Source organism: Cornus florida, unplaced genomic scaffold, assembly GCF_030987335.1.
Source record: "Cornus florida cultivar Cherokee Brave unplaced genomic scaffold, ASM3098733v1 CherokeeBrave_3.0.0_Hap2_Chr09, whole genome shotgun sequence".
Classification (NCBI taxonomy): domain Eukaryota; kingdom Viridiplantae; phylum Streptophyta; class Magnoliopsida; order Cornales; family Cornaceae; genus Cornus; species Cornus florida.
Window position 1 is genome coordinate 43,722,356 of NW_026775579.1, and position 72,089 is coordinate 43,794,444.

Consider the following 72,089-nt stretch of genomic DNA (forward strand, 5'->3'; position numbering starts at 1 on the left):
CTTTAATAAGCTACATATATATTACCTAATGGGATAACATGTACAATTTACATAAATGTATATCATTATTTTTTCCTTCTTTTCCCATCCAATATAGTCTCTCTTTATTTACTTATTTATTTATTAAAAGTCGATTAATTTATCGACCTAATTGAAAATAAAGATAGATTGGAACTGCAAACCAGTTCGTCTCATTTACCTTAAAACAATTATTTATGATAGCTCTGGCATGCCATGTGGTGGTGCCTTTGTGTGCCACCTCTTATCTCAATTCTCAAAAAAATGTTACTACTTCCGTCCCACTTTAATTGTCGCTTTCGGAAAGCATGACTCACATTTCTCGTAAACGACAATTAAAGTGGAACAGATGGAGTAGTTCGAATGCCACTATTCTTAAAATCTGTACTCAGATGATACGTTAACCGTATTTTGGTACGCAAAATCGAATAGAATATTCAGTTTAACTATTCTTTTATTTTATATAAAAAAATTAAAAATTCATTTCACTATTAAACTTATGAAATAATTATTTCATACCCGAGAGAAATTGTATTATATTGCATTGATGTGATAATAGAGAGTACATAAAGGTCCCTCTATATGTAAGAAGGTTTGAGAGTAAGTGAGTGATAAACAAAAAAATTTATAGATACTAATATGGTATGTGTAATCATAGATGGGAAGTAATATGTTGAAAACTATATGATAGGTAAAAAAGTAAATTTGCAATCTAATAGTCGGCTCAAACTTCAGGTGAGTATGAACTTAACTTGAGATTGAAGGCAAAATCATAAAAACAACATAACGGAAATTTGATGGAGATGGATTTTCACCCATGATGCATATGGAGGCAAGGTTAACAGTTGATGTGGCAGGTGATGGGGCAATATGGCTGGCACTGTTGCTGGCTGTGTCGGACATAGCACCTGACACAACAGGTGACGTGGCACTAATGCTAGCATCGCCGTTGACCGTGTCTAAGGTGAAGCGCTGACGATGCAGAATTATGGCGTTATTATCGTGCAATTGCTGATTAGGTGGCCAAATAATGTTTTTATTTATTTATTATGAACTTAAGATTGAAGGTTGGGATGCGGAAGCATAAGTTTGAAAGTTGATCGTCGCTGAGGATGGGCTGATGGTGCCATCCTCGACGGTGACCACAATAAATTGAAAGGCTCTGAACTAGGGATTATAAAAAATCATGTCCCCAAAAACTAGGGATGGCAATGGGGCGGAGTTGGCTAAACCCTATTCCGCCCCATTAGAAAATTCGTTATACCAACTCCTTCCACTCCGTCCCCACTCCCGATCGAGTTTGTAATTGGTATACCATATCCACCCCTGCTTTGACAGACAAAGTAACGACTTCGCCCTGACAGACTCCGTTTAATTGCAGGGCGGGACAGGTTGTGTCAATTTTATTATTTAGTAAAAAAAAAAAATTGTCCAGTGCACTCAAATTGTGTTGATAAATAAACTGGCCTAGCATTTAAATTAGTGAATATTAATATATTAACTAACACTTCCAGTACAGTAACAAAAATCTTAAATATTATATATATATATAAAATTTTTAAAGGTACATATATAATCGAGACTGCGAGGTGAGAAATCTTAAAAATATTATATATATATATATATATATATATATATATATATATAAAATTTTTAAAGATACATATATATTCGACGTGGGGGCGGAACGAGGTTATCACTAAATCTACCAACGTCCCAAATTCATTTTAAAATTTTAATTATTTTACTATATTCGTCACAAATTCATTTAAAAATTACCAAATCAGTCCCATTAGCGGGATGAAAACCCGCGGACCTAATTTCTTGACTGTTGATTGATCGGTTTTAACCCGTAGGATTAAAAAAAACATTTTCCTTTTAGTATGGCATTAAAGGATGCTAAAATGGGTTTGAGAATAGTGTTTGCCACTACATTACCATACTCGAATAACTAGCCTCTCAAGCATGTATCATTGACATTATCATCTTTCTTCTCAACAACTAGTGTTCCCCACGATATCAATGAGTAATTCAACAACCCCATGGTGCTTCTCCACGATATCGATGAGAATTCAACAACCCATGGTGCTTGGTCCAAATCTCCATTTGGACGGATCTTCCCAAGACTCTCCCTAACTTTTTTGGGTCTTTCATAATTGTTTAGGCAAAATTAGTTGTCCCAACACGCATCCACGAATCAATCCCACCTAATTAAGTATATCGCCACATTCAAGTTCTTTATTCGCCCATTTAGTTCTGTTCGGCACGGATTTTGTTTTTGGCATTCAGTATTTTGTTACAGAATGTTTTGAATAGTAATTAAAAATATATTTAGTAATATATATTTGTTGAAAGATTTTTCAAAGCAAAAATATGAAACAAATGTTTAAAAAAAAAAATATTACAAGTTTTAAAAATATAATGGTTAGTTAAAAAATATTATTTAAGAGGTTTTTATTATTATTTTTTTTAAAATTTATTTATAGTGCACAACGTTACGAAACATATAAAAATATTAAATTCGTGTTTCGATTTTTAACCATTACTCACGACACGTTTCAACACTATAAAACAAAATCATTGTTACCAAACTCATTATTTTCACTTTTCATTGCTAGAGTACCTGATAAAAACAGAAGGCATACCCCTTATTCTTTCACAATCCATTCTTATAGCAAAACTTAGGTCTTACTTGATTTGTTACTCTAAAAATAATCATTAAAAATTCAAAAAAAACATATTTTATAATTGAGTTTTTATAAAAATTGAACCAAATTGAGTTTTTTTACATTTTTTTGATTTTTAATTCTTTAAAGATAATAATAAAAAATTATTTTCAAAATTACAAACCAAACATATTCTTATATTTTACCTATTAACATTTACATTTTCAAAATAACTCTTGTAATTTTTTATTTTTTTTCTTTTATCGACTAACAACTTTTTAAAATATTTCATAATTTGTTACGTCTGTTATACCGTATAACAGCACAAAATTTTTCCCATCCCACACGTATGGGACAATAACGAGGAAAGTTCCATGAGCCCTCGTTTGGACAAAATAATATAGATTTCGTCTCCTCATTGTTCTTATCATCATTATTTAGACAGCTTTACTCTGCATTTCTTACTCTAAGTTTGACAATTTATTCTAAGCATTTTTACGCGCATGTCCTTGGTTTGACTTTTCTTCCAAACCACGCCAAGCAGTTTCGACGAAATTTTATAAACATTTACTACTTGGTACAGAGTTTGATGGTATAAAAATTATTGCTTAGTATAAAAACAAAAGTCGAGCGAGAGTGTATGACATAAATTTGACTCCTCAGTTCGTACAAAAATAATTCAGTGATTTTTCACCAACCCTACTTCTACAATTTTGTTCCATTTTAGTTCTAAATTATTTTAATTTCCATTTATACCCTTACTAGTTAGATATAAAATTTAGGTTCGAACCTTCATTGATACCTTTATTAAATTAAATATAATTTTTAAATATAAAAAAAACGTGTTATTGACTTTTCTTATGAAATATTTAATGTTTTGGTATTAGATTCATTGTTCATTCTAAATCATATTTTTTAAATTTAATTATTATTTAAACTTATAATGCCATATTCATTATTCATTAATCAACTATAGCTTAAAGGAATTATATTTTTTTAAAATAAATTATATATCAAAATTTTACTTCTATTTACTAAGGGACCTAAGGGTGTAAATGAAAAATTCAGTGATTTAGAACTTAAATAAAAATAATTTTTAAAAGTTGGACTTATTGATCTTAAAAAAAATTATAAATTAATAGAAAAAGTGATATTAATTTTCTCTTGTTTGGTTAAAAAGAGTGAAGAGAGGAGAAAGGAATATAGGATGGGAAAAAAATAAGGGCATGTTTGGTTTGTAATTCTAAAAATAGTGTTTTAAAAAAACTAAAAATAGAAAACTGCATAAAAATTTGTGCTTGATTCAACTTTCTAAAAACCGGTTATAAAAAGGTCAGTTTTTAGATAATTGTCTTTTATTGTTATCTGAAAACTGTTTTTTATTCTTTAAATTCTTAAGAATTATTTCCAGAGTTATAAACCAAGCATGTCCTAAATTTATTTAATTTGGTAAGGAGGATACAAGGCGGGAAAATAAAAAAGGATGAATGAACTTCGTAACTTTTCGTTCTCTCAATATAGACGAGAGAGAGATAAGAAAGACTATTATGAAAATTTTAAAGTGCAATACTACCCCTCAATTAGAGATTTCTCATATAAAAAAAATACTATATCTTTTCTCTAGTGATGTCTCATATAAAAATATTGTGTTGATCACTTCTATCATCAGCATTTTTTTGTTTTTATACATTGAACATTAATTGAAATTTTATTTTATTTTATTTTATTCTATTGCAAACAATGTCTCTACTTTTTCATTCTATTGGTAGATTATATTTTCATATCAAATCTAAAATAATCAAAATCCTAATTATATTCCCTTTTGATTCTTCACTTTATGCAACTCCAAAATTTTCAGTTTTAAGTAAAGTACAACAAGAAGAACCAAGGAAATGTAGAAACTAGAAAGTTAAACAGTAAAAAAAAATGTAAATTACCCGTAACCCATCCACGTGTCACCCTCCCACTGAGCCGGCGGCGTCCTCTACTTTATCATCCTACATCCGTCACACACAAACAAATACTCTAGAGAGAGAAACTCTAGAGAGAGAGAGAGTTGCATTAAGGAACCAACTGTCTCGTATTTAAACCTCACTGCATTTCATTCATATTAGTTTTGTTCCGTCTGTACTCATCGCCACGTCATCACACCTCGCCGGCTATCTTTGCCCTCCGGCGAAACGACCGATTCCGTGTTCAATCAAACTTCTCGCCCGCTACTTTCTCTCTCTATATGTATATATTTGTCATTGTATAATCGTAACAACATAACCGTTCATTCCTATATACACGCAGAGCTCGCCGCCTCTTTCTTTCTCTATACTCTTCCGTTTTATCTATCTCTCTGTCTACACTTCCTCTCTTTCTCTCTCTAGAATGAATGAAAATTCTCCGGCGATTATTTCGGAGAACCACCACCAATTCCCCATCCTTCGATCTGTGATCTGACCGGATGATTATGCATCCATTTTGTTGCGTCTCTACGATTCACGACCGGAACGGCACGAATCTGCAAGAGCTACCTTCTATGCCTTCTACGATCCCTGCCGGCGTTGGAGTCAGATCCGAATCGGCGAAGCAATCCGGCGAACAAATCCACAATCACAGCGACTATGGCCGGCTGAGCCATAGGGCCGTCGCGCCGTCGCTGGCGGAGTCTCTGTCTCGGATACCGTCGAAGCGTGACTTGACGGCGGCACAATTCTTCGCCGGTGATATTCGGGAAGTGAAGATCAACGATATAGTAGGTAATGGAATATCAGGTGTTCTGTATAAGTGGGTGAATTACGGCAAAGGATGGAGACCGAGATGGTTTGTGTTGCAAGATGGTGTTCTGTCGTATTACAAGATCCATGGACCTGATAAGATTGTGGTCAATCAAGTGACCGAGAAAGGATCGAAAGTTATCGGAGAAGAGTCGCTCCGGCGACTCTCTCGCCATAGGAATGGTACCTCTCAGTTTCGGCGCAATCCTGTTGGTGAAGTCCATCTCAAGGTTCACATTGAAATTCCCTCTCTGCAAATTAACATTTGTGTGTTTATAATTTAATTCAGATTCTTTGCTAGCATGTCTAATATTTTGTTATTCATTACAAATTCTCTAGATATATATATCATTAGGGAACATTCCTGCTTCGATTGCATTTCTCTACATATCTATAGATAAAAGGATAAATTTTCATTTTAAGCTCTTTATCCATTTCAAATACAGTGAGGCAATTTCTATTAGATGCACATCTTCAAGTTCATTTTAATTCAAACAAATAATTTTCTGGCTAATCATAATTGAATTTGTTTTCTGTCTGCAATTTTGTGAATCATTTACTGATTCATCACGAGGTCTTTACATAATTTTTATCAGCTTTGTTGCATTGTAGACCTTGTTTAATCACCCGGCCATATATAAAGAAAACCCCTTCATATCCTTCTAGTTCTTGTTTTAGTTAATTCGTTCCTTATTTGCATATTTCATTTTGATTCCTTGCAAGGTTTATGCATGTATTTTGGAATTACTTTGTCAGTTGTTTATTTATTTTTTAAAACAATCTGAATAGTAATTTGTAGGTTTCATCAATCCGTGAGAGCAGATCAGATGACAAGAGGTTTTCAATTTTTACGGGTACTAAGAGGCTGCATTTAAAGGCAGATACACGAGAAGATCGACTGGCTTGGATGGATGCATTGCAGGCTGTGAAGGACATGTTCCCCAGAATGTCCAACAGTGAACTGATGGCTCCTCTGGAAGTTGCCGTGTCAACAGAAAGGCTGAAGCAGCGGTTACAGGAAGAGGGTGTGAGTGAGACTGCCATCCAGGACAGTGAGCAGATCATGAGGAGTGAGTTTGCAGCATTGCAGAATCAGCTTATGTTGCTTAAGCAGAAGCATTGGCTCCTCCTTGACACACTGCGGCAATTAGAGGTACATTTAACGATTAGTAAAAGAATTTTATGCTAATCGAATTTGGAAATATCCTTCAGTTGCTTTCCAATTCCCCACCCCCCCAAAACACACACACTCACTCAAATTGACTAGTGTGCTGATAATTAATTTAGTGAAGCGAAATGTGTGTCAACTGATGTATGTATTCTCTATGGAGTGTTCTTGGGTGCTAGTTTGTTCTGTTTCTACAGAACATTGGTTAAGTCACTATATTGTAGGATGATGCGATATACTTTCTTCCTTCATGGAATTCGTGTATTTTTTTGAAATAGTCTTCTCCTTGCTTGTTTATACTTTATATTGTGCTCCTGTTATCTAGAAGGGCAAATTGGCATCCTTTAGTTTACCTCTTAGGGTCTTAGTTTGGACTTGAAGGCCTAGCACTTTTTCTAGTTCATCAGATATCCTCATTATTATTCTTTTGGAATAATGTTAATGCAAGGTTGTGAGCATTTGTATTTCAAAAAGGACAAAAAAATACTCGAAGAACTTATACCAAGTGTTAGAAGAGTTCTCTAAATTGTACTCCTAGAAGATGAGATCTGTATGATGGTAGATCGTGTTTGAATTTGGAATTTCGCTCTTTCTATATGTTTAAATGTGCCTGCTCTTACCCAAAACTTGAATTTAACTTCATTCTGCTCGAAATATGCTTTTCTATACTTGGTGTATATTGTAGTGTGTTTCCAGATGTGTTTGCTTCTATGGAGTATGTACACATTTTAAGCACGTTGCAGCTCAAACTGGTATTTCTGTTGGGTGTTTGGTATAGCGAATGGTGAGAAATTTATAATTCTCATCTCCTTTGGAGTCAATACTCTTTCATGTGTTGCCCCAATTTCTATTTAGAGAAATTTGGCGAAGAAGGAAATTTATATAAGATGTTAATTCTTTTATTGATCCTTACATGTGGGTTCGTGGGTGAACAAATGATGGGCATATTACACATAAAGATGGATAGAGGTTTCAGGTGGACTGGGTTAGGTGGAAGCTGAGACACTCTTATCAGAGGGAGTTGCAGTAGTGCAATGACCGAGGAATCCGGAGGTCACCATTGCCATTGGTGTTTGTCTATGTTTATGTATGTAAGAGCCTGCCTAGATGCTCTTGACAGGTCTCTTTTACTTTTCGGTAAGCAAGCGTAGTATTGGAAAATTGAAAAATAAGTACAAATACAAGGGGTACAATCCAGGCTAGTTAAGAGGGCATACCAACTTAACCAAAGAACAAATATTTGCACTCTATACCAACAACACAAGACAATAGTGTGAGATGTGGGTTCGTGGGTGAACAAATGATGGGCATATTACACATAAAGATGGAGAGGTTTCAGGTGGACTGGGTTAGGTGGAAGCTGAGACACTAATATCAGGGGGAGTTGCAGTAGGGCAATGACCAAGGAATCCGGAGGTCACCATTGCCTTGGTGTTGGTCTATGTTTATGTATGTAAGAGCCTGCCTAGATGCCCTTGACAGTTCTCTTTTACTTTTCGGTAAGCAAGCGTAGTATTGGAAAATTGAAAAATATGTACAAATACATGGGGTACACTCCAGGCCAGTTAAGAGGGCATACCAACTTAACCAAAGAACAAATATTGGCACTCTATACGAACAACACAGGACAATAGTGTGAAATATGGAAAGCGGGAAATATCTACATATAGAAGCTGCTGCTGTTACAGCAAATTGGAGTTGCCCCCTCCTTCCCCACTAAGTAAGCTTAGTATCGAAAATCAGAAAATACCTACATATACATGGGGCATGCTCCAGGCTTCTTGTAACTTATCTCAAAGAACAAAAATCTTATGAGTTCCCTTGTACTAAACACGGGATAATTAAAATAAATAAATAATACTTAACCCCCCCCCAACACACGCACACCAAAAAAACAGATGGGATAAAAACTTTTCAAATGTATACAAAACAGGACATATCTACAAAAGAAGCTGTTGCTGCTAGAACAACAACTGAAATTGTCACTGCTGCTGCAGTAGCTGCAAGCATTGAAGTTGCACCGCCCCACCAAAAAATAAGAAAATAAAGAAAAGAAACAAAAAATAAAACCTGTTCCATAATCTTTAAGTTCTTGATTCAGACAGATGTACAGAAATTTACCTTGAAAGATTACTGAAAAAAATTAGATCATCTAAAGCCACCTCTACTGGATTTACATAAACTGCTTCTGCAGTCTAAACAGCTTCTACTGTTGGTCTGAATCCATGTAGCTGCATAATAAATAGCTGAATTTGATGTTGCCATTTGGGATAATATTTTGATAGCAGATATGACATGGTTCTTTTAAATTTCTTAGTGTTACTGAAATTACATTTTAGGAGTTGTTTTACTAAATTGAAAAGAGATTTGATATTATGTCCATCTTGAATATCTTAGTGACACTAAAAGTACTTGTTACAGATGACTAAACTGAAGAGATTTGATATTTTGACCATCTTAGTGAATTATTTAGTGGCAAAGGGATGACACAAGTAGCATTTAATTAGTACTTCATGTGAATATATTATTTGAATTATTTTGATATACTATCTTGTCAGAATTACGTTAAGAAAAGCTAAAATCACAATTCAAAATCAACCTGTATCTTTAATCATTTGAGAGAAATTAATCAGCACTACTACCACACATTCCCCTGCTTACCAATGCTACTGCCAGAACTGCAGCCTACCACTATCACCATGAACACATGGTCACCATCACAAATACTTGTACCGTTGATAAATTGACAACAACCAAGCCATCAGTATTGTTGCCACTACCAACAGCACTTCTGATTAATTTCTCTCAATGATTAAGAGACAGGTTGATTGTGATTTTAGCTTTTCTTAACGTAATTCTAACAAGATAGTATATCAAAATATTCAGATAATAGATTATTCAGATTGGGTACTAATTATATGCTACTTGTGTGATCCCTTTGCCTCTAAATTATTTACTAAGATGGTCAAAATAGTAAATCTCTTCAGTTGTGTCATTTGTAACATGTGCTTTCGGTACCATTAAGATATTTAAGATGGACATAATATCAAATCTCTTTTCAGTTTAGTAAAACAACTCCTAAAATGCAATTCCAGTAAACACTAAGAAATTTAACATAATCATGTCATATTTGCTATCAAGATATTATCCCAAATGGCAACATCGAATACATCTATTGGTTATGCATCTATTCAGACTAACAGTGGAAGTTGTTTAGACAGCACCAGCAGTTTATATAAATACAGTGGAGGTGGCTTTTGATGATCTATTTTTATTTCAGCAATCTTTCAAGGTGAATTTCTGTACATCTATCCAAATCAAGAACTTGAAGATTATGGAATAGCAGCTATGGTAGCATGGGTTGTGTTGCAGGCTTGCAGCAGCAATGACAAATGCAGTGGAAATCATAGTGCTGCAGCTTTGGTGACTGCATAGTAACACGGGGGTGTCTTGGCAGCAATGGAAGGGTTGGTGGAATATGTTGCAGTGCCAGTGTGTTGGCAATGTTGGTGGCCTCCTGAGAGTTGGATGGAAAATCGACCTTACTTTCTTTCCTTTTCCCTTTCTATTTTGGAGTATCCTCCTCACATGGAATACAATTCAAAAGTCATTTTTCAGACAAAGAGTAAAGAAAATTCAAACGGTCCAAATTTGTCTAAATTCTATACATATTAGGGGTTTCACTTTCCATGATGCATTCTTGGCCCCACTAGAATTGCATTCTGGGTAGTGGAATCCCCAATTTGTATTAATCTTTTGGTAAGCCTCAACTTAAGAAGAGCTTTTGGCCCACTAGAATGAAGTCTCAGCCCCACTAATATTACTTGGTGTAAAGCATGAGAATGTGAGTTCAACTTTGAGGGTAGCCACTTTATATGAATAATAATGAATTCTGGATATGCTCCTAACTACCCTTACCAGCACTTTGTATTGGCGTGACCTGCATTGACTAATGACTTCCTTTTTGGCCCCATTAACAAAAAAAATATTTTTTATTCTTTCAAGAATGCATTGTTGTCCATGATGCGTTTTAATTTCACAAGGAAAGTGCCCCTAACATTGAACATTTAAGCCAATATAGAAATTACCTTGCAAAGCAGGCCCAAAGGACTAGAGAAGTTATTTATCTCATTAAGCTGGGCTGGCTGCACGGAAGAACTTATTGTTTCTAATTTTGACTGGTTATGTAGGCTTAATTCCTTTCCATAAGAGAATGTAGAATGTAGAATGTGGGCTTAGATTTTACTTCTGGGACTTTTAATATTGTAGGATTGTCCTCATTGACATTATCAGATTTTTCAGCTGAGGACGTGTAAGTTACGGAAACTGAAACGGTGTTATCGGAAAATTAGACCTTGACACTATAATCTATGTTTCTCTTATTTTTATTGTCTTTGGTATTCACTTCTTTGAAAATGTGTTGGTAAACATAGCACTTCTGAATGGTATAGATTTTGGGCCACTATAGCTTTTGAATGAAGCTAAAATTTCTGCCTTTTAAACCTACACTCTGAGTAGAGGTTTAATATTTTAGGTAACTATTTTTCCTTCTACATTTTTACTCCTTTTTTTTTATAAAGACAATTTTATCCCTTATAAATTCCTATTACTATATATAAGAACACTCAATTAAAAGGCGTTATTGTAAAATTATTAATAGAAGTGCTTTAAATAATATTGTTACCAAACAAATTAAAAAGGGCTCTAATTGTGAAAGGACTTAATAAAATACATTCCAAACAACTAAGATGCTTTTTATTGACAGAAAGTTTAAGGCAGTTCTACTGATAAAAGCTCTTTTTATTTTTATTTTTATTTTTATTTTTTTATCACATCAGGGGCCCTTAGAAAGATATTTGAATCAGATGTATGGATATTATGGTTTACAAATCTTTTCGTTTTAAAAAACTAATATGTCAAACTTTGTTTATATGGATTAGCATTGGTAATTATCACATGCAATTAAAAATTTGCCATCTTGTTCCTTTGGGGCCCTGTCACAATATATATATATATATGTTTTCTTTCTTACAGTTTTTGCTACTGGAGTAGCAAGTGCACTAATCTTGGTTAAATATAGACTTGAAGATACATTTCTGATTCTTGTCTAATCTTATAAGCAGTCTAATCCATCACATTACATTCCTGAAGAATGTAGAACTCAATAACTAAAAATGCCCAATTGTCCTCCTTTTTTTTTCCCCGATAAGATAGTTGTATGTTTTTACCCTCTAATCCTTTCCCTTTTACCTTTGTTTATGTGGGTTTTGTATAGTAATAATTAGGCATTACCTATAACACAGTAGAGTTCCAGAGTGGACTGGATGAGGTGAAAATCCAGGCAAACTTGAGAGAGAGAAAGATAAGATGGCAGTGTGAAAGCATGGAAGAGAGGGTAGTGAATCTGATCTTCCTCCTCCTCATTTGGCTTTGGTAAAGTGCCCTTTTTATAGGCCAAAGGTGAAGGTAGATAATGTCATTATGAGGCCAATAATATATTAGTTTAATATAATAATGAAAACAGAAAATATATACAAAGTAATAGGAGACAAGGGTGCAGAATTGCAAGTGTAATGAGAATAATTATTTAACTAGATAAATAATATTAATATATATGGCCAGGTAAGTTGAGGATAGGTAGACAGGAGTCAAATGGTCCTCCTCTCTCTACAAGTCAGGTCGAGGGTCGGCTCAACGAGCCCAGGACTTTAGCCCCCAAACCAAGTACCTCATCGCATCCCAGAAATCACTGAGTCTTGCTCCCAACTTAGGTCTTCAAGTCTTCGGTCTTCTATTTGAGTTGATGACGTGGCATGTGCCACGTTTCTTGCGCATTGACCTCTTGACCTTTAGGCTTTAGCTAACTGGGCCATTATTGGTGACGTGGCAAGAACCACGTTGGGCACGTATATTGGGTAACTACAACCTTCGTGTGTGTATTCCATGTCTAGGTCATTATTGCGTTTATAAGTCCATAAATACACTGGGGGGTTTGACTTTCTGTACAAGGTAATTATTGTCTGATTTTCTTTTCAAGTTCTATTCAACAACTGTATTTTGTTCTTTGTATGTAGACAGAAAAGGTTGATTTGGAGAATACAGTTGTTGATGAGAGCCAAAGACAATGGAAGGAGCATGGGTCTTCCTCTAGATCAAGGCTAGACAAATTCAGCGGTATGTTATGCAAACTATTCTTTAATTTAGAACTGGCAATTAGTGGTTATTGTGCTATATGATTTTCTAGTAATACAACTTTGCCCAGAGCGCCAGATGCTTATATTTAAATGTCAGCTTTGAATCAGTATGCTTTTTATAAATTCTGAAGGAATAAAAAGAACCATAATAAATGAATCTGTTTTATTCGTTTTTCTTCCTGATCTGTTCTTTAGAATCAAATTAATTATTAGAGTTTGTTCTTTTTTCCTGAATATTAGATTTGTTTTAGTTCAACTAATTAGAAAAAGGCTGATGCTTCTAGTTCTGGATTTTCAAAAGGCTGATGAGATGTTTTGCAAACTTCCCAGGCTTTGTTATTGATTTGATTAGGGTTTACCTGATTCATGTGGTCTTTTTTTATTGGTCATCAGGGTGTAACTTCAGATCATTAAAGTTTTTTTTGTTTTTTTAATTACCACTTCTAATTTGAACATTAGTAATAGGCTTCATTTTTGCTATGTTAGGATGTTAAGTTTATTTTGCTGTGTTATATTCTTACATTATTGAGTGTCCTCTAGTTAAGCTCTTACATGCTAGCCACAGGACAACTTAAGTGATATGGCTATTGGCTGTATTATATTAAATATTTATTGGGTGCACTGGTATACTATAATATCAAATATAAAATAAGATGTGGTTTTCACAGCTAGGATCTTTTGTGCTTATCACCATGACCATGCTACTCTTTAGATTTCTGGCCGTTGAAAAGCTCAAAAGTCTTCTTTGCTCGACTTATTACTGGGTTGTTCAAATCTACCCTAACTTGGTTAGATTATCTTTATTTGTACATTTTCATAGCTTTTCCTCTTCCAATTTTTGCTTATTTCTTCTTTTCCATTGAATTCTGAAATCTGAATTTCTTATTTTTATGATGGATTTTTCCTATGTTTTACATACGTATGTTACTAAGCTGTTTGGCATATCTTTCTGTGATTGTGTTTTCATCATTTAGTGGTACATAGACACTTGCAACGATTGCATGATTAATTAAGTGTTAATTCTAGATTTCATTTGAATGAAATTATGAAGCATTCTAGGAGCATCATCAACCCTAGGATTGCAATATGCTGTTAGTCGTGCATGTGACAGATAAGTCATTCCTTTTAATATTGGTTATATGAGGTATTGCAAGCTTATTTTTTTCAATATCTTTATACATCTACATCCGAGTATACAAAGCTTATTTTTTTCTCTATATTATATATATATATATATATATATATATATATATAAATCTATTTCTGAATATGTCCTTGGCTACATCACATGGTCTTGATACATGCATGAGGTGTTGATGTCTCTGGGTGTCGGATTTATAAAATCCACAAGGACATTAGTATAGCTACATCTCCAAATTGTTTTAAATTATAATGCTTTTATGTAATATAGAGTATTCAAAAACAGCAATTTGACTCAATTTGAGGCAGGCAGCTTGTAAAATTGAACATAATAAGGAAGCTGAATAATTACATAGAAAATCCGAACTAGGTGGACTCAGTTGTGGGTGCACCATGCATGTCTGACTGGGATGTTGAACATATATATGATAATCATGTACAGGTGCCATATCATACATGCTACATCACACAGTAATTAGAGTCCATGTAAAACAGTCCTTGCATTATACAGGCATCAATCAAGTTGAAATTCATTGGGGGGGGGGGGGCAGTTCTAGTTGAATTTCAACAGTATAGTGGTACGACACAGTGGTTAGCAAAACTTTCTGGTGTTTTATGTAGCATGTCCAATGCATATATAAATACTTAAGAGGCCACGAATCTGCTTATGTTGTATACTATCTCGCTCTTCAGGGTGTATCTGAATTGGGAGTGCAACCAAGTTTCCATTATGGTTTTCATGCCTTCAAACAATACTGAAGACTCTGGTAAGGTTTCTATAAAGATTAAAGTTTCATTGACAAACTTGTAGGTTTAGCGGTAGACTCACAATTCAGCTGGTCCAGAGTCTAGTATTCTCTTCTCCATTGGTGCCACGTCCCTACCTACTGTCCTTTCATTGATTCATTCTGGAAATAGAAATGGTGGTGTTGGATCCAAAATTTGATGGTCAGGAATCAAATTTGGTCATCCTTTATTCAGAGAACTTCTTTTGGCTGGGAATAACTTGGCCAACTTTGGAGTTTGGCATGTTTTTATTGTGAACCAAATACGTGGATGGATATTTGTTCTTTTTCTTTCCGGTGCTACAAAAAATGCATGATCGAACTTTTGAATTGGACTACTAAATAATGTCAAAAGTGCTATATGATATGGCCATTGATCTCATAGGTCATTCCAAAGTTTTCGAATGCATAAATTTTCTTATTTACTTTGTGCACAATAATTCACATACTTTATCAGGATCATAAACTGAAAATCATGCATTATCATGGGCATGTGCTCGTCTTTTCTTTTGTTTGTGTTTATTTCGTCGGTACCTTCTGCTTGTCTACTGTGTTTTCTTTATGTATTATTAATCCTTCATTGATTTATTTTTTCCCAGATGGAAGTGGAACTGAATCTGAAGATGACAATGAAAGAGTGGATGCTGCAGAGGAAGAAACGGATGATGATTACAATACTTTCTTTGATACTCGGGATTTTCTTTCATCATGTTCCTTCAAAAGCAGTGAGTCTGACTTTCGGACATCATCTTTCTCTTCTGATGATGAAGAACTCTTTGATTTTGAACCTGAAGATGGTATTGACCCTTCCGTTAGATCTGCTGGAACCAACTTCCCTCATCTTAAACGTCGTAAGAAATTGCCAGACCCTGTTGAAAAAGAGAAGGGAGTAAGTCTCTGGTCAATGATTAAAGATAATATTGGGAAGGACCTCACAAAAGTTTGTCTCCCTGTCTACTTTAATGAACCTCTCTCTTCTCTGCAAAAATGTTATGAAGATTTGGAATGTTCATATCTTATTGACCGGGCATATGCATGGGGAAAAAGGGTGAGTTCCTATTCAAAACATGAAAATATTTCTTTTTGCATTTAGGATTGTTGTTGCATTACTTGCTATATATGTCTCCATAACTTTGTTTATAATTTCATGCACACTTGTATATTCTCCATACAATGTATTACCAGTTCTCTTAGGGTATTGCATTCAGACTGTAATCTTAGTTTATGCTTGGTTTCTTTGTCCTTTTTTGGACTTCAAATATGATCATCAGATGGGCTGGTACTTCTGATACTGATGTCTTTTCAGTTGAAGATGCTAGATTTCTTGCTCAGGTAGGTTGAGGTAACGTAACATGGATTTAAGCACCCTTCAGAGCCTCTACATCCTCTTCTCTCCCCAACCAAGCTTGCCTATCCTAAGGAAAGACATTTGTGTTTCTTAAGTATTCTTGTAAAGTTCATCCAAAAAATCTGAATCATACTTTACTACTAGAGTTTTTTTTTTTTTCCCTTCTTTTTTTAGTTTCTGAAGTCACAGAGATGAAAATTTCATGTACTTTAAGTGAATTCTTTCTGGCATGAACTAATGAGGTGTTTGTGACAAGGATATGACCATTATCCAATGCTCTGATATTATTCAGAGTTAAGTACATATATTGTGAGTTATATAATTATGTAACACCTAGACGGTGTTTTATATACACAAATTGTCTTGTAGAAATTAGCAACCAATGTTTTCTCATATATTATTCATCAATTGTTAGAGTCAACCAATAATCAAGTAAAAAAATAAAGTAAGAGATAAATTGAGGAGGACACACAACAGCTTTTATGTGGTAAAATGCAAAAGGAAAAGCGGCATGACTTTTTGTCCAGGCACGATTGTTCCACTATGGAAGAAAAGTTTACAACCTAGGTCTCAAATAACGTCCTAGAATCATCACCCAGTTACCTCTGATCCAGACTTATGCTAGTTGCTATGAATACCTTTGCTGTTGATCAATGAATCCTTCTTCCAATCTAGTCTACTCTTCTCTTCACGTTTGTTTGTTCCTTTTCACTTGTACTTTTGAATTTGATCAACGCATGTTTGAAAGAATCAATGATCTCCAAAGTGGCTCCATCCCTTGATGATTTCAGTCACTAATATATTAATTGTGTTTTGTGAGAACCCTGAGTGATTGTAAATCAAAGCTCTCAATCTCTCTCTCAAATGACCACCAATCGAAGGGTCAATCAGTTGTGATATCAATTGTTGCCCCTTTTCCAGTGATTGATGCAAGTCTACATCATTTGATCCAGAGATGTTGGGTAGTCTAACTATCTAATGAGTTTTTCAACCCAGATTCCCAAGTCCGCTCAAGCTCTCACTTACCTTTACTTAAATTGTGATTGAGCTTGATGAAATCTTCGGGTGGTTGTCGACGCAGCTCCGTCAGCATTCTCAACTCTTCACTTTTGGTATCGAGTCTATCGACCTTCCTTAGTAAGACAACTCATAGTTCATAGCACACTTTTATGTGGACATTTTGTTTTAACATGCTGTAGGAATTGAATCGCTCCACCTTGTTTTCCTTAGGATGAACAATGAACCATTGGGTTTTTCGTTTTTGATTTATTCATTTATTAATCAATCATTAGTGATTTTGGTTTTTTCTCCATGTTACAGTTACAACTCTAGGAATTGTGAAATAAGTGCAAAAACAGAAAACAATTTAGGGAGTGAAGTTTCGGCTTGGCTTTAGCCAATGATCCCATTTAATAAGAGGGCAATTCTCTACATTTTAACATTTTCCATGATGGTTCTTACTTGATGGGATCCTCCTGCTGTAACACTATGCCAGGATGTATGCTATAGAAAGCTTTGTAGAACACAAAATATCTATTAAACATCCCTTTAATATGTCAAAATTTTGATAAGTACTTGCCATCAGCCTTTGTGAGTTCATCAAAGATATCATTAAGAATGGCTTGACTGTCATTTCATCCTTTGGCATCTCACATCAGGCAATTATTCAAAAGTAGCTTCTGTTTCGGTATAACATGCATTATGTTAAGCTATTAGGGTATGGGAATATGTCTACTTTGTTATTTGATCCACAAATATGGTTAATTCTCCATTACATTTGAAAAATATTTTTAACCTGGACTGGTCCTTCTGGGATTTGATGGAAATGATATTGTGACGGTCAAAATGCCTTGTCAATGTAATTATTGAATATCAAAGTGGTCTATAGTTACTTAAGGATTTCAGGAGATAATAAATTTACGACTTTTTGTTGGAATTGGAAGTATATGACTTTAGATGGAATTGTATAGACTCCAATATCCTTCATTCAGGATCATATTTTTCCGGTTACAACTTTTAATTGCAAGTCTGCCTAAACATCCACATGATGTACAATTTCATATGTGTTATTTGGAATCAATAATTATAAGTTGGTGGAATTCAATTACCAGAAGGACAGAGATTTCTGTTACTCCGTTAATGCTCTCCCTGATATTTTATGGATAGCTTGTTATTCATGACTTCTTGTCATTAAAACTTGAGTGGCTTGCATAAAGGTTTGGTACTTTCTGTTATAGATATGTGAAGGTTTACTTATAAAAAAAAAAAATGAATATGTGGAGGAGGTGTTGGTGATTTTTAATTTATTTTTACGTTGCCTTTGGGACATTCACTTGCAACATCTATCAGTACATAGTTGTCGTCTCTTTTTCCTTTGGTTACACAGATATGTTGATTTTGATGTTATAATTATGTACTAGTTAGGATTTCATATTTCTGTCAGATTCTCGTATTATATATCAGCTGCTTGAGTTTAACTTTGTTCTAGGTAGTTAAACAATATTGCAGTTCTGTGTTCGAGTGGATACAGTTTCATGCTTTATGTAACATAACAGGCTTTTTAGATCTATATTACAGTGAATGACTCTACTCAAATCATAAACATCTCTTTTGATTGGATAAATTAGTTGATCATGGTGTGATTGCATAGTTCCAATTCATTTTGTTAGCTTCTAATCTCCTGCTTGATTAAATTTGTAAGGGTAACAGCCTTATGAGGATTCTAAATGTAGCTGCATTTGCTGTATCTGGATATGCTTCTACTGAAGGAAGAAACTGCAAACCATTTAATCCATTGCTCGGTGAGACTTATGAGGCTGACTATCCAGACAAAGGCCTCCGATTCTTTTCAGAGAAGGTTTGATTTTTAAATCAGAAGCAATTTCTGTACATTTGTTCACATTACCTGATTCTGTTCATTTGAAGTGCTTTGTGATAGTATTCAGTAATCACAAAATTAAACAAACTTTCCTTTAAATATATGCTCTCTCTCTCTCTCTCTCTCTCTCAGCAGTACTTTATAGTGGTCTCAGTAGCAGTAGTAGTTCTAGTTATTGCTGTTACTTGTCCTCCCCGAAGGGTGATGATCCTCCTCCCTCTGTTCAACCTGGACTGACAAACTCAATAGTATTTTACTTAATTAAAGACTACACTAGTGTCTTCTTAAAAAATAAAATGTCTCACATAGGTATGATCTTACATTAAATACCTGAGATGCCAATATCGTTATTTGCTAGGAAGCACTGACACTCCAAAATGGGCGAAGAATCCGTGTCCGACACGTGTCGGACACGGACACGCCCCGACACGTGTCGGACACGCCAAAAAACGTCTGGAATTTTTTTTTTTTTTTTTTAATTTTCGGACACGGCTGGGACACGCCACGGACACGGCTCAGACAGCTCAGACACGGCTCGGACACGGCTCAGACAGCTCGGACACGGCTCGGACACACTTTTCTGGAATTTTTTTTTTTTTTTAAAATTTTTAATTCTGATATGTTAATTTTTTTTTTTTTTTTTAAATTTTTAATGCTGATATGTTCTATTTTTTGTTTTGTACTACCCTAAAGATGTTGATATATATATATATACTAACCTAAAGATGCCACAATTCGCCGTGTCCGTGTCCTAAAGATGCTGATATATATATATACTAACATATCAGTGATATATATATATATTCCAACCTAAACATATCAGTGTTTTTTTTTTTTTAAATTATTAATGCTGATATATATATATATATATATATACACACACTATTCGCCGTGTCCGTGTCCTAATTTTTTTGGATTTGCCGTGTCGCCGTGTCTGTGTCGTGTCGTATCCGTGTCCCGTATCCGTGTCCGTGCTTCTTAGGTTATTTGCAAATTACTCAGTGAGAAACAGGAAGAGGGTTGATTTTTTTATTTGTATCCTCCAAAATTCTAGTTATCTGGTCAAACAAAATTTTGATGCATCAGTGAGAAATCAGGAAGGTGGAGTAGAGCATTATTGGAGAATTTATATTACTTAGTTTCTTAGTATGGTAAAATTTCATGATTCTTAAGAAATGACCACCATCTAGTGCCTATAATTCAAGGATGAGGAAGGAGCATTAAATTCATTCTGAGAAAAATAAATTTGGTCAAAATTTAAATTAGGGTTTATGTGCAAATTCCCCCTTTTAGGCTGTTTCCCCCCACCGGGTTTTGGGGGGGTGGGGGGTTCATTTTTTATGGAGAAGTTTGTACATATTCCTTTCTATTTGTATTCATCGCCTGCCTCAATATCAAGTTAGAAGTTACAATTCAAGAGAAACCCTGAATGTTAGAAGTAACATTTCAAGAGAGACCCTGAATGTTATGACATCTGAGACCAGTTCTTACTTATTTTTGTGACAAATTTGGTCTTAATATGTACGGGGTTATTTGAGTTCCTGCCACTGATGGGTTTTCATTTCATACCTTTGGAGTAAATTATTTAATGAATCATATCGAGTCTAGCTCAATTTCATTGCTAAATTTTTCCATGTTGGAGTCTGGAATTTCCCCCCTTCTCTTAAAGTCTAGATCTATACTCCCCTCCTCTCCCCCTTCTCTTTCCGCTGAATTTCATTACTTTTCAGAATGTTCCAATATTTTCTAGTCGATATTTTTTGAAATTGGCTTCTAGAATAATTTTTAAGATCTCTTAGAAAATATATATATTATTTTTTACATCCAAACGGCTGAACTCTTTTAAAAATTTCATTCCTTGAAGCTTAAGAATAAAAATGATGATGGAGCAGAGTGTGGGTAAAGTAGCTCTGTAGAGAGAGTTGATTTTTAATAATAAAAATTGAATTCAGTCACTGTTTAGGGCCAATCATCAATGGTTGTTAAATTTGGGAATGAGAATAAGAAATTAGAGAAGGCAAGGGCCGAGGGGTTATCTGCAGATAATTTACGAAGAGGAAGATATTTAAAAGAACCTTCGACTTTAATTGTCAGGCACACAATTTTTGCTATATCTCATTCAGGTTGCTTTCATTCATTTCACCTTCCATTTGTGCTTCTAGATTGTGTTATCAAGTTGATCATTTCTTGTATCTACAGATATTTCATGGTCATTGTTTGTTATTGTGTCCTTCATATTAATATGATTTTGGGTGTGTTTGACTTATCGGTGGTGATATTCTCTGCTAAATTCTTTTTCTACTGCGAACAAAAATAACTATGGTTTTTATAATGAATAGGTCAGTCATCATCCTATGATTGTAGCATGTCACTGCGATGGTACAGGATGGAAATTTTGGGGAGATAGCAATCTTAAAAGCAAATTTTGGGGTCGCTCGATCCAGCTTGACCCTGTCGGTACATTGACTTTGGAATTTGATGATGGAGAAGTCTTTCAATGGAGTAAGGTATGTGACCCAGATGTCTGAATTTCATAATTTGTTAGGTTCCACCTAAAGGATGACTTCCTTTTGTCAGGTAACGACGTCCATATACAATCTAATATTGGGAAAACTGTATTGTGATCACTATGGTACAATGCGTATAGAGGGAAACGGTGAATATTCATGTAAGCTGAAATTCAAGGAACAGTCTATAATAGAGCGAAATCCTCACCAGGTGCTCTCTCTCTCTCATACACACACAATACTTCCTTACACAGCATCAACAGCTAGGTTTCTGAATTACATTCAAGATATATATATATATATATATATATATATTTTTTTTTTTTGAGGGAGGGGGGGGGGGGGGGGAAGGGTTTGAGTCATTTGACACCTATTGTTATTGCTGATGATTCAACATATATGCTTGCCAGAAACAAAAGGAAAACAACAAGAAGAACTGCTGTAGTTTTAAAGCAATAAAACCTAGAAAATATCGGGTGAATTTATAATATCTCTTATACCCCTTTACTTCCTATAATGTTACTCATTTGTATGGGGTTAATTATATATTGGAATTCATAGAATGAATACTTCGGACTTTAGAATACATTGATAAATCAATAGAATGTTACTTGATTTCTAGGTTAGTCTGGCCGACGAGTTCACTTGTTGGTATTTGTCTATAATATGTACCTTTTGGTTGATTCATATGAGAGATTTTATATTAGATGTAATTTGTGGTTGGTATTCCTCTCATATGGATTCTCGTTATTAATTTCTTAGTTGTGTTTGAAAGTACTAATAGGTATCTGGGATTCATGAGTGTGATAGTAGTAACTGTTGGGACAATGGAAGTGTGCGAAACACAATGATCCAAAGAAAGCCAACAAAGCAATCACACACAAACACAAGATATACATGGTTCAAGCCAAAACCGGCCTACCTCCATGGATAAGAAGAGATTCCACTATGATTCGTAGAGATATTACAACAATAGAATGCCAACACCACCACTTCATGAGTCTATTTCCTCGCTACCAGTGTTATTGGTGTTTTTCCTACCTTACCCGCAAACTACCTTTACCCATCAACTCCCTCATGAGACTACATCTCTCTCAATCTCGTAAGTCTCAACCCAAAGCCTATGTATCTATTTATAGAGTTCCAAACCCAATTCCTTATTAGACAAAGATTACAATTCCTTAGAAGCCAAGACTTGCCAAATAAGAAATTACCTAATAGAATACAACTTTAAAATAGAATCCTAATTAGAATAAGAATTTGAGACACAATTTCCAACAATCTCCACCTTAGCTCAAATTCCATCCAACTAATCATCGCTTCAACGACATTGATCAGGACAATTCTTTTGCAGCTTCAATCTTGACGATACTCCTGCAAAACTCCAATTGCCCACATTATATGTTGCTCGATCAATCAAACCTCTAAGGCACCACCTTGACCACTCGAGCTCCATGCCATGTAACCAAGCCGATTGACTCCACCTACAACTGAAGCTTGTTGCAACACTTGCTGAGATTTCTTGTGTTTTTTGGATCTCCTTAACCTTTGGCTCTGATACCAATTTGTTGGGGAGTGTTGTTGGATATGTTGATTCGGATTATACTGGAGATCTTGATAGGAGGAGGTCCTTGACAGGGTATGTTTTCACTCTTTGTGGGAGTATGATCAGTTGGAAGGCGACTTTGCAGCCTGTAATTGCATTGTCTACTACAGAGGCAGTGAAGGAAGCAAATTGGTATCAGAGCTTTTGGTTCGAAGCGGGGATATCGTCCAAGTTTCTAGAAATCGAGAAGTTCAATGGCAGAAACGATTTCAACCTGTGGCGGGTTAGGATGCATGCTTTGTTGGTTCAACAAGGGTTATCCAAGGCGTTGAAGGGGAAGGATGCATTGCCAGAAAAGATCAAGGACAAAGATGAGGTTATAGAGAAAGCACACAGTACGATTTTGTTGTGCTTGAGCAACGAGGTTTTGCAAGAGATTGAGGTAGAGAGACTCTGGAATTCATACAGAAACAGAGTGGGGGGCTGAAATCTTGTAATCTCCAACACTACACATAGTGAAAACTTTCGCCAAATTCCAACCATGGACGTAGGCTGTTGCCGAACCACGTACAAATCTGTGTTTTTTGTGTGGTGTGTTTATTTTTCTGTCATGATTCTTGATTCAACTTGGGTTTGTTGCGTTTGTCATAACAATAACTTATACAGTAATTGAATTCTCATCATATTTCTTCACGTGGCTGTGGTGATGCTCCATTTTTCCTTACTGGTATTAAATTTTTTTTGGCATATTCACTCCAAGTAGTTGGAGCCTTCAATTTACTGTAGTAATCCTGATAGGATTTGCAATCCACTAATGCATTGAACTATCCCCATCTAATAGAATTTACATTCAGCATTGCTTCTAGAAGACGATGAAATTAAACGTGTTGACCACAAAGACTGGGTGCTGGAGATTGAAATTAAAAACATTAATACATGATGATGGTTTCGCCATATCCCATTCATATAGATTATGCAACAAGGGAAACCAACAACAAGATGCACACCTGCACCTAACTCAGGTAGCCAATCCTATGAACTACATTACTGATGAGTTAACTAAAAGAGCTATGGTAATGAAAGAGGAGCAGGTAAGGGGTGCAAATCAGACGGGATGGGCATGTCGAGGGGTCAACCCAAGTCCAACATGAGGGGTATAAAAAATATATTTTTACACTTGGATTAGGCTCAGGTTCCTACTACTTCAACAAGTCTATTATTGCTAATATGAATATAGGTTGAGTTTGGGTTGGGCTTGAGTTAAGGTTGGCATTGGCCTACCAAAGTTGCATCCTTAAAGCAATTAAAGAATTAAGAAGTAATTTAGAGTGTGATATTTATCTTTATTTTTGCCCAAGTTGCATCTGTGATGTCTTAGCCTGAATTTGGTGTTGGGTCGCGTTGCGACCCATTAAGGACTTGATGCCCGTTGAATGAGCTTTGTGTGGGTCCCGTCTTCACTCTTTGTGGGAGTGTGATCAGTTGGAAGGCGACTTTGCAGTCAACAGTTGCATTGTCTACTACTGAGGTTGAGTACATTGTAGCTACAGAGGCAATGAAGGAAGCTATATTGTTGAAAGGCTTGGTTGGTGATTTGGGCTTGCAGAATGATGATTCGATTGTGTTTTGCGACAACCAAAGTGCTATACATCTGATTTTTTGTTCCATGAGAGGACCAAGCACGTTAAGGTCAGGTTTCACTTCATGTTGCACAGGGTGACGTTGTAGAGAGGAAGATTGGGACATCAGAGAATTCGGAAGATATGATGACTAAGGTCATTCCAACTCCCAAGTTTAAACATTGTTTGGACTTGATTGGTGTTTGTGTGGAGGAGGGAGGTGAAAGGAGTAGCCGGAGATTGTGGAGCGTGGCGTAATTCGAGCCAATTGTGGCCCAAATTTGGTGCTGGGTCTTTTCCCAGTTTTTTGTTTGTGGGTCTTGGACTCTGTTTAGTACTATCTTGTAGCCCGATATATAAGGGCGCTTAGGATTTGGAGTGGAGTAGTTGAGACACTGAAAATCACAAAGAAAGAGAATGATAGAGAGAGCTAGGGTTTAGGAGCTGAAACTTGTAATCTCCTATTTTTTGCATAGTGAAAACGTTCGCCATATCTCCAACGTGAATGTAGGCTTTGCCGAACCACGCTAAATCTTTGTGTTTTTTGTATGTGGTGCGATTACTTTTCTATCGTGTTTCTTGATTTGTTTTTGTGTTTGCTGCGTTTTGTCGTAATAGCATCCTTAGAGCAGACAAAGAATTGAAAAATGATTTAGGGTGAGATTTACCTTTATTTTTGTCCTATAGGTCTATTCCATATTAAATTCCTTGTGTTTTTTTTTATTGTCTGATTAGCATAAAGTTTTGATGGGATGGACCTCACCGTGTGTGGTGTCCAATTTGGTGTGGGCTGCCTTATGGAGCCTTTAGGGGCCTTCAATTCGTGACCCGTAACCCTTTAGCCATACTATGAATTTGAGTTTGAAGAAGGGGAAGGAGAAGGAGCCCTCGACCCGCAACAGATAGAGGATTTTTTGTACCATGAGAGGACCAAGCACGTTGATGGTAAGTGGATTTTGAATATGTTTTGCGTCTTGGTTCAATTAGCTGGCATGATGCTTGGCTTTCTGGATACAGTTGGGTACTTCACTAATGCTGCTAGGCTTGGGGTGCCTTACTTTTAGGCATGTGTCTACAATTCTATTTGATTGCTTGCATCTGAGCTAGTTTTTCTCATTTTCCATTTTTTATCTTAAATAATGATGGTCTTTTTATTGGCCAGAAATCTAGTAAAGAGATTGGGTTGGGAAACTTTGTCCAACTGCTTTTTGGATTAGAAAATTGGTGAGAGTATTATTATATTATATTATATATTATTACATTGGAAATAGGATAAAGTGCAAAAAACACCCCCGCTATATACAACATTTGCAAGAAACACCCCTGCTTGAATATGTGCATATAAATCCCTATAATTTCAAAATTTGGAGCAAATTGTCCCTATTGCAGTTTCTGAGGTCAGATTTATTTGAAAACCCAAAATTACCCTTTTTGAGTGGCAAAAATGCCCTTTCTAGTCTCCTATATATTTTTAACACACTAGTCCTTGTTTGGATGGGATGCAAATTTTTCACTCTCTTTCTCTCTAATTTTTTTCTCTCTCTGGGTTATCTCTCATTGGAAGTACGGTATGGATGAAACCACCTTCTTGCCGATCACTTTAAAACAATTTTAGAAAAAAGAATACAAAATAGTAGAAATTTCCGTTAATTTTTTACACTTAGATCACTCACGTGAAAACTGTAGATTAAAAATTAAGAAATGAGTTGAAACTGTAAGAAACACCCAAAATTTTATTCACACATTAGCAAGCTAAATTTCATGGTAAAACAGTCAGGAAATAAATTAAAAGACGGAATTAAGAATCAATGAACCGAAGCTTTGCCCTTCAAAAAAATTGTTTCTCACCTCAAACATGTATCAGTCAGAAACACACAAACTCGTGACTAAACCAATTTTCATTTCAGAACACCCAACATACATTCTCTCATTAACAAACAATCCACTTTTCATGTCCACACAATCCAAAATCACTACTTTTCGGAGAGAATTGAGACAGGGTATTAAAGATCCTATCATTACGTTGATGAAGAAGGACTGAACAGAGGATTATCCCTCAAGGGCTGAAACGGAAACTGACCCAGAAACCTTGCCACACACTTGACTTCTGAACCCGAATTAGGTTTGGGGCAATTGTTGATATACATAAAAATAACAAACACAGCAACGCTGGCTACAATAAACAAAGGAATCAACCGCGAAGTCTATTGCGAGTCTCTGTCCTCTATTGCATCTAAAGCAAATGAACTCTGCTCTCTGGTTTTCCGTCCCCTGCTTTTTAAATCATCCGCTGACATATTTTCTCTCTCCTTTTCTCTCTCTAAATAAGAAGTATGGAAGAAGGTTTGAGAAGATTGAACGGAGTCGTTGAAGGGTGTAATGGAAGAAAGAGGAAGATTGCGGCCGAAAATTACACACAAAATATGTGTATGTGAGTGCGTCTCTGACTCTCTGTGTAAGGAGACTCCAAAATAGTGTTGGACTTTGTATTAACGGTAATTTTGCGATTTTTCATTTTGGCCGTTTCTTTTTTTTAAATATATAAAGTGGGTAGTTTAGTCCTTTCATTATTTGATTACTCCCAAATTGAAGATTTGTCCTTATTTGCACAAATTGGAAAATGTAGGTGTGTTCTAGGAGAGACGGGGGTCTTTACACATTTTGTATATGGCGGGGTTTTTTATTTTTATTTTTTGCACTTTACCCTTTGAAATATTTGGAACTCATGCAAAAGATGGATCAGTTTATTTTGTTATGCGTGGAATTGGTAAAGGTTTTCTTTATTCTCACATCGCAATTAATGCGCTTATAATTCTTCTCAATACCAATTTAAAACAAGGGCGTTTTGTTACTCAGTACAGGCCCTTTCCATTGATTTCTTTTCCTTCTATTATGAACTATGATGATGGTTAAAATGACTGCTTCAGGGTCTGGCTTGTGGAACCTGCTTAATGATCTCTTTAGTGCACCAGAAAAAACCTGTTAAGAAACCAGATTGGAAAATACTTATCAAAAAAAAAAAAAAAAACAAAGGAAACCAGATTGGAAAATAAAGTGGGAAATAGAGTAGAAAATAAAACGTGCACATGCCCTTATGCATATATGCACACACATCTGGATCCCTTAGTGATATTGTTTATGTTGACAAGGACTGGAACCATTGGTGTGATATCATTTAACACAAGCTTGATTATTTTGCAGGTACAAGGGATAGTTCAAGATAAGAATGGAAAAACAGTTGCAACTCTTTTCGGGAAATGGGATGAGAGCATGCATTACGTGAAAGGAGACTGCTCTGGAAAGGGAAAAGGTTTTGAGTCTGTACCGGAAGCTCATTTGCTCTGGAAGAAGAGCAAGCCTCCGAAGTTCCCGACTAGATATAACTTGACACGTTTTGCAATCACATTGAATGAACTCACTCCTGGACTGAAGGTGATTGATTATGAGTTCTTGCAATCTTTAAATTGGTGCTCATTTTCTGTTCCTAATTCTGCACATATATACCTGGAACTGAAATAAATCCGTTCGTTATCCAATTCGTGTTTTAATGTAGGGATCCCTTCCTTACAGTGGTGTACAATTGGACACATAATAGTCATCCCAAAATGATTAAATAATATATTAAAAATAATTCTTGCAAATAGAACAGAAGAGTCGTCTCAATTTTTAATTTTTGTATGATTGGGGATTAAATCTTGTAAATCTTTGACATGCTAATCTTCAATCTCCTCTTGTTATAGGAAAAATTGCCACCTACAGATTCAAGGCTAAGACCTGATCAAAGGTGCCTGGAAAATGGGGAGTATGAAATGGCAAATTCGGAGAAGTTGCGATTGGAGCAGCGGCAGCGGCAGGTAAATATATTTGGTCTTGTTGCAGATTTGTTAAACTAAATTATAAGCAAACACCTAGTTGTGCATATTAAATTTCTAGGGTTCAGCAATGTGACACCTAGCTGATGCTAAAACACGGTGTCCTAATCATGTTTCAAGTGCACCCTGTTTATTTGCACCCTGTTTATTTACTATTTGCTTGGAGTTTGGTGGCTAAGTAGCATGGGACGTAACACACAAAACTATCCTTATCAAGGAGCTAAGTAGCTTGAACTTCTATGAAGGTGATGCATCTGCGACACTTGTTGAAAACACTGACTGTTCACTGACACTTCTGGACACATATTAGTCAGTTCATGAACGTGTCTGGGAGTTGTTGGTGATGCATCCTGAACACTTTGTATACTAACACAAACACATCTAAACCTCAAAAAGTGTCCAACATTTTTTCCCTCAAAAAAAGATTGGTGTTTATACACATGGTCACCACAACTTAAGCATCAATGACACTTTCTCACGTAGGGCAAAATTATAACTGCTATGACAAAGTAGGGGAGAGGTAGATATACAATAGGGTAAATTGGAGATAAATCGACTGGACTATATCTCAAGTTAACAGAAAACTCCCCCTAAACTTTCAATTTTGTATTCAAGCATATAGTACTATTCCCTTTTTGGCAAGTTACCCACTCTTATAGGATGTCATTTAAAAAATAGCCATTAGTTCACCACGACTTTGATAGTGACAAAATTGCACTTCTCTACAACACCCACCCACCCACCATCAACCTTTCGCAGCCGGGACCCCCCACCCCCCCCCCCCCCCCCCCCACATCATCTTTCAAAATTGTACAAAATGCCACCGTCGTCTAACTCTAACGATCGTTAGTCTTCATTAATTGGTGATGTGAAGTTACTCTTGTGTCCCTAGTAATGATTTTTTAGAAAAATAATGAAATAATATGTAAAATACCAATAACAACTCCAGGAAAAAAAAGTGTCATATTGATTGTAATTGATTGATTTTGAATCCTTATTGATATTTTATATATTTATATTATTTTACTTTTTCAAGTTCATTGTTGGGTTCTAATAGTTTCACATCACAAATTAAGGGAGACTTGACAGCCATTTAATAGGAAGGTGAATTTTACACGATTTTGAAAGATCATGTTTTTTCTATATACAAAAAGTCTGCTTGTTTTGTTGGAAAAGAGTTTGTCCTTTCTCTCATGAAGGACTAAGTTCTGATTTTACATTCATGTTTACGGCAGCCAAACTTCATAGGAGGGTTTTCAACTTTTCTGTAGATTAAGGAGGTTCTTTACAACATAGGAGAGTTTTCTGCTAGGAAGCACAGACACTCCAAAATGGGCGAAGAATCCCGACACGTGTCGGACACACCAAAAAACATTTCTGGAATTTTTTATTTTTTAAAAATTTTCGGATACGGCTCGAACATGTCTCGGACACGCGTCCAACACGCCAGGGGTGTGTGTTCGACACACGTGTCTTATTTTCGGGGGTCTAAAAGATAATTTTTGAAAGAAAATTGGGTTAAAGTATAAATATGTGAAGTTATTTAACAACTTTTACTCACTTATGTAGTCGATACATAATAATTTTAAACTTGTAATTGAATGATGCTAGTTATTATTCTAATGTCTTGTTTTTTATTTGGTTTTATTACTCTGCAACATTGTTCTTTTATAGTTTATTAGTTACGAGTTATGATTTGTGTATTTTTTTCATTTTGAGGTTGATGAAAAATAGTAAAACTCTGTAATTTTTCAAGTACTACATCATATATAAATAGCCATTAGTTCGTCGCACGACTTTGATAGTGACAAATATGATAAAATTTGTCTCTATAATATAATAATCACTATGATTTTGCATAATATCATCTATTGAATTACGTCTTAATATAGAAATTAAAAATTAAATAAAGTTTTATGAAAGTCTTATTCAATATATTCATGTAAATAATTTTTTCTACATATGTATAGCCTTGTCCACATTGTGTCTATGCCCTACGTTTTCAGAATTAGACGTTTCAACTTATGATGTCATATTGTGCCATGTCCAAAGTTCATGTTTGTACTACTTAGTTTAGGGGTTGCTATATAAATAAATTGGATAATTTTTATTATGGAATGATCCAAACACGGTTTAGTATGTGGGAAATCAAATCAGAGATCCAGATTTTTAACTTTGGAAAGGTCTGGCATTACTAGGTATAGAATTGAGATTGTTTTTATTGATTAGGATATTTTACATTGCGGAACTTGTTTGTTGTTTTAAATGATTTGTACATTCTACATTGCGGAACTTTTTTTTAGATGGATTGTCTTCACATAGTAGAAGTATAATTCCCATTTTCATGTATTACTTATTTATTTGCCGCAAATTGCATTGGTATGTATTACTAGTATGCAAGAACAATATGATGCATATATTGTTCCGCAAGTTAGGTTGAACACGATTGTAAACCCACATTAGCACTGGCATTTTGACAATTGTTATTGATTTCTGCTTTCGTAAATTTTCAACAAGAGTTAGTTTACCTTGATGGTAACTGACGGTAAAATATAATTCAATGACAGGCTCGGAAGATGCAAGAGAGTGGTTGGAAGCCACAGTGGTTCACGAAGGAGAAAGGAAGTGATACGTATCGATACACCGGTGGGTATTGGGAAGCTAGAGAAAAGGGTAGCTGGGATTCATGTCCTGATATCTTCGGTCAAATTCCTTCTGATCAGATATTAGACTGAGCAAGATTGAATTATCTTCTCCTGGTTTCTCTATTCTTGTTACATGCTTTTCATCAAAATATTCGATAGGCGGTTGACATTGCTGATATGAGCCATTGAGGTGCCCATGACATGCATATAGGAGTAAATTAGATGAAGGTGTTGACAGGCAATAAAAGCTCTTCTTTTTTTTATTTTTTTTTAACAAAATTCTTTTTCGCCCATCTCGTCTCTGTCGATTGTATGGATACATTTCTGTTCATTGAATGAAGAAAAAAGGCCATCGATTTAGCTAGCCTAGGCTTCTGCCTTTTGTTACATAAGCGAGGAACACAATTCAAAGAGCAATTTAGAAAATTCATTTGATTTCGATCGGTAATTATATTGCAAAATTCCCTGAAACTTTAATGGTGTGTGCTTTCCTGTAGTGATTCTCTTGAACTCAAATTTATGTTCTTAAAGTGTTTATGGTATATATAATTAATAGATACCAGTTGCAGCAGGTATGTATGTGTGTGTGTGTGTGTGTGTGTGTGTGTAAACATAGGTATATGTGTGTGTGTATAAACGTATTCTGAGCTGAGAGGCTGACCCACAACAAGGTCACAAACAAAAGGGTCTGTGTGCCTAGATTTCTCTCTCATCATGGTAGAGAGATGTTGTGAATAGGGCGGCTGGTATTATGGTATGATGACGCCATAAAGATTTATCCTCAGTATACGAGGAAGATACGAAGGTCTTCTTCCCTTCTTCTGCTGCTTAATTTTCGTATGTGTGATGATTGATGGATGGGTGGATGGATGATATACCAAACAGTACCTTAAAGTGCATATATATATATATATATGTATGTATGTATGTATGTATGTAAAAAGACAATCCAGTGGGGTCCAGACTGTTCAATCAAGCATCTCAAAGCCTGCCAACCGCCACCCATTTGAAGTGTCTGAACTCTGAACCCTCTACAGATATTCAGGTTTTAGAGAGAGAGAGAGTTGTATTGGACTGGAGTATCAGAAATATCAAGTCTCCTTTTTTGAGAAATCGGTCGAATCGGAGAATAATCAAAACAGATTTCTTCTGCCAACGACATCATTTCAGTTATATCATCTCTTTCTCTCTCTAACATTATTATCTTTTGCTTTTTCTTTTTCAGTTTACTCTATACTCTCACTCAGGCCATGTTTGTTTCAGTAGAAAAAACAAGGAAGGATAAGAAAAACAGAGGAATTCATAATAATCATACTCAGAAAGAAAGGAAAGCGTAGAGAACAAATTTGAAAGAAAAAGAGATGAATTAATAATAATCATGAGCTAAGTATTTAATGAATTTACCTCAATACCTTGAGAACTTATCTCCTTAAATATATTTTTTTTTATAGAGAACAAATTTGGAACTAACAAAGTTGTATTAAAATAAGAGGAGTGATAGGTCTTTCTACTTTAATTGTCGATTTCTCCTTCAAATACAATGTGGTTGGGAATGAATCGAAGAGAAAGAGATATTTACGAAAAAAAAATTTAAAAGTTCCAACATGATCCAACTACATTGTATTTGAAAGAGGAGTAGGCAATTAAGATCGAAAGACCTATCATTTCTCTTAAAATAAAAATACTAGTTATTGGGTCTTGAAGTGGAAACTTTTCTTTCTCTAATCATTATTTTCGATATATGCTTTGGAGGAAAAGGAAAAAAAGAATAACAAGTGTTTTGTTTTTGAGCGTTGCTAAGTAAGAAAATTGAACAAGGATGCATTTGACATGAAATTTAAATATTTTATTTTATGATTATAGTTTAGACACGACAAGAATATGCGAAGGACGCTTTGGGAGAGATGGTTTTATAATTACATTTTTTTTAGAAAAATGAAATGCAATGCAATTAAAGTATATTATGGGTTGATAAGAAAAATAGCAAACACCTAACTCTAAGTTCCAAGTTAGTAATTTTTTTCCGAATATATTTATAAGTGTTAAAGCTTTCACTCAAAATAATAATAATAATAAAATCTAATTTTTTCACTCATTTTTTATAAATATAAATTATATAATCGAATAAACATTCATTCAAACCAAATTAACCAAATAACATTAACATTGTAAATTTAAAAGTTTCAAACTTATCATATCAATCCTACACAAATTTATATTTATTAACTTGTGCACAAGCTTATTTTCATGAACACGTATGAGCCTACACGAGTTTAGCATTCACAACCTAAGCCTAACATAATTCATGATCGATTCGTTTACTAAACAAGTTTTAAAATCGAATATTGGCTAAAACGCTCACGAACTAAATTCGAGTTCGACTTAATAAACAAGTTTGAATCGAAATTCAAACAAATTCATTTTTAATTGTTAATGAACAACTCAATTCATTTCTAATCGTATAAGTTTAATAGCAAGGGCATCTTCGGCTAATGCTTTTGTTTCGTATTTTTTGTTTTTGCTAATGTACTGTAGCGAAGTAAATGCATGAAGCATGCTTGGTAATATTTGTTGTCATTTGAATTGTACCGAAACGCTTCCAAAAAAGAGTTCAAAATCGAAAGTATAAAAATAATACTTTTGGTTGATTTCGCAATTCCAAAAAAAAAAAATAATAATATCTAAAATAACATTTTAACTATCCAATCAATTTTTCAAACTTAATAATATTTTTTACCAAATATATTTTAATATTTTTGCTTTCAAAATTTTTGTAATAAATTTACTTTATCAAATAAATTTCGAAATAGTATTAAAAATACTCTAAAGCAAAAACACTGTTACTATTTCGAGTCAACTTAAATAAATAAAAAAAAAAATTGAAAAAAATGTAAAGATGATTGAATTGATGATTAATGATCATTATTTTTTAATTTTATTTTAGACAAATGATCATTTTCATTAGAAATACAATTTCAAACTCCAAAAATGACCCGACCTCACAAGGAGTTCGTGAATGGACAGTTCATATTTGCATCAGTCCCTTTCACATATATTTCAGGGGGAGCAATTGTGTGAACACAGAGAGCGGGCAGTGATTCATGGGACTCTTATGAAGCCAACCGCTCTCTTTGCCGATTTGAAAAAATATTTAAGTTCCCCCAATTTGAAAAAATATTTAAGTTCCCCAAAAAATTTTGAATTAAAGGGAGAGAAGGAGAAATAAATAAAATATTTGTATCTCTCTTTCGGTTCTTTCGTCTTTATTCGAAAGGATAAAAATTTGTTTACGATGACTCATTCATCATCTTTTCTTTTCTCTTCTAATTTTTTTTCTGACAAACGAAAAAAATTTGTTCCTTCCTTTCTATAATCTATCCACCCTTTCTCTTTTCTTCTTACCAAACGAAACATTAAATATAAATAATTTTAATTTTTTTTATATGTGGAGAATTCGAGAATATTATTTAGTGACTCAAAACACGCTTACAACAACCGTCTAAAAAAACACATGTCACAACCGTCTAAAAAAAACACATGTCAATAGAATTTTAAAGACTCCCCTAATTTAACAAAATAAAATATATATATATAGAATATCAAAGAGATAACTGTTGTATCTAAAACACTATTTATAATTTTTTTTTCTTCATAAATATACTCTTTTTACCAAAGACATTAAAAGAGAATTTTTAAATTTAAAACGCATTTTTGATTCTCTCTCTCCAATGCTATGCTAAACGGAGATCAGCCCGTTTGGCATGCAACGTTATGTTTTTTTGCCAATACCAAAACAACCATTTTGTTTGTTGTAGGAGTATTTTGGATAGAAATCGAAATCATGTTTGGTAACGAAAATTCGTTTTGAGAAATTCAAAAATTTGCTTTATTTTCATCGCTACAGTACCAAAACACATATCACTAATTTGGTGATATGAGTTTGGGTAAAAAAATATAATATATTATAAATTATTACAAACCAATATCAATTGTCTGAATATAATATGAGTCTAAATTTAAAGACCAGTATCAAAAAAATAATTTCGTAACACATTCCAAATAAATTCACACTTATATATAGTTGTAGAAGAAAGTAATATAAATATAGATCTACATGTGTAAAATAATTCTGCACGAAGGAACGCTTTTGACTTGTGCAAATCAGTCATTTGATCAAGTGTTATGCGAAGTAAGAGTGCCTCCAGGTCCTTCAACATAAATTTGATAATTATTCAATTGAAAATTTATCTTAAAAACCAAAAAGAAAATTGAAAAGATATACTCCTTTAAGGGTCGATTCTGAACTTCTGAAAATGTGAGGCCTTTATATGGTTTTACACGTAAAAAATTTATAAGAGTGCAAAATTTTTATTAAAATGAGACGACAAAAATAAAAAATATATATTAATTTTGAAAACGCACAAAATAAAACTCGGTTATGGTACTTTATAAAAAGCACGATCCAGTTTATATTAGAAAATTTTAAAAAATATATATTCAACACAATTTAGTCACAAAATCTAAATTCAACTTCATATCAATGTAAATGTGATCATCTTGCATTTTGAGTTGCAAAATTATTAATTGTATCACTTTAATTGATAATTTTGCAATCGTAGCATTAGAAAACTATTAGCTTAACCTTTTATAATAAAAAAAATACTTCAAATATCTTTTTTGTTCCCCTTAATAAAGTTTTTCTTTAGACTTGTACCTCTTAAAATAATTATGTTTCATTAATATCAAAAACTATGTCATATTTTAGTAGATCTTACAAAAATTATTTTGAAACATGTAACAATTAATTGCACTCATGAGTTAAAAATTTTATTGTTTGGATTAGAGTTAACGGAGTCTGCCATGCATGCACATGAGCCCAAAAATAATATAATAATAAAATAAACTAGTTTATGAATTTAAAATTTTATTTATTTATTTTTGCAGGGAGGGAATAGTTTGAGTAGAAACATATTATTGTTAGAATACAAATTATTGTACATTGGTATTATATAACTACGTGTGTTTATTTTCATTATATATATATATATATATATATATATATATATATATATATATATTAAATTTATTTATTACCATAAATTTACATTATATTATATAAGTATATATTGTCGGACATATACCACTATATTTGCGCAGTATTCCTAAATTTTAAGTCCTTTCAAAAAATGTATGTGTATAAATGTATTTTTTGTCAATGTAAAAAAAAAAAAAAATTGTGTTTATATTCCAAACGGTTGTGATCGTCACGTCCTATGAAATTTCAAACTTACCAACGGGGATATTATTCTTTTAATGATATAAAATTGGACCCAAACAAGATAATATTGTCTTCTTTTATACCATACACCCGCAGTCACATCAACAACCAAGCCAAACGTGGAACAAATTTGATAAACAATACGTATATCCAGCGGCACAGTACATAGGCCAACTAATATACAACATATGTCATATGATTCCCTTACTGTTATAATAAAATACAATGTAAAAAAAAAAAAAAAAAAAAAGACTATAAGCTTTAGATTCTTGGAAAATATTTTTACCCTTTTTTGTACTTCACGTCTTTCACAATTGAATAAATAAAAAAATTATAATTTTACAATGTTTAGAAATAAAATCTTAAGACAAGAATAACAATAATTAAAACACAAATTTACAAACAAAATATAAGAGATGAATATTTGACTCGATAGATGAAACAAAAGTTTAAGAGAATTTGGTTTGATGGACAGGCATATGAAACAATGTTGTCTTAAATTTGATAGCTTGGTTTGATAGATAGGCATGTGAAATTATGTTGTCTTAGAGTTGATAGTTATTTCCTTATTATACAAATAGTAGTAGTCAACTCTAATATGTAAGGGTCGTAAGACTGCGTTTAGTAATGAAAAACGCTTTCTCCCTATATATATATATATATATATATATATATATATATATTTAATAATATGTTTTTGTTTTTTTATAACAGAAAGCGTTTTCAATTTTTGTAAAGAAAGGAGGAAACATAAAAAAAGAGAAGGTATTTCTCCTATTTTTGATACTGTTGAGCAAAAACATTTTCCCTATTATTAGTACACATACACTGATTATTTCAAGTAAAATGTAGGGCTAAAATCATAAAACTCCCACTACTTTCAAAATTTTATCATAAAATCCCAATATGTTTCTAAAAACCTCAACACTATTATAAAGTTATCATATTGCTCTAATTATGTTAGTTTCGGATGTTAAAGTAGCGTATGCTGCTTACTTGTATTGGCAAAATATTTTTAGTGACAAAATTACTCTTGCAAAAACATGGACCAACCATGTGTTATTACACTTTTTTTGTTATTCCAAAAATGCCCCTAAACATATTAAATAATAGAAGCCGTCATTTACTCATTCACTTAAAATGATTGAATTTTAATGTTTGAATTAAAATTTTAAATAATTTATGACCGAAGACATCAAAAGAATATTTAAAAATTTTACCATCAAATTATGCATTTATCAATCATTTTTTTTATATATACCATTTTAAAAATAAGAATTAAACTTTTGTAATTAGAATTTTATTCAAAATTTAGTGGTTATCCAAAATCTATTAGTTTGCCATTTAAACATATTTGAAAAAAATTATTAGGTATCCTAATTGTTGACAATTTTTATATTTAAATTGTGTAGTAATTAGTCAATTTTTTGAAGTATGAAATGATTCAATTTTTTTTAAATATAAAATAAATAATAATGTTTTAATGACTTATTTAATTTTTTGTTTACCAAATTATGAATTCTACGAAAGATTTTTTTATTTAAATTAGATGAACTAAATTATAATTTAATACATAATATAATATTCATAAATTAACTAGAACTAAATTATAATATTCAAGTTTGTATTTGAAGGTAATTTTGTAATTTGTAAAATATCGATTTTGCTTTTTTAAATAAAATAGTATATCATAAGGGCAATTTAGTCATTTAACAAGCCTCATTGATAGAATTGGGGTAATGTGATAACTTTGTAATGTGCTGGAGTTTTTAGAAATAGATTGGGATTTTATGATAAAAAATTAAAAATAGTGGAGGTTTTATGATTTTAGTCCTAAAATGTATGTTATTAATGTTATATACTAATACTATATATTAAATACTAATAAAAGTAATATTTTTATTATATAATTATACTATATTATATATTAGTGTAAATTATTTTTTATTTAACAAAAATACATTTAAAATATAATATATTATATAATAGTGTAAATTATTGTTTGGGACAAAAAAAAAAAAGATTTATTATTTATTTTATATAACATTATTAAATTATTATACAACAAATATAATATATTAGTATATACCATATCTATATTATATTATAGATATATCTATATTATAGTATATTATATTATATTAATCATCGATAATTTTTTTATGTAAAAGATTGTAGAAAAAATAAGTCAAGTCTGTATTTATCGGTGCCAAACAAAACATATGAAGAGATAACAGAGGTTTGAAAGAAAACATAATTTGGAGAGATTCAAGAGATAAGATCAACACAAAAAGATGAAGACACTCTTTATAAGGTTTAAAAAGTAGCGGTTATTGTGATAGAAATATAAAATTTAAATAAAAGATAAGTATTATATTAATATAATTCAATCTAATTTATTTTTATTAAAATATTTCTAACATTTATTGATCCCTTTACATGTCATGTTCATGACCTCACCATATTTATTATTTTAGGCAGCTAATTTAGATTCAAATAAATATAAGTATGTCATTCGCATAACTATATTTTTAACATATAATTATATCACATTCTACATTCACTCTTTTATTTTATATTTCTTCTAATTGCTAATTGGGATTAACTTATCAAAACCCATTATCTTTGGTCAAAATAATATATAATCTCATCTTAGTAATATATATTTATTACTATCATTGTTTATTATTAGAACTCATTTCAACTAACAAAATAATCGTGATTATATTAATATGCAGTCCTAATCATACAATTACTGTGGTTACGCCACGTGGCATCCTTCAACAGCGTATAAAATCGAGAGTATAATAGTAAGTCCCGTGATTGGCGGGAGGTGTAGCGCGTGAGTCAAATGCGCGTGGGGATAGAGAATGTGTCTTTAGTCCGACGTGGCAGGTATGTTTTAGTGCTTCCTTAGGCGACATGTGGAGGCGTTGAAAGGGTCCCTATCGAACTATCTTGACAGGTGGCACGTTTAAGTGTCCGAAAACGACCGGTAAATGGGGCCCTAATACAGCTAAAACAAGGTTTGAGTGGGCTCCACAATGCCAGATAAGGTTGGTGGGCCCAGTCGTAAAAGGGATCGTTTGGCTAAACCTTTTTTATATTTTGCAAATTTGCATTTAAATATGCAATGTAATAAGGTACCGTGTGTAAGACTTAAATAATTGAATTTTTTTTTACTTTTTTTGTTTTTGTTGCTTTGTGTTTGCATTACGAAGTAATATTGAATACAAGGATTAGGGCATCACTAGATAGACTTAATAGAAATAATAGACAATTATCTTTGGACTTAGTTGATTAGTTTGTGTAACTAATTAATTGAAGCTTAATTAGTTGGTATGGATTATTAAAAAATATATTTGAATTAACAATCAAATGCCTCATGGTATCTATTTCTCATATTTTATGTTTGATTTTCCAATGAGAATATTATGAATAAAATATTGTGTGTAAATATTACTATATCTACTAAAAAACAAGTTATCCAAAGGTAAATTATTGATTTTTGGCTTTGTGACAACTTAGCAATAACACCAAATGAGATATAAAAACAAAAATTTGATCTTAGTGTTTTTCAACAGATTATTTATTAATAATAATTTTTGTTAGTTTATGGTGCTTCAATAGACGGTTGAATGTCCAAACCATATGCTAAATAAATAAATAAATAAAATGTCCAAACGATAAGAACAAATTATTAGTAAAGAATACAAAAAGTTAAACTTTCTCTAATAACTTACACGGGCGAGTGTAGTTTACGTGGTGACATTAGAGAATATCAGCCGCCTTAAATTTTATAATAGATTTTATATTGAGTATATTTTTGTAGGACTATTTCAGGCCACACTTTATGGGGAAAGTATTACATAGCCCTGATCAATAATACATTACATGTAAACAAAAATAAATAAATAAAATTAATATATTTATTTGTGTGAGGTGTTATTACTAAAGATATTATACTCCTGAAATTTTAAATTTTGAACTATTCAAATTAATGTAAATATCATTAGGAGGAGATCGAGAATATATTCAGTATGCGTGCATCGAGCAATCAGAGCCTTTCGTTCTTGCGCGTATTGTGTATGCGTTGCATGCCGGCTTGAGCGTTATGCGACTTAGGCGGTTGCCTAAGGCCTCGGCTAATAGAAAGGCCCAAATTTTTTTAAAATTTTCTTATATTAAGTTATACTATAATTATCTAAACTCTAATAAATATAAAAAAATAAGATTTATATCATAAAATAACTTTTTTTTTCTCTCTCCCTCCGTTTTGATTTTATATTAGGCCTCAAATATTTATATCCTAAAAATAACTTCTTCTTTTTTTTCTTTTTCTTTTTTTTTCTTTTTTTATTTTTTATTTTTTTATCTTTTCTCTCTCTCCTCATTTATTCCTATTTTATATTAGACCTCAAATATTTATATCCTAAAATAACTCTTTTTTTTTTTTCTTTTTTTCTTTTTTTTTCTTTTTTTTTTTTCTCCCCTGTTCTGTCAAACTCTAATTAATACATAAATTTAATATTGGGCCCCAAAAATTTACATATTTTCCCTCCCTTTTTCTACTCTCATTCACGTTTTACAATAAAATCCTAACCAATATAGAAATTAAATATTGGGCCTAAAAATTTGTATCATTAAATAAAGTTACACCAATAGTAAAATATTAAACATCTATTTAACGTTGTTGTTTGGAAAAATGGCAAAAACTTTTCATATATATATATATATATATAGATATATATGTTTTATCTTCTTTTTTTCCACGAGTCTTCTCTTCCTCCTCTCATTACAAGTTTACAGTTGTTATGAACTTATTTTTATTCTTTCGAAAAATTTGTAGAAGTATTGGATTTAGATTTCTAAACCAGGTTTGGTTATTTTTCTTTAATTATTTTTAAATTTTATTAACTTTTGTTGTTATAAATTTGTATGTATATATATTTGTATATTTTGTTTTTGAGTTGTGACTAATTTTATTTCCATTGTTGAAAAAGACCATTTTTTTTTTTTTTTTTTTTTTGCTTAAGGTCCCAAATTAAATTGAACCGTCCCTACACATGTATTGTGTACGAATAATTTTAATGTGCCCGATATACAAACGGTGCACCAGACATACCAAATTCCTTCTCGCGGAAATCAAAGTCATTATTTGGACCCGAGGCCCATTAACAAAGTGAATATTCCCATTAATGTAAATATCACTTGTACAAAGTGGAATAAAATTTACCCATGATAGTTATGATTGGAGGTATTGTGACAAGTGAGAAATGCATGAGAATAGTACAAATTCATTCTCTACCAATTAAAGATTAGACAGTCACTAGGAGGAGATCATAGACATTATTGGGCCATGAGGCCCATTAACACAGTGGGATATTCATTGTTCAATGAGTCATTTAATTTAAACCCTAGCAAAGAAAAATGATGAGCTGGCACACATTGATGAACAGGGGGTTGTTATATGTACCCATCCAACCTTATTCTTTGGCATTATGGCCATCAAAGAGCTGACAGTATTGATACATAACTGCAGAGGTCACGAAGGTATGGTGGAGCTCATTTAGAAATTTTTATTTATTTATTATTTATTTATTTTGTATTTACAATTTATGATCACCATCCACCAATGCCCACAAAGTCTATAAAAAGAGTGAACAAGGGTTGTATCATGGTTTAACAGCTGGTGTGACAAATTTGGCCTAGTGTTTTGGGACATGGATAATGTTTCAATAGTTTTGGAGACCCATGTCATTATATATTGACTTTATCATAAGGTATTATAGCATGTCCATATATATTCAACATGGTCTCCATTATCCTTCTTTTTGTTCAAATAAAAAAAAAAAAAAAAAAAAACCTCTTGGGAGGTTTGAGTGGGCATCCAAAAGTATCACTAATTTTCATGAATGCACACGAAGCATCCAATATCTTCGTGTATTTATGTATAGGATAAGAATCGAACGTGAAATATCTGAGTGATTTGACTCAATTAGCCTGTTGTGGATCAATAAATTAATAGAGTCTACATCCCACAAATGAATATATATATTGCCGTTATTATTTTAAGATACAATAAAAAAAAAAAAAAAAAAAAAGAAGAAGGTACTATTATATAGTTTTTTTCCCCCCAAAAAAAGTTAAATAAAGATAAATAACATGATTCAAAAGATAACTTTATTTATTAATTGTATCGTAGAATGATATGTGGAGATTGTTACAAATTAGGGTTTGATGTGTTAATTTTATAATGAAATTTTCACGTACAAATCTTACCCAATCTCAAAATACCTCATAAACGAGTTGATTATAGTGAGTGGAAAGAGACGATTGCAAATATACAAGCCTAATTTTTATGATTCAAAATATCTTAACACTATTTTATAATAGGGCAACGCACTACATCAATGGGGGCTTAGAGTGGGGTCCACAGAAGCTTAGATAGGTCCACACCTTTATGATTCATCATGCACCACCATTCCCAATGCTTGCTTGGATTAAGATAAAAAAGGTTACTTAGGGTAAGTACAAGCCCAAAAATAAACTTAAATATTGATTTTTTTCAACTTCATTCATGCTTGCTATTCATTATATTATATAAAAATAAAGAATATATATATATATATATATATGCATTATTATCTTATGAAAATGTGACATTACAGAGAAGGGCACTTCCACAAATTTTGCCACTCTCCTGCTATCATTAAAACCTATAGTTGTATGGATTATCAAACTCGAATAAAAGAAAGAAGTTTAATGTGTTGTAAGTCATTGTTTGGTATGGTTCTTTTTAAAATGAAAATATTTAGTAGGCGGTGGACAAAATAATTATTTTAACATTATATCCACAAAATAATTATTCTCATATTAACTTTAACTTAGGAAGTAGATAGTATTTATTATTATTTTTGTTTGGTTGAGGATAGTGGTATTAGATTTTTAAAAATATATTATAATTTATCACGGTGCACATACATTTCTTTTGTCTTTAGACACTTGAACTCTTAAAGTTTTTCAACTCACCTCTTGTATTGGGAGTTCAAATTTAATTACTCTCTGCGTTCTAATTTGTGCTTTTTAGAAATATAACTTTTTAGGAAGTGATTTTTAATTATTTTGAGTTTATGAATGAATTAAAGTAATTTTGAACACGAGTTTAAACCAGGCTAAACACTATCGAGGCTTTCTTTTCTTCTTTCTCTTTTTATTTATTATTTTTTATTTTATGAAACAAGCTTAACTAAGTTTGAACTTTTCAAAATAATGACAAGCTGAATTCGAGCACAACTTTTCAAACTCGCCACAAGCTTGAGCTCAAATAAATCAAAGTTTAGCTTGGTTCTTAGTTCATTTGCATTTCTACTAGGAGTGAGACTTGGGTGGGCCTAACTCGCGTAACCCGATTTTCTGTTAAAATTTTTTACAAGAGTGGACAAGGTATGAGTTTAAACCTTAAATCCCAAATTAATTTTGAGCTTTAATTTGGGATTTGAATAAATATTTTACTAACTAGAGGAACCTGAATATAAGAATAATTTATAACTTTTATATTTTTAAGACATAAATAATTATGTAAATTAAAGTTAAAATTATATGATTTATAGTATTATCAATCATGAATTTTATTGGAATTCGTCTAACTTGGAGTCTTGGACACGCTTATTTTAAAATTTTAAAGTAAAAAATAAATTTTTAGCTAAGGAAACAAAATAATAGAGAATATAAAATTTCTAGTCATATACTTTACCTAAAAAATTATAAAAAAGATAGTGGTACGACGTGGGCTGAGATGTGGTAGGTTTTTTTAAAACTTGTACTTGGTGCAGATTAAGGTGTCGTGGGATAATCCTTAACCCGCCCAAATTTATTTTACGAGAATTTGATATTATTATTGTTATTATTATTATTTATTTCAAGATCATTGAAACCTAATAAGAAATCATATGAATTATCGAACTGTAATGTCCAATAATAAATTATCATCTAAAATGGTTTCCATCAATTAATGATTTTGCAAGTTATAGAATCCGGATGATTCGGCTTAGAAAATATTTTATGCAAATAGTGACCGGCCGAATCCAAATTTCATTTTCATAATTGTTAATCTTTTTATAAAGTATAAAATCCTTGATTTAAAAATTAGATTTTTACCAAAAACGGTTGATTTATGTACAAAAATTAGGGAGATTCTCTTGATCAACCATGTTAGGAAATAATTAATTTCCAAAAAAAAAAAAAAAAAAACTTATGTTTGGTAATAAATAATTATAAAATATCTACTTACAAAGATCTTAATAAATTTGACATGGTATGAATATTAGTTGTATTACTAATTTTATAAAGACTATAATTAGATAAAATGGTCCATTCCAAATAGAAACGTTCCAAATCATAATTTAACCAAAGCAGAGAATCGTCAACGTTGGACGGTTCACCGACCGGTGTGGGCCCACCCGACTCAAGACAATGGCACAACATGTAAATAAATGCATATGTGAGGGCATTTATTTTTCCACCTCACGAACTCGACCTTCAGGCCTCAGCTTCCTAGGCGATTCCGTCACGTCACGATGGAACCAGAGAGAGACTGAACAGTTGGGAAAAAACACTGATCCGATGTAATTATGGTACACGTCCAAGGGCATTTTCGTCTTTAGAGAATAAAAAGGCTGAGCTGAGCTGGTCGCATATTACTTGCATAGTACCAACGTTTCCCTATGCCAATGCAATATACCGGCTTATAACTCCTAACTTTCTCTCTCTTCACTCTTTCAGTTTCTCTCTCTATTTTTTCTTTCACTTTCTATCTCTTTCTTCTCTATTCCTCTTCCACTTCTCTTCTCTCCTCTCCCAGGACAACCCATTCGGAAATAGAGAGGTTTAGAGAGAGAAATATTTATATATATAAAGTAATATATAGGCAGTGTAGAGAGACAAAGCGCCGGAAATGCTGGGTGAGCCAGTTCACTTCCGGCGAGGTTAATAGGGAGAAGAGAGACAACTGAACGGAAAATGCCAGAACCAGTTTTACCATTTGATGAAGAAGAGAGATTTCTAGAGATAGAGACGAAGACAGAGACTGAACCAGTGGTGGTTCAAGCTGTGTCTCTCATCGGTCGGAGCCGATCACAAGCCACCACACGGAGAGTGACTCCGACAACCACCGTCGCCACCGTTGAGAAATCACTCCCCAACGGCGATCTCTACACCGGGAACTTCTCGGGGAACACACCGAACGGATCGGGGAAGTATCTGTGGACCGACGGGTGTATGTACGAGGGGGAGTGGAAGAGAGGAAAGGCCCACGGCAAAGGGAAGTTCTCGTGGCCATCTGGGGCGACCTACGAGGGCGAGTTCAAGTCGGGTCGGATGGAGGGATCCGGTACCTTCATCGGGTCCGACGGCGACACATACCGTGGATCGTGGTCGTCCGACCGGAAGCACGGGTACGGCCAGAAACGATACGCCAACGGCGACTTCTACGAGGGGTGGTGGCGGCGAAACCTCCAAGACGGCCACGGGCGGTACGCGTGGAAGAACGGGAACGAATACATCGGCGAGTGGCGGACTGGGGTAATCAACGGCAGAGGAACGCTGATTTGGGCGAACGGGAACCGGTACGACGGCGTTTGGGAGAATGGGGTTCCAAAGGGCCACGGCGTGTTCACTTGGGTCGACGGTAGCTGCTACGTCGGAAGCTGGAACAAAGACATCAACAATGGCGCCAAATCGAATCAATTGCTCACCCAACAAGCCATTCTCAATGGAACTTTCTATCCCAGCAACGCCAACAACAGCAACAGTTCGAGTGGGAAGGAACTGAAAGAACAGAAAAAAGGTTGCAAATTGAATCAGAAATTGTCAATCCCATTGATGGATGAGAGTTGCGAGTTGTTGGTGGCGACGACCGCGACGGCGACGAAGAAGAGGTCGTCGGTGGACACGTCGAGAGGGAGCTGGACGGAGAGGAATTTTCCGAGGATTTGTATTTGGGAATCCGATGGTGAAGCTGGTGATATCACTTGCGATATAATCGATAATGTGGAGGCTTCGATGCTTTACAGAGATGGTTCTGGGTCGGATCGTGATGGGGTTAAGCAGTTTCGAAAGGGTCCATGTTGTTTCACTGGGGAAGTGAAGAAACCGGGACAGACTATATCGAAAGGGCATAAGAATTACGATTTGATGCTGAATCTCCAACTGGGTATTAGGTAATTCGATGAATTGGTTTGTGGGTTTGTTGATTTTCATTGCAATTGTTTGTCATTTTTGATTGATTAGCTTTTGAGTTTGATTAGGGTTTCAATTTTGTGTTGTGGGCATTGAATCGTTTTGGGTCTGATTTGGGTTTTAATTTTGTGTTGTTGGTTTTGTAGGTATTCAGTTGGGAAGCATGCTTCGATTGTGCGGGACCTTAAGCCTAGTGATTTCGAGCCCAAGGAGAAGTTTTGGACTCGGTTTCCACCGGAGGGATCAAAGATGACACCGCCCCATCAATCGTGGGAGTTCCGGTGGAAAGATTATTGTCCCATGGTGTTTAGGTATAATTTATGTGAAATCATTGATTTGCAGTATTTGTTTTCATTCTTTATGGACTTATGATTTTTGTCTGCAATTTGTTATTGTCAAAAGTTCAAATGTTTAACCTCTATTAACAATTTTAGATTACTGGGATTGTAGTTGGTGATTAATTGTTTTGTTATTCAGACATTTGAGGGGGCTATTTCAAGTTGATCCTGCGGATTACATGTTAGCTATCTGTGGAAATGATGCTCTTAGGGAGCTTTCTTCTCCGGGGAAGAGCGGAAGCTTCTTTTACCTGACTCAGGATGATAGATTTATGATTAAAACAGTGAAGAAATCGGAAGTGAAGGTTAGTCAATTGCCTATCTCTTTGACTTTTTTATCTTGTGTAATTTCAAAACACCATTGTGATACACTGATAGCGAATTTGGTAAAAGTTATAAAATTTTCAAACTCTTGGAAACCTGGTCAAGAATTGAAGTCTGCTAATCTCTCCAGGTGCTTATTAAGATGCTTATGAGTTACTACCAGCATGTTCGTCAATATGAAAATTCTCTTGTGACCAAATTCTTTGGTGTGCATTGTGTCAAACCAATTGGTGGACTGAAGGTATGTGTTGTGAGAGTGAAATTTGAATTGTCTCTATTCAAGTGGTCTTATTATTGGTTGCGCTTCATCCATGTGTTGAATTATATTTTGTGTGATTGAAAAACAGACGCGCTTCATTGTGATGGGCAACTTGTTCTGCTCAGAGTATCGAATCCATAGGCGGTTTGACCTGAAGGGATCATCTCACGGCCGGACCACAGATAAGCCTGAAGGGGAAATTGATGAAACCACTACCCTTAAGGACCTCGATCTCAACTATGTGTTTCACCTCCAACCAAAATGGTTCCAAGAACTCATAAAGTGAGTTTAAAGAGTATAAACCTTAGAATCTTTATACATATAGTTTCCTATGCTTACCAAAATTCACTGTCACTCATCATATGCTTGAATTGCCTACAGACAAATTGATCGAGACTGTGAGTTCTTGGAAGCCGAAAAAATCATGGATTATAGTCTTTTAGTTGGCCTTCACTTCCGTGATGACAATACGGTTGACAAAATGGGGTTGTCGCCATTTCTTTTGCGTAATGGTAATTGAACATGTCATTACAGTTTTTGATAGATAATCTTTTGGGGCAACAAGATTTGTTGAATTGAAAATCTGCTCCTTTTCAGGCAAAAAAGAGTCATACCAAAATGAGAAGTTTATGCGTGGCTGTCGCTTTCTTGAAGCAGAGCTACAAGATATGGATCGAATTCTAGCTGGCCAGTAAGTTTTTCTAGCTGTTCCGTTATTTCTCTCTAGCTTGAGCTAGTATCCAAGTTCTACTGCAGAATTAGAAATATTACTATCTGAAATTGCCAACAGTCTACAGCTAAGACCCAAATATTTTCTGTCACAGTACAATCATGAAAGGACATTTTGTTGGGTCTCACCTCTATAATTTGTATGGCATTAGATGTTAATTGTATGATAATTGCTTCCCACCTACTCGTTATTTATTGAATCGTAGAGGATGAAGGATGTATGCTATGTTTACTAAACTGCCGGGTGAACCTCCAATGTGCTATGGCGAAAACCAATTTATTGCACAGCTGATCTTTGTGATTAAGTTAACACGTAGAGGAAATTGATATGGATATGAAAATTGAACTGGATTTTTGAAGATGAGTGAGTTAATCGCTATTAGTTTTTATTGCTTTGTATAAATGTTTCTTTCTTGCATTCAATTCAGGTTTTACTTTTTATTTTGGTCCGCTTTACGTACTAATTTGAATTTGAACATTTCATTCTATCAGGAAACCACTGATCAGGTTGGGGGCCAACATGCCTGCGAGGGCAGAGCAAATGTGTCGTAGGAGTGACTTCGATCAATATACACCGGGTCGATTAAGTAGTTTGACCCCTTCACGCAGTGGTGAAATCTACGAAGTAGTCCTCTATTTTGGGATCATTGATATTTTGCAAGACTACGATATCAGCAAGAAGCTGGAGCATGCATACAAATCCCTACAAGCCGACCCTACCTCGATCTCAGCTGTCGACCCTAAGCTATACTCCAAGAGGTTCCGAGATTTCATAGGTAGAATTTTCATTGAAGACAGGTAGCAGTGAGGCAAAAAATGAAAAGAGAAGCCCTCCTCACGTGGCTCCGCGGAGGGTCCGGTTTAAGATTTTGACTGTGGAATTGGTTGAAGAGTCGCAAGTTGAATTCGAAATTCCACTTCGCGAGGGGAATTACGGAGCCCTCTCACGGCTGCTGGAGGGTCCGACCAGGGCATTGCAAATGAGCACAATGGTGACGGGTCGGATTGGCAGCTTTGGGTTAAGAGTGTGTGCGCGCTCATGGCTGAATTTTGTGGATCAGCCATGGTGTCTAAAGAGTATAGAGGGTAAGTTATTTGTACATTCAAGGTGAGGGAAATTGGATTAACATATATATTTTTTTGGGTTAAATTTTTTTTTGTGGGAACCAAGGGGAATGTGAAGATTTGAAAGATAGGTATAGGGAACAGAGCTGATGTTTCCCAGAGTCAGAGAAGATTCAAAAAATGGTTGTAGGCTTGGAATAAGTAGAAGTGTACAGTTTATAGAAAATGATATGTTTATGGAATTATGAATATTTTTGTGGATTAAATTAAAAAAAAAAAAAATGTTTTTACTGCAGGTGGTGCATATGAAGTTATAAACCCTCTATAAAGTATCTCTAACACACACACACACACACACACACACACACAAATGTGGTCCCAGTCCTCCACTCCTCTCTCTCTATATATATAAATATATATATTTGGAGAGAGGGAGGGATGAAGGGGTGATTGCTTTTCTTTTGGTTGCAGTGAAAGGGGGTACTGGGCCTGGAAGAGTTAAGCACATTAAAAGGAGAGAAAGCACCATAAAGATGCGCTGGTGATTCTTGTTTTTGCTCACTTTGTTTACTCAACAAACACTTCTTTTCGCTGTTTTGTGTTTAATGTTTTTGGGGAAATTTTGGAAAACAAATTTTGTTTTCTTCTTTTGAAGAAACTGAGGAGTGCTAAAGAATACTAAATGCCAAAGCAAATGGGGTAAAATAGACCATTGACCCAAAGGCTAGTCCATAGCATCATATTGAAGGCTTGGTTGGAGTAATCAACCGTCCACGTGGCAGAAACACAGTTGCTGGAAGATGACACTGTTATTCCAGAGAAGTTGGGAGGGTAAAATAGTAAATTTGAACACCATTACTATATACAAAGTCCCGTGGCAGGGACTAGTAACCCTCAGGTCTTCCGTTGCTGGTGGTGGGGTCGAAATTGCACCTCTTCCCATACTACCCCTTTTTGACCTTGTTCTCTGTTTTGGGACCTTATTGAAGGTCCATAGAAATGCTAGGATTCATATGATAGCTAGAGTTGATTTTTTGGGGGAAAAAAAAAAATCAACTTATTTTTTCGGAATTATGTTGACATCAATTGTTATTAAGGGTTTTGTTTTTTAAAAAAAAATTAAAAAAATTTCTATTAAGGCTCTCTTCTAGCCAATCAAAATCTTTTTGGGACGGTAAAAGATCATGTCATAGTAAATATCGATTCGATACTCTCAAACTCAATATTAATTCATGTCTAATTAATTTTGGTCGTATCTTTACGCACCACTTAAATCAAATACATGTCATACCTAACTTTACCTGCACGCTTTATTTGTAGTATGTGTCTTACATTCATTTATATCATCGACTTTCACATTCACCTTAACATCGTCATTTCTGCATAGTAATTCGTCGAAACTCAGTGATCTGATATTACTAGGCTACAACCCTTTACCTGCTGCTACTATCCTTTTGTATGACCTAAATTTTTAATAAAAAGAAATGCTAACCTTAAACAAATGATATATATATATATATATATATATATATATATATATATATAATTTTTATTTTTCCTTATTTTTCCTTTTTGGATATAAAGAAGGTGTCCTCTTTCTTTTTGGAAACAAGAATATTCGCTCTATGCACATGTAATCACCCTAGAGTCGCATATATTTAAATAAAGCGCGGCAGAAATTGAACTCATAAGTAGTCATCCCAAAGAGATTCTAGAATATTCAACCTATTCCGCTGGGGTTCAAATGGTAAATTACTAATGACAACTATTTTGGGAATATATTGAAACTATTCTTGAAATTAATACTAACATTTTAGAAAATGTTTTTTCATTCTATTTTCTTGTATACACACATTTGTACAAGTAATTTTGTCATGCATGTGCATGTGTTTCTTTGTCCTACAATTATATCAATTCAACAAGTCTATATTATTTGTAAAGAAATTGTGAAACTACCGTAGAGGACATGAACACTATCTCTGTTTCTCTTTTCTCCCACAATTATGATAGCTGTCTCATTCGACTCATTTGCAATGTTGCATTACAGTAATACAGACAAATTTGTTAGCCAACTGTAAGAAAAATTCGTTGGCGTGCTCTTATTGGAGTCTCTCTTTTTTTAATTTTTAATTTTTTTTATAAATAAAAACCCCTTTGAAAAACTCTACCAGACTAAACATTTATAGATTAAAAAAAAAAAAAAAAGGCAATAGCAATCCCAGTGTGTGTGTCAATGAGTCCGCCCTCAGATGTATCAAATGAGACCCACCGTTTTGGTTGTTTTTGCATTGTAGCAAAAGTATCGCATGAAAAATAGTATCAAAGCGCTTTGGTACTATTTAAATCGCAGTAAACGTTACCAAAAAAACTTTTGTTTTGCTACAATACACTGACAAAAATAAAAAACTTGAAACAAAAGCATTTGCTAAATGCCTCCTAAGATGGTATCACTATCCACCAAATAGTTGGAGAATTGAGGATTTTGTTTTTACCAATTTCTTAAAGAAAATTGTGAATAAATAAGAAGTTTGAACTCGTCCCACCTAATTAAAACAAAACAAAAGGTCATAATTCAGTATCTGTCCTAAGTAAGATAATGAAATGATCAAGTCCGTGTAGATTTAAACTTTGTCATATTTGCGTGATCACAACTCAAGTTTGAAATTTTTAAATCGGAATTCAAAATTCATGGAGAAAATGAACGTATGTGAATCTAATATGCCCACGGATGCATATCTAAGAAACACTCACATCCCATGGCATGTCCCTTTACATGTCTCCTGTCATCAATTTCTCCCTTCATTCCTCTCTGTCGAAAAATGCTCAACACTTGCATTTCAGAGTCATGACAGCCTCGTGACAATGACGGCTTTTAAACGCGGAGTTATGAGTCGGATGGATTGGATACAAACTTCATTTTTAGTATTATTTGAACGGAGTAATTATCTTTGTGTTCAAAAATTTCAAACGGATTAATCTGTACTTTTTATTTATTTTATTAGTACGTGAAAATGTGAGTTTTGAGTATGAAAATAACTGTTTGTATAAAATAAGGGTGAAAAATGAAAATATATAAAATTTTAAAAATACAATATTCATTTAAGGATTGTTAATCCTATGATTCCTATCTAATTGGAGTGTCCCAATCAGCATATCCCATTTATTTTTATTGATTTTAATATTATACCTTTCAACTCTGATTCTAACATGACTCGTGCATTTGTTATGTCAATGGAATCCATTAATCTGTTTCAAAACATCCCATAAGACACAATTCTTAGATGTAGCGAATACTCAATAAGCTTAAAGAAATGAAATGAAATAAGACCTCCATTATGTTTCCTTCTGTCAGTTTCCATTTACGAAGTACGAACATTTTTATGAAGAAGTCATATTCGTATCATGTTCGTGTCGAATACTAATATTCCTCAAATACATATTCGATTCTTCATATACGTATCCATAAATATAAATAATTTTTTTATTACTTTGAAAACTTTCTCGACACTATCAAACACTTCGTCGACAATTCTTAAATACTAAGGCGTTAGGCTGACACTTTCAAACATTTCTAATATAAGTATATCTGGTAATCTTGGAAATACTATTAACACATTCTAAAATGTTTATTTTTTTTTTATTTATGAAAAATTGACATTATACACATATGATCATAAGCAAAGCATTAAATGATATTTGTTCGTTTAAAATAAAAATACTAATATATGATATAATAACTGTATATATGATATAGAAGTCATTACAACTCTTATATAAAATTAGAAATGAGTTGAAGTTTTATAATACTATTACTCAATAGATGTGTGTGTGTATATATATATATATAAATTCATAATTATATATAGCAATGTCCTACTTTTTAAAATTTTGGTGTGTCCATGCATCTGTGTCGTGTGTATCCGTGTCTCTGTCCATACAAAAAATGGTAATATTAAATATAATTTATATTGTTTTTCAAATTTATTTATTTATTTTTTTCATAGAGGAGATATTCATTATATTCCCTACTTTACTGGTGAGATTAATCCACCTTAAGACACATGCAATACTCCCACAAGCCACCTGTGCAAGTAACTTATTAGAGTTGCACATCTAATAGAGTAATAGTGGGAAAATTTAGATCTTAGTATGAAAATTTATATACGTATATATATATACACAATGATGATGGGTTAGGGTTGTATTATTGTATAGTATACTTAAGGGTCCCCTCTTAAGTTTTAACTTGGTAGACGTTGCATAAAACTCCATCACCATAAATTAAAAGATTTGATTTGAACTCATCACATGAATCAATCTTTTGTGGGCTTCTGAGTTTGGACCACTCAAATGACTCTAATCTTCATCACTCTACTAGTCATCGTCACCATCCATTCATATCTTAATTTTGTATATATATATATAAACGAGTCGGCCATTTAAATTTTCTCCAATCATTATATATATATATATATCTATACACAAATCATCTCTATTATAATATTTAATTTGTAATTTCGGTCATCTTCCATCGTTTGGAAAAAGAGATGATAAAGAGTATTTTACGTAAGTTTTTAACAGTGATTGAGAAGGTGACGACTTATTATAGGTGTAAAAATAAACCGTTTCATCTAATTATTATGAAATTAATAGTGTAATAAAATTCACAATAAAACCACCATATATAAATTATGATTTAACGGAGTTTTCATCAAAATATTTGCAACAATAATTGAAATATACTTACACACCCTGCTTAATTAGATGACAGAAGGCATTTATGAATAAAAAGTCCTTTTGCATATTTAAAAGAATAAAAAAATAAGAAAAAATATTTTGGATAGAGTAACGCTATCATGAGGTGGACTTCATGATAGTTGTCTTGTGATCTCTTTTAAATTTAACATATTTTGAATATAAAAAATAGTGAACAAATTAATCATGTAGCCAATATTAAAATGATCTCACCGGAAAAAAAAAAAAAAAAATCAACTCAAAATACCATAAAATAAAGTTATATGAGACAGTCAAGGATGAAAATTTAATTTGGCCAAAAAAAAAAAAAAAAGGGTTTAAAGAATGAGAATATAAAAGTTTGATTAATATATATGATTTGAACTTTTACATATTTTCGTGGATTGGTCCAAATTCTTATCATTTTATGTTAAAAGTAACTAGTATGGTGGGTTGATTCTTTGTAAAAAAAAATCATTGAAAGCACCAATAAATACCAAAATTTTGTGAATTTATGAATTAAAGGGGCATACTTGAACATGGGTACATTCATGAATGGACCCATGAAGGGTTTAGTGGGGGGCAGCCGTCTAAAAAATTACCTATAAGTTTTATTCAAATTTTGAAAACATTCCTACATTTTTTGGGAAAATCTTAAGAATGCCCTACTCAAATTTTAATGATATCCCACTATATATTGTTGTTGTTCAAGATCGCCCTCTTTCATATAATTTTTTGAGTCCACTTCTAGATTAGACATTCTACTAACTAGGTCATTGGCAATAGAGATGCGTGAACACAATACGCCCACGAATGGATGTTTAAGAAACAATGACAACCCATACCACATTTATTTTTGGCAATGACTTGATATATGGGTAAGTTTCACTCTAGCATGTCCCTGTACATGTCTCCTCGCCTCAACTTCTCCTTCATTCTTGTCTGTAAAACAATGTTGGAAGGCAGCCCTCATGACAATGACTGCTTCCAAACGCGGACTAAATGAGACAGATAGATGGGAGACAAATTTAATTTTTAGTATTATTTGTACAAAATAACTATTTTCGTGTTTGAAAATGTAAAAAGGTTTGACACGTGAGTACTTTTTTTATTAGTACGTGAAATTGTGAGTTCGAATACGAAAACAACTAGTACAAAAAAAGTATTAATTTTTTTTAGAAAATAAATGAATAAAAATTCACTCTTAAGCAGTAAAATTTCAAAAATACAATGCTCATTCAAGGATTGTCAAATCAGCAAATCCCATTTATGTTTATTCATTTATAATATATATATATATGTGTGCGCGCGCGCGCGCCACTCAACTCTAATTCTAAGTGCTCTCTATCTTGAAGTCCTTGTCATGACTCATGTGCATGCTATCGGATTGAACTGAAAATAAGAATACTACTCATGCCACTTTGACTTTTATACTATTTCATTATATAATTGACCTTAAGGTACGTAGTGTCAACTTTTCATATTACTTTATATATATATATATGTATGTATATATATATATTATCAGTTCATCCATTATCCATTAGTCTGTTTGAAAAAATCCCATAAAGTGGAGACATTAAAATAATGAAATGGCACGTACAATTCTCATTATGCTGTGAATACCAAAAAGCTATTCAATGTTTTGAGTCTTGATTTTTACAAACTAAAAGAATGCTTATAAATATATATATATATATATGGAGTAATAATACATCTTTTGAATTTATTGATTTTTAGAGTGATATCACGAGGGGTTTAGGTGTAGGCGGCATCATAAGATGTCAAAATAATGTCATGTGATGGGGCTCACATAATACACAGTCGATATTCTCCGTATTTAAAAGATGTATTATTTTTTATATAACTCATATCCTATAAAAATAACATTCAGTCAGACAGTTGACATCTTCAAATTTTGAAGATGTTTCAATTTTTAATGTTAATTATTGTTATGACTTTTTCTCTATCCCTCTCTTTCTATCCATTATGATAAGATTACAATACACTGCAACAATTTTAATACCGATGGAGACAATTCATACTAGTATTAGTGTAAACATACCTTCTGTAGAAAATTAAACCTCTTAAATATGGTGAGGCCTATAAATGAAAATCAAGTTTATTATCAATGGACCATTTATACGATCACTCACATCCAAACATAATTTTGGGATCTTCATTTATATAGGCTGGTTTGAGAGTTTGTGTGGCTATCTATCTCTGATTGCGTACAAGTTCAATCAGGTTACCAAACAGTACCCTGGGGACCTTAAAATACTTAAATGAAGTGTGGCCTTGTGTTGGGAAAAAGCCCAACCCATTTCCAAAATCAGTCTTTTTCAAGGGGAACAATGTCCACTTAAATAATTAACACACACATTTATTATTATTATTATTGTTATTTTGAGTGATTTTAGGACTTCTCAATTAATGAATTCCAACTGATAATTTAGGTTATGAATTGAAACATTCAATTCAAAACCCATTTGATAATTTATTACCTAAACAAACAACTATAATATTTATAGAGGGTACTAGGGGGATTGGTTGAAATATCAATAATGAAAGTCATAATTAATGTGTCTTTCCTATTTATATGGGATTTTAAAACGCAAATTTTTAGGACAAAATTACCTTTTAAATTTTTTTTTTCCATCTTTCTCCTCTAGTGTGTATGTGTGTGTATATATATATATATACAAACATAAATATAATCTACTTTATTCTTTTTCCTTTGTAATTGATTTTTTCCTTTTTTTTCCCCCTCTCCTCTTTAAATTTATATCCATGAATGATTAAGAAAGAAGAAGGAAAAAAAAAAAAAAATCACCAAATCATATTTTAATTACCAAATCATATATAATAATTAAATCACTATCTCTGATTTGATAAGTGAATATCTACCCACCATCTTTGATTTAGTAATTAAAGATCACATGTCAATTTATTATTAGTCCACATTAGCGGTGACTCTCCATATATATATATATATATATATATGCTCATGTGATGGATTATGTTTTTATCATTTTAAGTTTTAATTGAAGTAATATTATGAGATTGAGTTTTTGTTAAAGTAAAATTGTAGAATTTGAGTTTTAATTAAGGGTTTTATTTCTTCTTCTTCTTTCTGAATATATGAACTCAGAGAGGAGAGGGAAAAAAATAAAAAAATAAAAAAACAACTTCCGTATAAAGGAAAAAATAAATATCCAGGAAAAATAAATAAAAAAAGAATTTTAAAGGATAATTTGGTCCTAACAATTTATGTTTTAAAGTTTCATAAAAATAGACTAGACACATTAATTATAATTTTAAGGCAAAAGTGCCAAAAAAAAAAAAAAAACCTGAACTATTACCAAGATTGCAAATACCCCTTGAACTATCAAACGTTGCAAATCAAACCCTACACTATAGAAAAGGTTGTAAAAAGGATCCTCCTGATCACCAGATCACATTTCCGGCTATCAGATAGTCAAATTACCAAAATACACCCACTTATAAATTTATATAAGAATTAAAAAAATTATAAATGTACAATATCCATAATACCCTTCAGCATCCATATTGTAACTAACCAATAGTTCAGGATTTTTTTTCGCAATTTTGCCTAATAATAATAAATCATATCAATAATAATAATATTAATAATAACTAATAATATTAGTAGGAGTAATACTACTACTACTAATAATAATAGTAATAGTAGTAGTAGTAATAATAATAATAATATGTAAATTTTGTGGGGGTAAATAATAGTAACATCTGCAGCGGACAAACAATGCGTCAAAAACAAAAAGTACAGCAGAAATATTTAATTTCATTAATTATATATATACGTACGCGAGTAAATACCAAAGTAACAGATTCAAAAATAAAGTGACCAATAGATAGATTACGAATTTATGTGGAATTCATGCGTTTCTTTAGCTCATTAATATTCTCTTTCTTTACCATTATTTTGGGCTTCATTTGTTTTGATGGAAAATATATATATGTTTTTTTGGGTATTTGGTGGTCCAAAATTTAAGTAAAATATTTACTTAGTAAAATAATATACAAAAATGTAATAAAAAATATCTTATGCTTTTGTTCTGGAAATTTTTTCAAGACCTTTGCCAAACACTAAAAAATAAAATTAAAAAAATATATTTTATTATTAGTTATTATTATTCTCATTGTTAAATTCTTATTTTTATTTTTAATTCGCAGGGACTAAAAGTGATTAACATATCTTGCAAATAAGCAATTTATTATTATTATTATTATTATTATTATTATTAATACTTATATTATTATTAATACTACTACTACTACTACTATTAATAATAATATTAATAATAATAATAATATTATTATTATTATTACTACTACTAATATTATTAGTTATTGATATGGTTTATTATTATTAGGCAAAATTGCAAAAAATTCTCCTAAATTATTGGTTAGTTGCAATATGACCCCTGAAGGGTATTATGGGTATTGTACATTTATGATATTTTTAATTTTTATATAAATTAATAAGCGGGAGTATTTTGGTAATTTTGACCCTCCGGTCGTTGAAAAATGTGGTCCGGTGACCAAGAGAGTCTTTTTTGTAACATTTTTTAAAATGTAGGGTTCAATTTACAACATTTGATAGTTCATGTATATTTGCAATCTTGATAATAGTTCAGGAGTTTTTTTACACTTCGCAATTTTAATATATAGTTTTTTACTTTTAATTTTTATTTTTTTTATTTGTATAATTTTTTTCTTTTTCCGGCCTCCCTCTCTCCCTCTCTCTCTCTCTCTCTCTCTCTTTGTTTCTCAATTCATTGTTTGCTAATCTCTTTATAATATAGAAATTATACTAAAAAAAATATATATTTTGATTATTAATCGAATTGGATCCAACATATCTCTTGTCGGATTCGAATCATATCAGTACATGTGTAGGATCCGTGTGTGAAAATTAGCCGCCCCTCTGTTTATACATGTAATGTTCTAGTTCTAAAAAGTACAACTGTTATTTACATGGATATATATATAAATATATTATAACCATATATCTACTACATTATATTATTCAAACATAATTGGAAGCTGATTATGGCGGCTGCAATACGTGCTTCACACCTCGCCATTAAATAGAAGTGATTGTCACGTTGTATATAAAATAAATAAATAAATAAAGTCAACCCATTTATATATATATATATATATATATATATATATATATATATATTGTTTATGGGAAAATATCATAGTTTTTTCATGGGTGGTTCAAAAATTGTTTATTAGTAGTATTAAATTGAATTAAAATACTGCTCAACATGCATTCGAGTTTTATATTTAAAATACTCATATTACCAAAATAATAATAATAATTTTCTCATTCTCTATTTTCCTCATCCTCTCAATCACCCAATCCTAAAATCAAAATCTTGTGGATTTGATCTCCTCTTTATGAAACTTTCATTTTTATGTTTGTGAATTTAAATTTTTTCTAATTGCATATAATAATTGGAAATAAATTTGACATTTAGGCTCAACGTAAATTTTTTTTAGGTAAAGTATATTTTTTTAGTATTTGACAAAGGTTTAGGCCAAGGTCAAGTCTATCGAGTGGAATGTGTAAAATAAGTTGTCAAAAATTGATTAAAAAATTATTTTTAGTAAATTTTAATTTTTTTTTTTCTTTCGTAAATATTTTACAACAACCAAACACCGAAAAAATAAAAAACTATTTTCTAAACAATATTTTAGGTTGAAACAAATATAACCTTAGTACTAGTGTTTGCATCATTAAATTAAATTATTTTGTTCGACTATGTGTTACATGATACGTTGAGATTTATTACTCTCATTCAACGATATACGTTGAGATTTATTACTCTCATTCAACGATAAAAATAGATTTCGTAAATGGAGTAACTACCAAGTATAAATTTGTTGGTGCATGTGTTGTCATTCTACATGGTTTGATTAAGGGATATGCATATATAGTGATATTGTTTTAAAGGAGTTCAATTACAATTGGGTTTCCAATTTGAATTTACTTGGAGAGACGTGGGATCAGTTATGGACACATGGCGACATAAGAAAGAAAGAAGGGAGAAGATGCATACTAGTGGAGTTTAAATTCAAAAGTGGCAGTTAAGCACAATTCTTATCTACATTGGTATAAATAAAAGAAGGTGGAGTCATTAATGAGGTCAACGACCACAAAATCTGCAATTTCATATTATTCCTTATTGCACTGTATTTTCTTTTTCTAGTGTTTTCCTTTCCTAGTATTTGCTTTAGGAGTAGTTTCCTAGTTTGCGTTAAATTCCTTCCTTGTAATCCTTGTAATGGAATTCTGCTTATGAAATAAAATTAGGACGCATGACTCAGTTCCCTCCTTATTTTTTTTTCTTGAGTTTATCTTTTCAAGTTGATGAACGCTTGTGCAATTTGCTCCCTACATCAATTTTATCCTCTATTTAAAAAGTCCTTTTTATTGAGGCATTGAAGAATCCAAAACGGAAAGCGCTAATCCTTGCTTTCTAAAACAATCACCTGAATTTCTTTAAAGACCGATTTCAAGTTCGGTTATAATTAAGGATAGGTTTGGCTATTCTTTAATTGAGTTACTAGACTCTAGTACGCTACAAAATTTTACAGCTAAACAATTGGCATGCCCAGTGGGACCAAAATAATTCTAACTTTGAAATGTTAAAGTCAGAATTGCTAGTGTTTGAAGATCATTAAACATGGCAATTACTCGTTCTCAATCCCAGAATCTTGATGATCGACAACCTCATTCCAATGAAGAACAAGAGGGTGAATTTGAAGTCAATCAACAACCAAATGGCCAAGCACTAGCCGAGAGTGTCAATAATTTGGCACAAAAGATTAAAACTACAAATCAGAATTTCCATGGTGAACTTGGATTGATTCACAACACTATGGCCAATTTGAATGATTCTTTGGCCATTTTGTCAAATAGGTTTGCAAAGCCAAATAATCCATCAACAAGTGCACATTCACAAATTCCAGCACCCGTTCAGTAGTATGGTTATCATCCGCAACAATAACAACAATAAGGATTTCAATTCCTCTAACAGCAACAGTTGCAGAATCAGTACCAACTGCAAATGAACCACCCGCCGATTAACCAACCACCAGTTAGTCAACTGCAGCAGTTACCTGCGGATTTTCAGCCTTATCAAGTAGCAGAAGGGACTGGTCAGAATGCTAATTGGAGACTTCTCAACCATCAAAATCCACAGGTAAATCAGCCCCAATGGGGGCAAGAAAACTTGAATTTTAATGTTCATGTTGGTGTTAATTATCAAGTCCCTTAAGCATAAGCATTGCATATACCACAACCACAAGCACAATTTATGCCTCAGCCACAAGTGTTAAATGCACACCAGCCTCAAGTGCAACAACCAATGGTTGTAAATAGGGAATAATTGGCTAATATTATTCAAGAGACATATGGGCCTGCCATGAGAAGGGTTGGTCATCCAACCCTATATCCCGACTATATTTACCGAGTAGAATTCCCAAATGGCTATAGAGTTCCTGAATTTGTTACTTTTTCGGGAGAAGATTCTATTTCAACCATTGAACACATAGGATGCTTTACTGTTCAGTGTGGAGAGGCTGGAGGGAATGGATTTTTAAAATTAAAATTATTTGCTAATTCTCTTACTGGAGTTGTATTTTCATGGTACATAAGTCTTCCTGCAAATTCAATCTTTACTTGGCAACAACTAGAAGAGTTGTTTCATGCACAATTTTATAGGGCTGAACCTGAAGTGTCAATGGCCGATTTATCTAGGCTGTCCCAATTACCGGGTGAAACGACTGAAGGATTTATTGCTAGATTTAAAAGGGCTAAACATACGTGCCAAGTAGTTCTGCCAGAGGCTGAATATGTAAGTTTCGCTATTAACGGCCTAAGTTTTGAACTTAAAAAGAAATTTGAAAGTATGAAATACATGTCACAGAGGCTGAAATGAGCCTTGAAATAGAAGCTGCTGAAATCATTACTAAAAAGCCTTATACTTGTAAGGCGCTGGGAAAGCCTGTAGATGTTGCTAGTGGCTCCCAATCATTAGAATCAACAACTAATAAAACTATGGCAGGGGTTGGAAAGCAATATGCCTTTGACATTTCAAAAGCGGATGAGATTTTTGACCATATGTTGACTGATAAAGTCATTGTCCTTTCAAGGGGTCAAAAAGTCCCCCCTGCTAGTGAAATTCAAGGAAAAGATTATTATAAATGGCATAATTCTTATTGTCATTCAACTAATAATTGTGTTGTTTTTCACAATAAAATACAGAGTTTGATTGATAAAAAGTTGCTTCGATTCCCCGAGAAGAACAAGGAAAAAATGGCTGCTAATATTGATCCATTTCCAGCCATTATGGCTAATAACATGATTTCAGTTACAAATTTCAGTCAGCCGCTCAAAAAGGATAAAAGTGATACTATTAATTCTGGAGGGACCGAAAAATTAGGAGAAAAACAGTTAGTAACAGTGGCTGAACATAAGAAGGCCATTGAAGAGATGGAGAGAAAATTGATTAAGGCACAACTTGATCTTATCAAACAAGGATGTTGTCCAAAATGCCGAAAAGATTGGAGTACAATCAATAATGATGAAGCCAAAGGGAAATCAATAGAAGAAGATAAAAGTTCAACCCTTAGGCTCAAAAGTGTTGTGACTAAGCCTCCATCACCTCCACGTGAAAGAATTTCAGATCAACACCGACGCCCTATGACTGAAAGATTAACTTTCCCTAGGGGTGCAAGTTCAAGTTCTTCAACTTTTTGGAGAACAAATCATTCAGGGGCAGGTCCATCAAGGAATAATGCTACTAGGCCCTTAACACCAACTAGGTTTGGGGAATGCCTATGGGCCAAGCGGACCTATTGGAGCTTTCAAACGCTTGGGTTATAAAGGGCCGAGAAGGTACAATTCCAACGCATTGGAGATTAATCCGAAGTCTAGGATGGTTAAACCTCCAATTCTCAAAGATCAAGACTGGGCCATTGTTCATCATCCCAAGTTTTCTGAAATTGAAAATTGGTTTCAATCGCCTATAACCACAAAAGAGAAGAATGCAGAGGTTTCGGGCTAGAAGAAAGAAAGCTAAAGAAATTGATTTGACCCCTCAATCAGATGAGATGCAGGTCAATTAGCGAAAAAGAAATAAAAAAGAAAATTAGCAAAAAACGGTTGATGCAATAATGACTCAAGATGGTTTGAAAGAAATAGGGCCGAACTCAGAGTCAGCTCCAGGTATGTCATCTTTTCCTAAGAAGTTTGATAATGTTGAGCTTGATACGACAAATAACTTAGAAGTCAAAGATAAAGAAATGGTTGATATTAATTTGCATGATGATGATTTGATTGATGATGAAATGAATAAGATTCAATTTGGTTCTATTAAAACGACTGTTAGCTGTAATATGACATTTACTTTACCACTGATGTTTGAGGCAAAACCTGATCAATCTTGTAAGTTAAGTGGTGATGTTGAAGAACCAGATAGTGAAGAAGTGCCGGAAATTGTTGGTTCTAATCGCCAGTCAGAACTTTCAGCACCTATTGAACAATCAAAGGTTATGTTAGTGAAGAATAAGGTTCAGTACCAATTAGAGGAAACTTTAGTAGGAAGTGGCCCAAAAAGAGTAATTTTGGAGAAACCAACCACCATCATAAGTCAGCACTTAAGGCCACTTTACATCAAAATCTAGTTGGAAGGAGTTCCGATCTCCCGGGTGTTAGTTGATAATGGCTCAACCGTTAATGTGTTATCTACAAAGATAATGAAACTTTTAAATAAAATAGAGGATGATTTTGTGCCGACTGATTTGACTGTCGGCAGTTTTACTAGTTCAGTGGTTCAAGCAAAATGAGTTCTTTCGCTAGAAACAACGGTTGGAAGCAAGACATCTATGACAATTTTCTTTTTGGTAGAGACTGATGCAGCTTATAATGCTTTACTCGATCGAGATTGGATTCACCCCAATTATGCAATCCCTTCATCACTACATCAGTTTTAATTTTTTGGAATGGAGATGAAGTGGAGATAGTGTGGGCAGACAAACAACCGTTTGTGGCAAGTGTCAATTCGGCTGAAGCACAATTGTATGAGGATGATGTCGGTCCTATTAGGCTGATTACAACTGAAAATCAAAGGATGCCTTGGGGGGCAACATGGAAGAAGGAAATAACCCCAAGAGATATTGATGAACTTTGTGAAGAATTTGAGTGACCGACTATAGTTTTTGTTCAAAGGTTGGATGTTAAGGCTACTTTAACAGAACTTAATGATGTCTGACGCCTCTACAAAGAAGAAAGAGAAGGAGCTGGCCCTTTAGCAGAGTTTGGCTAGACTTCGTGCCTATTTGACAAAAAAACGGTTAATGGTGATTAGCGACCGAATGGTTAATACAGTTGACTTAGCCGCTGAACAAAAAATGGAAAAAGAAATAATGGCCGAAGATGCAATTCAGTTAAAAGATTTAGAGGCTGCTCTTTTGAAATTAGAAGATTTAAAGGCCGATGTCGAAGACCCATTACTTGAACTTAATCTTGGAATAAAAGAAAAACCTCGACTAACGTATATCAGCGCCTCATTGGATCCATTTATGCAAACAACCTTTATTGCCTTGTTAAAAGAATATAAGGATTGTTTTACATGGGATTATGATGAGATGCTAGGTTTACCTAGATACTTGGTAGAACATAGGTTGCCAATAAAGGATGGATTTTGGCCCTTTAAACAACCTCATAGAAGAATGGCCCTTGATGTTGTTTTGAAAGTGAAAGCAAAGGTTGAAAGACTATTAGGCACTGGTTTTATTCGAACGACTAGATATTGTGAAAGGTTCTCTAATATTGTTCCTGTTTTGAAGAAAAATGGTAAGTTAAGAGTTAACATTGATTTTTGTAACCTTAATACAGCCACTCCAAAGGATGAATATCCCATGCCCATTGCCGATCAACTGGTTGATGCAACAGCCAAATACGAAATTTTGTCATTCAAGGATGGGCATTCAGGTTACAATCAGATTTATATCGCTAAAGAAGATGTGGCTAAAACAACTTTTAGATGTCCAGGAGCAATCGATACTTTTGAATGGGTTGTAATGCCATTTAGGTTGAAAAATGCAGGGGCAACTTACCAAAGAGCTATGAATTCTGTATTTCACGATATGATCGGTCACTTCATGGAGGTTTATATCGATGATGTTGTAGTGAAATCTCCTTCCAAATTCAAACATCTAATTGATCTTAGAAAATCCTTTGACCGTATAAGAGCATATAGGTTAAAAATGAATCCGCTGAAATGTGCTTTTGGAGTAACTGTTGGAAACTTTCTGGGGTTCTTAATACATCAGAGAGGGATCAAAATTGATAAAAATAAAGTGAGAGCTATTATAGAGGCTCAACCGCCAAAAAATAAAAAGGCGTTTCAACGGTTGCTTGGACAAATAAATTTCCTTCGACGTTTTATATCTAATTGTGTAGGAAAGGTGTGTGCATTCTCACCATTGCTGAAACTAAAGAAAGAAGAGGAGTTCATTTGGAATGATGTACACCAAGAAGCGTTTGAGGCTATTAAGTCATATCTTATTTGTGATACCCCTCGGATCCGCGACTTGGGTTGATCAGGCCCAGGCCCAAACCCGAGGGAATATCAAACAATTAATATTTAATGAACACATAATACAAATTGAAATAATAAGAAATAAATAATAAATGGCTGAAACGAATTCTAATTGAAAATCCTCAAAATATAATTATTAAAATCCAAAACTCCAAAATAACTTCATAAAGTTAACAACTCGGGAATCCCTCAAATGGACCCTTAACAATATCCCAAATTATAAAGTAAACGAACTGAAAACATAATCCAAAGGTAAATAAAGAAAATAGTCCTACGTAGTTGGTGGAATGAATGTTTGTATCTGCTCTACACAATCGAGCTCTAACCCTGGAACTGACGAGCACCTGAAAAATAAGAGAGTGGGTTAGGCTCACATGCAAGTCCTATTCTACTACGATCCATATATAAACCCGATACGCAGATTCATCCTAGATAGACTCAACAATATCTGGAGTAGTCCATATATGTATAAGTACACACTATAGAACGCTCACTAGTCCAATAGGTCTGTCTCAGCCTGAGTATAGATACCATGTAAATCGCACATAATGTGGTCATGTGTACCTAGACCTACCAGGGAATAACACCTCTGTCTAGCTATCCATCCTAAGCGATATACGCACCCTAACCATGGTCCTGAGACTCAAGCTCATACCATGGCACCATAACATTGATATATAAAGTCCGTTCCAAGTGTGTCATTCAAAAGGTTTATTGACCTGACACTTAGTTATAAGTATGACTTAACTTTTGTAGTTAATCCATCTTATTCTAATATAGGTAGGACTTAGTATTAAAACTAATCCGTCCCTAGAATAGGTAGGTCTTAGTGTTCTGAACTAAGCCATTTCTAGTATGCCACCGTCCCATACCGGTGCATACAAACCTCCATATAACATAATTGTTAAAACAATAATTGTTATTTATCTACTACTATACATGATATGCATCATACAGTTTAATACATATATCATGATATTAGACAATCATTACAGATTCTAAAAATCACATTCTAATTATCTAAATTGCTACCATGAGTCATAGCATTTAACTCCTCCATAAAATCCATAAATTGATATAATTAATACAACATACATTACAATTTTGTTCTAAACCAAGCATAGATGATTTCACTAATTTACTATACCTGTAACTCTATTTAATTACAATTAGACAATATTAGATTATATATATCACAAGTTGCAAGTATCTGCAGGTAATTGAAATATTCGATATAGTGTGAAATCTACAGTTTTTCCTTAACTTCAACTTGTTCCAATCCTTAGTCCAATTATGAATTAATGTTTTTCCATCATAATACCAATCTGATACAGTCCTAAGCATCACTTAAAACAATTTAAACGAAGTGCAGACACCCAGTATAGCCCAAACAGTCCCTGTAACCAACCCTGTAGCAGTTTAAAGAGAGAACAGGCTCTTTCAAAATTGAGAGCCTGCTCTGTTGCAACTAGAGCCGGCTTCCCTTCCTTAGGAGCTGGCTCTAAGGGTTTGGGAGCCGGCTCCTTCCTCTGTTGGAGCCTGCTCTCACTCCTGTAGATGCCGTCGTCCGTTTTCCCTTTGTCTTCTTTGACTCCGGTGATTTCCAGGCCTCTGCAATGTGTTTAAATCCTTGTTCTAGTGTTCATTTAACATTCTAGATTAATTATAGGGCAACAATATGCATCGTTGTTCTCAAACAAGCAAACTTAAACACATATACAAAATGAACCAATTAACAGAAACTGAAAGAATTTGCAACACAATTTTAGTAAACAAGATTAAATACATATCAAGCATGCATAATAGATTATTGAAGCATTCATTAAATCCCTGGAGTCTACCTAAGCATGCACAGAACACAGGTTCATGGGAAAGAATAGAACATAAACTTGCCTTTGATTTCTGGTTAGAAATCTTAAACTGTCGTCTATAGCAACTCCGGTAACGTCGGTTGTTTTTATTGACCTCTGCTGCTCCTAGTTTAACCCACAAGCACACGCCAAACTCCCCTCCTTGATTCAGTCTTAGCCTAAGCCAAAACCCTAGCCTTCCTCTTTTTATCTCTCTCTGTTTCGCCCCGTATCTCTCTCTGTCTCTCTGTTTTACAGAATTACGCTTACTGTTCTCCAACCCTAAACCACCGTAATGCTTATATTTATAGGTTTATAACAATAACCCTAGTCCATGTATACTTAGAGACTAAGCCCCAATTCCAATCCCAGTCAGCCCATAAAGCAACCTAAGTTGTAACCTACGACGGCAATCATAAAAATAAAACCCTAATTTACAATAAAACAAATAACAGCTTAATGCAAACCAATTTAGTAATTAACCATTAATCAAATAATACATCAAATAATATAATTTAATGAAATGAACCCAATTAAATAATCCAACCAGTTAACCACGTAATATAATTAATAAAATAGTTAAGGCAACTAATTAATTAACTACAATTAAACAGTTAAAACAACCCAAATAATAAAACAATTAAATAACCAATTTAATACGCAATTAATCACATAAAAATAAAATAAAACAATAAACAAAATGCCGAGACTATCCTTTTAAAATTAGGGGTATTACATTATTCGACCATCTGTGTTGATATTACCAAGGAAGAATCAACCCCTGAAGTTGTACATTTTAGCGACAGAAGATTCAATCGGCAGCTTGTTGGCCCAAGAGAATGAGTGGGGTATTGAACAAGCAGTGTATTATTTAAGCCGTGTACTTACTCCAATCGAGCAAAAATATATGCCGATTGAGAAATTATGTTTGACTTTATATTTTTCAGCACTTAAGCTGAGAGTTTATATGAAACCAGTACTTGTTTATATTGTGTGCCAAACTGATTTAATTAAGTACATGTTATCAAGGCCGATCATAAGTGGTCGAATCGGAAAATGGTCATTAGCCCTCATGGAATTTACTTTCCAATTTTCTTCTAAAAAATCAGTAGAAGGGAGAGCTTTGGCCGATTTCCTTGCTGACCACCCATGCATTGAAATAAGTCCTAAAATTTTAAAGTTAGGTGAAACATGTTCAATCAGCCTAACTCCTTGGACTTTAATTTTCGACGGCTTAAGTACCAGAGATGGCGCTGGAGCAGGTGTTGTTATTATATCTCCAAAAGGAGTAAAAACAAATTTCTCTTTCTTTTTGGATTTTAAACGTACTAATAATCAGGCTGAATATGATGCGTTAATAATCGGCTTAGAAATATTGTTAGAAATGAAAGCTTCAGCCGTTAAAATTGTTGGAGATTCTGAACTCGTATTTAAACAAATTTCCAATGATTTTCGTTGTTTGAATTGGAATCTTCGACCTCTACATTCAATTGTTATGCAATTATTGGGTCATTTTGATGATGTAATAATTCAACATGTCTTAAGAGCTTACAATAAAGAGGCTAATGATTTGGCTCAACTTGCATCCGGTTTAAGAGTGCCAGATGAATTAATGGTTAGATTGGTAAAAATTCAAAAAAGATCATTACCATCAACCCAAGATAGAGAACAAGCTATGCCAGAAATTTATCCTTTAGAAGTTGAATCTTATAATCCTCACATTAAAGAGGATGATTGGAGGCAACCGATTATAGAATATCTCAAGAATCCAACACCTGATGTTAATCCAAAGGTTAAACGCTAAGCCTTAAACTATGTTTTATTAGATGATATGTTGTACAAGAAGAGTGCTATGAAAGAGCCATTGCTTAAATGCCTTGGAGAGTTTGAGGCGTTAAAAGTTATGATAGAAGTTCATGAAGGGCTGTGTGAGGCACATCAAGCAGGGCCAAAAATGAAATGGTTGATTCGTAGACATGGATATTATTGGCCCAAAATGTGGAAAAATTGTATGGATTATGCAAAGAGTTGTCAAGTATGTCAAAAATTCGAACCTATTCAAAGAGTTCCAGCCGAAGACCTTCATACTATTTTTAAACCTTGGCCATTTAAGGGTTGGGCAATGGATTGATAAACTTCGACCATCATCGTCAGAACAACATTATTATATTGTTGTTGCGACATATTATTTTACGAAATGTGTTGAAGTTGTACCAGCCAAATCAGTCACAGGTGATAATCTTGTGCAATTTATTGAGGAACATATTATCCACAGATTTGGTATTCCTGAATCAATTATGGCTGATAGAGGTTCAGTTTTTATTTGCCATGAAGTTGGAGTAATGACTCAGCAATATAATTTTCGAATATTGAATTCAACACCTTATTACGCTCAAGGTAATGGGTAGGTCGAGTCATCGAATAAGTCAATAAAAGCCTCTATTGAAAAAATGGTTGACAAAAATCCAAGAGAGTGGTACAGATTATTATCATAGGCTTTATGGGCGTTGAGAGAACATCCAAGAGATCAAGCACGGGAGTTACTCTTTATTCTTCGGTATATGGGCATGATGTCGTTTTACCTATGGAGATGACAGTTCAGTTCCTAAGGGTTGCACGTCAAATGGATTTAGATCCTGAAGAATATACACAAACTATATGCATGGAATTGGAAGGGTTAGATGAAGTTAGAATGGAGGCGTTAGATCATTTACAGGTGTAGAAAAGAAAAATGGATGAAACTTACAACAAAAAAGGTTAAACACAAATCATTTGCTGAAGGTGATCTAGTTTGGAAAACTATCTTGCCATTAGGGAAGAAAGATCTGGAGTTGGGAAAATGGTCTCCTACTTGGGATGGTCCCTATATCGTTGATCAAGTTCAATCAGGAGGAGTTTATAGGCTAAATGATTCTTATGGTAAGGTATGTCCTAACCCTATTAATGGTTGTTACTTAAAGAAATATCGTTCTTCATTTTATGAAGTGTATATGAGGGAGCAACAAGCTTCGAATACCCTAAAAAGGGGGAATTTGGGTGAAACTTAATGAATTTCCATTAACTAATCATTTTATTAAGGTTGAAATTTATGTTTAAAAGTCATTTAGCCTTAATTAAGTCGATTAGTTATTAATTGGATACTAGTATTCAAGGCCAGATAAAAGTTTTCTCAAAATAACAAATAAGAGTAGACTTAACATGCAATAAAATAAATTGTTTAGGTCTTGTGGACGAATTACAGTCATCCAGAACTTCAAAAGAATTTTAAAAATCACAGGATTTCTTTAGTTGCTCCCATTCAGATTGAACCAAAGATAAAACATTTTTAGCATTTTTCTTTCGTTTTTCTAAAGTCTTTGCAGCTTCCAACGCCTTTTTCCAAGGACCAATATGTTTTGACAGCTTTGCTTGAGAATTTGACACTTCTTCTGTGTCTTTTTCTTTGACAGTTGCTAACTTGTTCAACTTAACACTCAGTTGATTAAATTCTTTGGATATATCATCCAAAGCATCTTGAGCCTTTTGAAGGTTAATATGATCAATCTTTACCTATTTCCCAATCGCTTCCTTATCTTTGTTGGCATCCACTAGCTCAGTTTCAATTTCATTAAGATTATCAGAAGAAGACTTAAAGTTGTTGATGGTAGTTGACAACTGTAGTTGAAAATACTTCATTCCATTTAACACCTTTGGACCAAATTCTCCTAAATTAATAAGTGTTAAAAGAGAGTTGTCGAACCGATCAGAATCATTCGTCAAATCTTCAAAGGTGCCGGAGGGTATTGTCTTTACAATTTTTTTTGGCTTTACCAATGGAATTCTTTGAAATAGAAATTGTGATAGAGTTAGTAGACTCTGAATCTTGAAGAGTTTTGGTTTCTGCTGAAAATATTAAATTGGAAATATATTCATCTATTTCGGTGATGAATGCTGGAGATGAATCGATGGCACTTCCTTCATTTTTCTGCAAGAAATTTCAGGTCACAAATTGATGATTGTCAGCCAAGTATACACAAATATTTCCAAAATTCTATGAAGATAAGAAGTAGAAAGATCTAAAGAAGTTCTTTTACTTACGACCAAGATTTCAGTTTCTTAGCAAGTTCCTTTCTCTTGTACTTCAGCTTCTTCTCAAAGAGAAATTTTTGGATTTTCTAAGGTTTTTGCTTCATCAGAATTGATTTTCTTTTTGGTGGAAGCCTCTTCAGTATTCATTTTTTTGAAATCAACTTCTTCAGTTTCTTTCTCTTGAACTTCTTCTTTGTTTTTCTCAATTTCTTCTTCTAACTCTAATTTCTTTTTTTACTGCATTTCTAGTTCCAATGGATTTGGTTTGTACCTGAGCAAATTAATAAGAGTTAGGAATTGTGTGTAAATTGCCAAGTTGCTGATATTACAGTAAGAATAAATAAATCATACAAGTTCTCTTCTAGCCCTTTTTGCTGGTTTGTGCACCTCT

General features: G+C 33.4%; 2 protein-coding genes across 4 annotated transcripts; both read left to right on the plus strand.

Moving 5' to 3' along the window:
- The first annotated feature begins 4,782 nt into the window (after positions 1–4,782).
- LOC132273771 (oxysterol-binding protein-related protein 1C-like) lies at positions 4,783–31,515 on the plus strand. 3 transcript variants are annotated; one of them, XM_059774830.1, is made up of 10 exons: positions 4,783–5,679; positions 6,249–6,602; positions 12,692–12,791; positions 15,336–15,784; positions 18,786–18,941; positions 21,302–21,469; positions 21,540–21,680; positions 27,836–28,066; positions 28,375–28,488; positions 31,074–31,515. In XM_059774830.1, exons 1-10 carry the CDS (start codon positions 5,137–5,139, stop codon positions 31,239–31,241), a joined length of 2,424 nt encoding a protein of 807 aa, XP_059630813.1. In that variant the 5' UTR covers positions 4,783–5,136; the 3' UTR covers positions 31,242–31,515. The 3 variants fall into 3 exon arrangements, with proteins under 3 accessions (XP_059630813.1, XP_059630814.1, XP_059630815.1); XM_059774831.1 differs by having other exon boundaries at positions 5,555–5,679; positions 6,239–6,602; XM_059774832.1 differs by lacking the exons at positions 4,783–5,679; positions 6,249–6,602; positions 12,692–12,791 and adding an exon at positions 14,662–14,718.
- Positions 31,516–45,148: 13,633 nt separating this feature from the next.
- On the plus strand, positions 45,149–49,678 carry LOC132273773 (phosphatidylinositol 4-phosphate 5-kinase 2-like). Its single transcript, XM_059774833.1, has 8 exons — positions 45,149–46,649; positions 46,815–46,979; positions 47,146–47,311; positions 47,461–47,571; positions 47,678–47,871; positions 47,971–48,101; positions 48,187–48,280; positions 48,811–49,678. The coding sequence occupies exons 1-8, from the start codon at positions 45,451–45,453 to the stop codon at positions 49,118–49,120; spliced, it is 2,370 nt and encodes a 789-aa protein (XP_059630816.1). The 5' UTR covers positions 45,149–45,450; the 3' UTR covers positions 49,121–49,678.
- Positions 49,679–72,089: the final 22,411 nt, after the last annotated feature.

What these genes read in the sequence shown, in the direction of transcription:
- LOC132273771 (XM_059774830.1), top strand. Translation starts at nt 5,137, where the DNA reads ATGATTATGCATCCATTTTGTTGCGTCTCTACGATTCACGACCGGAAC. An exon ending in TCCGATTCTTTTCAGAGAAG is followed by an intron (nt 18,942 to 21,301) that starts GTTTGATTTTTA and finishes TATAATGAATAG; the next exon opens with GTCAGTCATCATCCTATGAT. An exon ending in AAGTCTTTCAATGGAGTAAG is followed by an intron (nt 21,470 to 21,539) that starts GTATGTGACCCA and finishes TCCTTTTGTCAG; the next exon opens with GTAACGACGTCCATATACAA.
- LOC132273773 (XM_059774833.1), top strand. Translation starts at nt 45,451, where the DNA reads ATGCCAGAACCAGTTTTACCATTTGATGAAGAAGAGAGATTTCTAGAG. An exon ending in TGAAGAAATCGGAAGTGAAG is followed by an intron (nt 47,312 to 47,460) that starts GTTAGTCAATTG and finishes TAATCTCTCCAG; the next exon opens with GTGCTTATTAAGATGCTTAT. An exon ending in GATCGAATTCTAGCTGGCCA is followed by an intron (nt 48,281 to 48,810) that starts GTAAGTTTTTCT and finishes TCATTCTATCAG; the next exon opens with GAAACCACTGATCAGGTTGG.